Source organism: Fulmarus glacialis, unplaced genomic scaffold (assembly GCF_000690835.1).
Source record: "Fulmarus glacialis isolate BGI_N327 unplaced genomic scaffold, ASM69083v1 scaffold12440, whole genome shotgun sequence".
Taxonomy (NCBI): Eukaryota; Metazoa; Chordata; class Aves; order Procellariiformes; family Procellariidae; genus Fulmarus; species Fulmarus glacialis.
In genome coordinates this window covers 1-58,576 of record NW_009189648.1, presented here as the reverse complement: position 1 = coordinate 58,576, position 58,576 = coordinate 1, and the positions used below count along the sequence as shown (strand labels likewise).

The 58,576-nt window shown below is 40.5% G+C and overlaps 1 protein-coding gene across 1 annotated transcript; it reads right to left on the bottom strand.

Moving 5' to 3' along the window:
* Positions 1–34,790: 34,790 nt before the first annotated feature.
* Positions 34,791–57,555, bottom strand: CPZ (carboxypeptidase Z). Its single transcript, XM_009582936.1, has 9 exons — positions 57,186–57,555; positions 56,183–56,395; positions 53,907–54,103; positions 52,786–52,947; positions 45,744–45,902; positions 41,626–41,761; positions 40,423–40,562; positions 37,139–37,238; positions 34,791–35,353 (listed from the first exon to the last, which is right to left on the bottom strand). Exons 1-9 carry the CDS (start codon positions 57,505–57,507, stop codon positions 34,998–35,000), a joined length of 1,785 nt encoding a protein of 594 aa, XP_009581231.1. The 5' UTR covers positions 57,508–57,555; the 3' UTR covers positions 34,791–34,997.
* Positions 57,556–58,576: the final 1,021 nt, after the last annotated feature.

Genomic DNA, 58,576 nt, shown 5'->3' with positions numbered 1-58,576 from the left:
GTGGTGGTGGTGAGCGAGCGGCTGTGTGGGGCCAGTACTACCACGCCAATAGCAAAATACTGTACATGTTGCTCACAGACCTGTCTCCTCCCATTCTACTATGATTCTCCTGTATGGGCTTCTCAGCTTTTTTCCATATTATACTTTGCTAAATCTGTAATTATAATCCTTTCTCTCAAGGCATCCATATTGTTCCTGGTTTTGTCTATCTTCTCACATGTGTCTTCCATGGACTCAACCAGTCTCATATCCAGTGTGCCATTTTATAGTTAACTGTCTTTCCCCTAACATCTAGGTTAGTGTTAGGTGCAGTTGCATGGTCTTCTACAGCTGTTTTCTAGCCTCATCCCTTCCTACTTCAATGTGTTCAATGCACTTGAAGTAAAAAAATCTTAGTGTCTATCGCTTTGCTCAAGTCACCATCATCTCGCCTCCAGCCTCCATCCTGTTAAGGTTTATCCCCTCTTATTAAAGATAAAAAGTGTTGGGTTTGTTTGTTTTTTTTTTTTAATTAAAGGATCTCATATCCTTTTAAAACCCTATGTCAATCCTCTTCTAGAAAAAAGGAAAATACCGAATACCGCACAGTGCCTCTAATCCTGCAACACACAGTCAATTGGCTAGTGTACTAATCAATTTATATTTTCAACATACAACACTTCTTTATTCTTCCAGTTCTGCACAATTATTTATAATAAAAATTACCCTTGACACTGTAAGCTATTCAACTTGTACGTTCATACTAAGTTCCCATTTCAGCTATTGGGAGACATATATACACCTGCCAGCTGATCTCAATGCAATATCCCAGTTTTTATTACAATAGTGCCATAATATTATTTCAAAAATCACTGTGCTGAACTGATGAGCCAGGGAAGGAAGAAATCCCTGGAAGTTCAGGATGCCAACCTCTTCCATAAACTAGGACTGACCTTTCTCAGATCGCTCCACCGACTCCAGCATTGGCAGGGTTGCTGAGGGACAGCAGCACTTTTTCAAGCAGGCAAACCTTCAGCCAGTTCTTCCACTTGTTTTTCCTTTGGTTATTATGTGTAATGACTTCTGTCTTCTCCCCAGCTCTTGTTAAAACCTGAACACTTCAAATTCTTTGACATAGTCTCCTTGGTTGGGATTCACCACACCTAATTCTGGCCATGTAAAAATATGTATTAATTATTAATAAAAATTATGCATTGTGTATAAAAATTACTATTACACAAGAAGAGTGAACATTACAAAAATGTTAAAAAATCCAGACAGTTAATTTTGACTACTCCAAAAATACAATTCCAAAATTTGTCTATTATACAATATTGTTTCATGTTCACATCAAGAAATCACTTTAAAAGAAAATTGTAAATGTGTAAGAACAAAGGATTAACAGAGGATCATTCAGCTCATTTACATGCAACAGTAAACATCAGAGGCAACAAATATAGTGGGAATAATATGCCAAGTCGGCAGAATTTTACTGGTAAGTGCCCGAAAAGAGAAGGTAGGGTTTTTCCCCTTCTTCTCGTCTTCTGTTCTAACTGTTTGGTCATGTATCATGACCCTGATAGCCTACACTGCTCGTTTTGGTAAGAGCATTGCAGCTTGTTGTCCTCGGGCTTCCATTGCATGTTTCTTCCCAGCCGAGGCAGGCTGTCGTCGGAGCTCCCTGCACACCTCTGCCCCTTCCCTCCCAGCTGAATCAGAGAAGCGAATGCATCGCCCACATGGAGGAAAACAACACAATGGGCTGATGAAGGAAGGGGAAGGTGAGGAGGATGGCTGAGGACCCTGCTGCACAGAACCCCAAGAAAAAGTGCTGCAAAGAGCATCAGAGACCACCACATCACTGTCGTGCAGGATAATGCCAAGGAAATGAGAGGATGAAATGTAACTCCTGAGTGGGAAATAGCAGATGTTCTTCCTCAAGGGCATAAGCAGAACTATAATTACAGAAAGCAACGACATCCTATCAAGCAGAAGAGCATTAGCTATGCAGCTGAGAACACCACAAATAAATTGACAAGTATTATTATTTGCCTTTGCATAAAGTAAGTAAAGAAAAATGACACAGGGGCATCCCCAGACACAAAGAAGTGGGCATAGGGCAGACAGAAAGGGCTAAGAGCACAAAAGGAGAGAACATTTTCTTTACAAGGATACAAGACGTCCAATAGCATATCGATAGCAAAATTGTACATGGTGTACTTTAGACTGAAGAAAACTTCATACACTCTTCATCAGACCCCAGGGAATTAGTCATAGTCTACCCAAATCACATTTTATGTGAAACTAGTCACCAGGTCACAGATATGTCAGTACAGTCTCACTGCATTCAGTGGGAACACGCCTGTATGAAAGGCTACTTGGATGTATTTTTAAAGGTTTAATCTCCAAGACTACAGTAAACTGCAGTGTTAATGTAGTGAAACACCTACCCCCATCTCAGCTAACCAAGCAAAAAACCCTCCATGATAAATTAACCTGTATAGTTTCATTTTCATCATTCTTTGAATAACACATTCTTTTCACAAAGAAACTAACTCAAAAGGCACTTGTCCACCAGAATTCACTGTATCTATAGATATTTGAAAGTAGTTTACTTAATTCCCTTTTTTATCAGTCCCCTGTTGGTATCAAAATATTGATATGAGACTGAAGTGGTACAATTCAGAGTGAAGCTGTCTTCACCTCTTTAGCCCCTCTTCAGCTTTTGTGTAGATAGATCAGAGGTGGGCTCAAGCCCAAGGGTGCTCAAGGTAAGTCCCTGCTAGATCCATAATTAGGAAGATGTGCATCCACCCTTTCCTACTCTAAAGCTTATTCAGTAGAAGAAACTGGGATCTTTTACAAATCGTTATCCACAGAACTCTTTAGTAAGTTCCAGTCAGTAACAGCAGTGATATCCTACCAAATACAATGGACATCTGTGCCACAGAAGGTATTATCTGAAATCAGTAGAGTTACATGGGTAAAACTGTTTGGCCTGTAAAGCCCTCTTTCCTGATACTGATATTGGGAAAAAAAGTGTATCTTAACATTCAAAGCTGTCTTTGGTTTGCAAGATGAGCATTACATTTTACTTGCAAACCAGGAAAATTTGATGTGGAGCCATTGAAGTCAGAGAAAAAGATTGTTTGAAAATTGGATTCCAGTAGGAAAACTGATGATGTTTCTACAAAAGGCATCAACTAACTCAGCAGATCTGCCTCTTCCGAGCATTTGGAGTCATATCTGCAAATTTCCATAGGAAAAGCTTGTTTTGTTTATGTTTTGTTCTCTGTTGCATTACAGGCTCAGCATAACTGTGGGAGAGGAAACCTGGCTATTTCGCCCATCTTGCAAGGCATAAGTTAATGCTGAGCTAAAAGGGTGGCCAGATGACAAATGGGGACACGGACCCTGAGTCTGACCAGCTGCTGCTGCTCCAAGAAAGCAGTGCCCTTGGTGGAGGATAAGAAGTCATGGTGGCTGAGGCTGGAGGATCCTGAGGACACCAAAACCGTGCAAAGTCCTATGGACTGAGTACTTGTGGCAGCGATGCTGCATGCTGGGCTGTATCCTGTACTCCGTGTGTGTGTGTGTGTGTGTGTGTGTGCGTGCACTGTTGGTCACCCCAGCGTGATGGGGACACTCACGGAGTGCAACGTCTCAGCTGGAATGGACATCAACACATGCTCACAACAACTTTGCAGGTGTATAAAACAGACAATGACCAAGTGGACAGATAGATCTTGTGGTGAAATGATGGACTAACAAATAGAACATGATATACATATTTCTGGGCAAACATATAGTCTTTAAATACCATAAACAGGTAAGCCCATTATGCTGCTTTACAGTCGCATGTCAGAATAGACTTTTTTGACTATAAGATACAAAACCAGGTAGTAACAGTGAGGTCAGCTGAGTTGTATGGGAGCATTAGCCAAATGTCCTTAAGAACTGATGAAGGCTGCTACTGTGCTCTGTTAACCTTCATGTACAAAAACATCCCCCAACAGCCCAAGGAGAAAAACAAACCTGGAGCTGTTGTTTACATTTCACTTCCCTGTCTATCCACCCTATTTTGATGTACAATTGACAAGCGCAACCCCCACTCCTCAAAAAATATCCATACAGACAAAAGAAAAATCTCTAGTTCCATAAAGTATTAAATCGGCAAAGATTATCAAAACAATATCCTAAGGGGGAGAGAAATTTTCACTGGCATTCTGTCAGCTGTCAATCATGCACTTCTATTATCCTTGTCTGGCCTCTATAATTTGCCCTCTATGTGGGTTAGGAGAGAAACTTTACTCTTTTTACTTCCTTTTTTGGTTTATTTGCGAAATGGGAATTTTGCTATCAGCATCCGTGTGATGATCCCTAGGCACCTGAAATGCGGCAGCACACAATGCAGTAGGACAGAAAAGCAAACAAAGCATCCACAAACTAGAACTGTTCTCAGACACAAACACCCTCAAAAGGTTCAAAAATGTGCTGTAGCCTGCAGTTACTCATTGTTCTTCTTCAGAAAGGTCTATCCACTGATTTCTAAACTCACTTTAAAAATCCCTATTTCTCACTTCCCACATCAAATATTCAGAGGCAAACGGAGCAGTCGGTCTTATACTGCAAACTGGCTTTACAGTGGAAAGAAAGGAAAGAGCTTAAGAAGCACCCACCTTTGCTTGAAGAGATTTGCTTTTGAAAAAAGATAATTAGAAAATATTTTAGAATTATGAAGGAGTATGTGAATGATTCAATTTGTTAAGATTGTTTTTAGTGTGAACAGCAGTCTTGGGCAATGCCACCTTCACAGTATCAACAAAAGATTGAAGAAACAAAGGTTTCTTCAGTTGGAACTATTATCCTGAACTATATTGGAAATTTATTTTTTCTCTGGCTTTAACAAAACCCTAAAGTTGCTGACTATTTTCCATTCATAAAGGGAAAATATATAGCAAAGTTTTTGCATAGGTCTAGAGTATATAGCAAGAATAACGTGGAAACGTACTGTAAAAATCTGTTCATAATATATTTGCTACATTTTAGCCAAAAGCCTCTGCCAAGATTTAATACTTCTTTGTTTTAAAAAAGTGTTTTAAAAGAAAATAGATATGTAAATTTTGGATTGCTTCTTGGCAAATTATATTTTTAAAAGCAGAGTTGGCAAGTTAGGTTGCCTCTAGAGACTTTGCATCCTATGTTTGGTTGTTATTAAAAAGAATTTGGTAGTTTAATCCTGGTCTTCAGTTGTCAACATCACAAAGTCATCATGCAGTCCCAAACTACTGCAGTCTGTGGTTAAAAGGAGCACAGAAGTGAAAGTTCAGAGGTGCTATTATTATAGGTCACAACTGACATGGCAGGTACCGGGGCAGAATTACACACACGAGAGATTGCATAACATCTGCTCACATTTTGTGTTCCTCAAGTCCATGTTACTGGTTTTGCTCTTTAATGAGCCCTGAAGTCAGCCGTTAAAAGGGCAAAATGTAGCTTAGGGAAACTAAAAGCAAGACGGCTTTCCTTTATTCCACAATGAACAGAAGTGCCCCGATTTCCTACTTTATGATGACTCACCACAAGTTCTTCTTCTGATGACCATCTCAATGCTTCTGAGGTCTCCAAGCTGTTAGTGTCCATACCTGTTCTGCTGCTCTTAGTCCTTCCCACCCTCAACTTTTCTGCTGTGCTGGCAGGGGAAGGGCTCTTCCTTCCCTTTCCCCCTCAGTCTGTTTTTCCTGTCCTTCTGCAAATTTCCTTCTGCAAATTCCACCCGATTAGCCTGCTTAATCTGGCTAAATAGTGTCTGCCTTCCCTATCCCTCAGTGCCCATGGAGAACACCTACAGCTTTCCTCCGCTTCACATATGTATTTGCCTAATCCTGTGCTTCCATATTCCCTACAAATGCAACCCTATCCACAGAGTATTAATTCCTCTCCTTGTTTTCTGTGCATGGCTGTTGAGCAGTCCTGATTGACAGACCTGCTTGGAACCACTCAAAACTCTGACAGCAAAAGTGATTAACAGGTTAGATTGGACAACTGCTATAAATTCCGTTGGAACAGTATTTAAAAGCTTTTATTATAGTCTATCTAAAAAATCGAGACTGTGTGATGGAGTCATGCCTCTTCAGCGATTAACACCTTGTAGTGGTTATTTATCATCATATATAATTTCAGTCAGGAGTCAGTAGCAGGCTGCTTTCTGTAAAATATGGTTGTCAACTGCATCCTAATGTGAGCTATATGTTCTGGAGAACAGAGGCAGTTTGTCTGATATTTGCAAATTACTTTATCAGGAGCAAAGGAGTATATCACTTTTCTACGAGTAAAGATCTGCCAGAATTATTGTCAAACATCTAATTTGCCAAAGACAAAGTAGTTATTTCCAGAACATTGAGGAAAGTTATTAGCCTAGAAGTTCAGAACTGTCTTCCAAAGTGAGGTCCAATAATCTGAGGAAGAAGAACTGAGAAGGGGGAAAATACGATCATGCATGAACCCTCTGACAAACTCCAGGTAAAGAGGAACAGAAGTTTGTATACATCCCAAACTGAAGGGTCTTTCCTGTAAATGCCCTCTGAAGGGCGCACGACCGAACTCCCTGGTGCTACGGGTTACAAGAGCACCTACACTCATGCAGCTAGGTATGAAGAGGAAGACAGGTCTCTTGCATTTGATCTTCTAGATAAACATGATTTTACTTTCTCTCACCAGCACCCCTATAAACCTAAACTGTTTTGGATTTAATAAATAAATACCTTTAAGGAGGCTCAAGCTAACTACAGTAGGTTAACATTAGGGCATCCCATTAATAACATGGTGTCCCAAAGTATTTTTCCAAGGTGCCCAAAGGGTAGGAAAGGTCATCTCCACAAAACTGTGGAGCTAGCTTAGAAGTTAGTAGCACTGAGATTAGTATGGAATAAATCTCTTCTAGTCACCAAAGCCAGTGAGAAAAGCTCCTTGGTATACAGCAGGACACCCCAAGGGCCTGAAGGGAATTTCTAACAGCCTCACACACCTTTTTTTTTTTTTTTAATTTTAAATAAAAATCAGTTCTGTAAATGGGTGAGAATGAACACAGGCTCACTGCATTTTTCATAAGCACAAGGTGCTGAGAAGTGCTTATTAAAGCTGCAAGTGCTTGAAACATGCTGGGATATCCTCTGCCAGATGTATGTGTCCCTTACCTCATCTAGCCTTCCGTAGGTTTTTTTTTGTTTACAAGCCATCCATATGGCAGCATCATCAAACATATCATAAAAAGACTATTCAAGTGGTTGTTTTGTTATTCTAATGAAATTACATGTTTTTAAAACCTTGCCATTCCAACTGCCATATGTTATGAAAACTCAAGCCTACTGGGATGCCATTTCATGTAAATTTAAGTGCCTTGCCGGTGAATATAATTAACCATAATAGCATTTTATTAGCTTTAGTTACGACTGCAACTAAAATAACACTTTGCAAGTCATGCCAGCACACATAAAAGAGAAAGCAATGCATCAGCTAGGAAGGAGACAGCTACTCCTAGCAATTGCCCTCCTGTCTGGCCTAGCCAGCAGGGGTAGGGGATAATCCTTAAAAATCGCTGCTATAGGGCATAACCGTTGCCATCAGGAGGAGAGCAAGGCGGGGAGTGACTGTTGAGGAGTGCTGCAGGAAGCCAAAAGCCGGACTGAGCTGCGGGAGGAACACGCTGGAGAACCACACGGGCAGAGAAAGCTGTGGTTGTGTAAGGCTAAAAAAAGGGTTTCTTGGCCAATTTTGCAGGCTTGGCTTCTTATCGCTGAAAGAAGATGCAGTGCTAACACTAGATGCTCAGCTGGCACTGGGAGGATGGTGATATCTAAAAGATGGCCATGACAGGCAGGTGGAGACAGTAGCCTCTCCAAATGGCAGAGCTGGAGCAATCACTGCTATTAAAACTCCACAAAGCTAGATTTTCCACTGCACAACTTCATCTTTGCCTCTCCAAAGTAATCTGAGCATCCTGACACATCCTGATACATCTGATGCCCCAGATCACAGCTGAGAGAAGGGATGATAATATCCACAGAGGGGAAGAGGGTAGGAAAAAGGGGGCAAGGTAGAACAAATGGAAGGAAAGTTAAGTGCTTGCACAGGTGTAAGCAGGTATATCAGAGGAGAGCAAACATTCAGAAAAAACCAAACTCTCAAACCCTGTGTGCTACTGCTGACATCCACAGGTCCTTGCTGAGGCTGCTGAAGCTAGTTACACCTTTTGTGTATGTAGGAACAGTAAGACTGTATATGAACGGTTTCTTCCTGCCTAGGAAGGAGCTAAAATATCCTGGGATGGATCCCATTACACTGTTCTGAACCTGGGAATACTCCAGAAAAGAGCAGTTTGGCTGTATCTGCCCACTTCCCCTTTCCCTTCCTTGTGACCCTTTCCCACCTTCTGTGGTACCCACTGTAACATATTACTGTCATCACAGATCTGTTTCTGCTTAGCTAGTTACTACTAGTGAAAAACAACAAAAATGACAATAAAAACTGCTTGAAACACTGGAGATAGGCTGCACATGGCAAAAGGAAACAAGATTTTGGCTGAAGGCTGAAATCACCCCTCATCTCTTTCAAAATACTCTTTTAACAAAATAAATTTGCTGGTGAATAATATGATGAAATATAAAGCTAGTTAAGGAAAAAAATGTACTTCTAGAACTGTTTTAAACAGGCAAGTTTAGCTTTTACATCATGAGGAGGGGTGCTATTCACTTGAATGAGTCTTAACCTTTCTTTAGGGTGGTGAAGCATGTAGTGGAAGAACTTGATGTTACCTTTGATCATGTTAATTATCAGGGCAGGGTTTTATCTTTATGTATGTTCAAAACACAGAAAAAGAAAATAAAGAAAGATATTGATCTTTTTAAACTTATTTTATGTATTACAGCATTGCAATTAGATAGAACCCTGCTGTTAAAGACCTGACAGTTGACAAAAATATTTTAGTTAAAAGTCAATTGACAAAAAAAACAGCAGGTGAGGGACCACTAGCCACTTGGATGGATGAGTATCTGAGGCATTTACTTTGTTGTAATTCATCCAGTATTACAGCAGACTTCGGAACTGAACCCAGATGTCTTGATTTCCAATCTTGTAGAGGAAAAGTTGGCTTTATTTTGCATGTTTATCCCCTTTAATAAGTTTTCCTGTCATCATAATGTTCCTGAGGAATAACAGAAATCAGATCTACGTGATGTTGTCCAAGAGCTGCAAGTTTCTATGAAATCATTGGTGTGTTGCCTTCCGAATAAAAGAGGATATTACTCTCTGTCGTGTTTTCTGTGCACCAGTGTGATCGAAAAGCCCAGTGTGTGCATGGCACCATTTCTCACCACATCTACACATGACATAAAGGGAGATCAGAGCTTCAGCCTGCTCAACCTTTCTTCGCTTTTCCTGCTATCTCTCTTCCTGTGGCTCACTGGAGTATTTTAAAATGAGCCACTCTGTACTGAAATGCAATCCTATGTGGGCTGGCTGCTATCAGTACGTCTCAGTGATGTGCAACAAATTTGGTAGAGCTATCATTTCAAAGACCTCACTTGATCTGAAGCTTGATGCCATCTAACTTCTTCACTCTGATAAATCAACCAAAAGCTTCCTTGGCTCTCCTGTCACCACTCAGCAGCTACTCATCCAAGACAGGGCATCATTCAGGAGTCTGTCACTACAGTAACAGCCTTTGACCTTTTTGGCTGTGCTTTGCCCACTGTGATTATTTGTTCTTTGTATTAGCTTAACCAAGATCAGCTGACATGGTGCTGATGTTGATGATTTCATCTTCAAAGTCTGATGACATTTCTTCAGTTTTGAATGATCAGGGGGTAAAAAACCCCACCCTGTAAACTCTGTACCTTCTCATCATGGTTTTTTAAATTCCTCTGCAAATTATCATGGAAAGAAGGCTAATAAATTTTAGATGAGAAGGAGACAACAACGCTTTGAGATTCTTAGGAACAATTAATTCCACTTGAGAGGCACAAAGACAAAGGCTTTTCGCTATTGCTTTGAAGTAGCACCGTGCCTTTTAAATCCATCATCTGGGCGATTTGATGTTCTATGCACCCTAAATTCACTGCTTGCATCCCTTTGAAGCACACAGCAACAAGACTTTTCAAGCATCAGAAAGCCTTTCTCAAGACCTTGCAGGAACATCAGATTTGAGTTCTACTCCCCTTTCTCTCCTCAACCTCTTACCTAGCTTTTGCCATCTTAAATGTCTGTTTTATTCCTCTGCATTTTCTGTCCTGTCCATTGAGGTGGCAATCTTTGTGTCAGAGTCTGACTGACATATCCTGGGCATTGGTCTCATCTGGACTGCAGACTGACATCATGACAGATCAAAGCAGACCATTGACTCATTGGTCATAGACCTGTCACAAGTGGAGCCCTTGATTCCTATTGATGGGCTTATTCTTCAGAAGTGGTCACTAACTGAACTGGGGAACATTTTTCAGCAAGAGGTTTCAACAGACAAGCTACTTAACTATTTGCTGGGGTTTTTTACAATATTCACTATTTATAACATGTGACTGGTTATTCAAGGAAGTAGTGCTATCACAAGTTCCTACCTGCATGAGAGATATTCTTTAAAGAAGAGAATAAGAAATAAAGAGTCTATTGTATAATTTATATATAATTTCTCTATGATATTTTGACCAAATACTCCCAACTTTCCAAGGTTCTATCTTCTGTACATCTCTCTTAACACCAGATGGCACACTGAAATAAGTGGTGTCCACACCCTTCAAGCAGCTGAAAACTTTATATGGCCTCTTGGAGAAATCAGGGCAGAATATTTCTGAGAAAAAAAAAACTTGTACCATACATATCTGGTATAGCATAGTGTGACTTTTAAATGCAATCAAAGATGAAAAGAAGGGGTACAGCAGACATTTCAATATGTATATTTGTTTAATATTTTTATTTTGGCATTGCTTAGCCTTGAAATTTTCTTTTTTTGATAAAAAGGAAAGAAAACTTTTAGACATACATTGTAAAAATCTACTCTTCAGTTCTCCCTGTGCTCTATGGCTTTTCTTCAGCCATCCACAACATCATTGCAGAATCTCTATAAGGCCTCCATACTGGGTCTAGTGTTTACATTCACATCTGGCAGCACCTTTAAAAACTCCTTGTACCTTCAGGTTTTTTCTTTCATAAGTAGCTAAATTCATGATGTCCCTGTCACCTACATCACTCCAAATTTCCAAATCTTCCCCTAGTTGCTACTCCTGACACTTCTGCTAGAAACGTTTCTCTCTGGAGTACATGTTTTTGCTTCTGCACTACACTGAGATTTTTGACTGAAGTTTCTTTAAAGTGTATTCTTAAAAACACCAAATTTCACACAGGGCATCAGGGGCTTTTATCATTAAGTTAATGATGACAGTATTATACACCTAAATATTAAAGTACTTAGAATGCCACACTGTTGTGTTTTTTTTTTCTCCCCCAAATACTACTCACAAAAAAGCCTGGACTGCAGTTTCTCTCTTTTATATAGAATAACTATAAGGAAAGGAGCAAAAGAATGTTCTTACATGAAATACAGAAGAATATTTTACAGTAGTATTGCTTTCAATTTTGAGTTCATGCATAATAGGGCATGTAATCTAATAAATGTTTTGTTTAACAGAGGATAATGTAAAACAGATAGAAATAATGTCCTCTGTCTATTGTCAAGTGTTTAAATTGGATGTCTACTTGCTGTTATATCTTAGGGTCTATGCCTCTAATGCTCATCCAAAACACATCTCAAGTTTCATGTACTTTCTCTTTTCTTCCTATAGCCTTCCTCCTCCTCCTCCTCCATCCAATCCTACAGGCTTTTTATCCTCATCTTCAGCCAATTCCCACCCATTCTCCTTCTTTGCAGCAATCTGCCTGCTCTGGCTTTGACCCAAGTGAGTAATGAGATGAAAAATCTCTAAAGGCCCTGTTTTTCCAGGAATCTTTTCCTGGCTATTCTCCTCCTTAGCATTCTCCACAGTTTTCTTCCTGAAATTTATGCGATGCCTTGAATTGCCTTTTGATAGTGAAGGTTGAAATCGGAATAAGATTCTGTAGAAGGACAGATCTGCACAAAATGAGTTCTGAAACACTTAAAACGTTATCCTTGCACTTCCTTCCTCTTTCATCTGTAAGCCCTATTGATGATACCTGTCACATTATACTATATAATGACTATAGACATTACAATTTGGACAATTATAAGCCTACAGGCCCTACAAAATCTTTTGAAAACCATATCCTGACCTTTCTGAGTATTGTCCATGCTCGCGTCTTTTTTTTTTTCTTTTCTGTGAAAGTGATTGAATTTCCTAGTCACAGGCAAGTGAACTGGCTACAACTCCATTTATATTGAGAAATAAACTCACTTCTTTTACTAAACCTACAGTGACAGGACAAAATTCTCAAAAAGATTAGCCAATCAAGGTTTTCTTAATAGTGGAAATGCCACTGGAATTTTTTTTGAGAAAAGTAATACTTATTTAAAAATTAAATGGAAAATCACTGCCACCGCATTCAATCTTACTTGGCAAGTGGTATTAAAAATGCCCAAACCAAACAAACTGGAACATTTGCAATGTATCTGTGTATTAAATAAGAGTCTCTATAGTGATACAAGTCAGAGTCAGCATTTAAATTCATATTTAGTGTTTTTAAAGAAAACCAATGCCCTTCATTAATTTCATGGTAAAAGACATCTTTGCAAGTTTCACAGTTTCTCCTTGCATAATAATTTCACTGGAAATCTGGGATCTGGTCTAATACCATTAATGCCAGCTACATTTAGTGGGACAGATTCAGCCTCTAAGATTCCCTTTAGCCTCGTCTACAAGCTGCCGTCAGTAGGCTACTCATTTGGTTCATTCTAATTTTCAGTATTTTTTCACATCAGTCTTAGTGACTCTTCTGTAATTCTCAGGCTATACTGATGAGATAAGGTTGTAAAGAGTAGCTCTCTTATACCATTAATAAGCATGTCAAATTGTGCATCTGTAATTTTTGCAGCCATGTAAGTAGTATATGCTGGCAAACGAGGAATGACAGTGAATTTTCAGGCACAGTGGCAAATGGAAGGTCAATGTAAAAGGATGGTAAAATAAAAATTATAGGAAGAAAAAGCCTATGAGGAAAGAAAGTTTTTTATTGGGGAAAGATGTCAATCTCAAAGAAAGATAAAAGACCAGCTTTTGAAAAAGCTTAGGATGTAGCAAATGTTTCCTCAAATATGTCAAAGTCTGTGCCATGCAGCGTGACATGCTGTGTGACCAAGATATTCCAACTCTTATTGTCCAGACATTGAAAGCACTAGTCCTTATACTTGCCCCTTTCTGTATGGAAAATGACTTCCAGTAAGCTTGTAGCAGTAAATGACATACAAGAAGTTATGGGAACCATGTATTCATTTTGTGAAACACTATTTAACAGATACCACCTTTCACCCTAGAGGGGAATTAACTGGTAGGAGGAAGAAAAGAAGAAAGCGAGGTGCAAATCAAGGATAAAATAATCCCGGTTGTGTTTTGGGCGTTTTTTGAATTTAAAAAAGTCGTAAACAAATAACTATAAATATATGCGATGGCAGTGTATGTGAAACAGTATATTCACAGTCTAAGGCTGGGCTGCTTTTGCCTTTCACTGTAAATGTGAAGTGGTTCACTTCATTTCCTAGAAAATTTCTTCACTTATGTGAATATTTCCAAGCAGAAATGTACTCATTTTCCAGGGAAAGTAAAAGGATGTGTAATCAAAACCAGACTTATTTCTGAAAGGAAACTGGCTCACTTTTAGATTGAAAATATGTCTTGCGTTAGAGAAGTGTGATCATTCTTGATTTTGTGACTTCCACAAAGCAAGAACTCCAAACCCCCAAATCCTATTTGTGAAACAGAAAGAATAGGACTTTCCATACTGGATCAAACCAGAGGCCTGGGTAGTTCAATATCCTGTTTGTCACTACCCGAGAGAGCAGCTTCAGAAGAAAGCATGAGAACTCCCCCAGGGAGCTCGTTTGACAAAATCTATGCCCCCCAAGATAAATTCTAAGGGTAATTCTAACTTCTAAAGTTGGAAAAAGATATAAGCTCTTAAATTAAGAGTTTTAGTATAAGTTTCAGAGATTTAATATAACTTACAAGACTTTTATTGAAGGTATTTTTGTATACTTCTGCTACTATAAGGTTATAAGTCACCCTTGCTTAATTTGTTAGTAATGAAGTGTGTGCAGGCACGTATATTATTTTGAGATTTGTAAGAAAAAGATGCCAGAAATTACTCTAATCATCTCAGTGTCTGCAACCAATTAAAGTGTTTCCTCATTTCTATTGATGGCTCTGAAATATTCAGAGGGGAAAAAAAAAGGGAAAAAATGAAAAAAAGGGAAAAAAATGTTACCTGGTCAACAGCCAAGCAATTATAACAACCCCCACGTAGCGGGGGTGCAGCTGCGTGATGGACGAATGCGTGGGCACGGCGAGCGGCACTGGAGCGGTTGTGCCGTAGGGCAGACACGAAAAGCCGCTCGGCGGGACGGGGAGATGCTACATCGCTGCTGCGGCAATTGCAAGCTGAAGAACATCAGTGACCGGCAGTGAAGCATTAACCGCGACGGCCTACCTGCAAGTGGCCTGATGCTAATGTGAAATGGCAGCTGAGAGGAGCTCCATACAACTTTCTCAGCCTCCCTAAGTAATTGGTAACCTCTGAACCCTGCTCACATGAGTAGCTGGGGAGAGCTGCTCCCAGTTAGGCAGAGAGGTCAAGCCAAAGCCTGATTGTCTGGACCTTCAAACATGTGACCTTCTTCCTCAAAACTTTCTTTCTCACACCTAAAGATCATGCCACTGGCCCCCAGAACTGCACTTTGATCGGTGCTTGGAGGGCTTTGTTTACCTTATGTATTAAGCCCAGTCAAATGTGCTTGAACTGTACAGTATCAATTTTTCCCAGGTCCTTTAAGTTTGGGCAAAGCGAAACTAGCCTGTCGTAGCAAACTTCTACCTTACTTAGTGCTGATCTTGGACTTTTGCAAAACTGACAGTATCACTAATCTAATCCTGATGTCTGCAAAGAGGTTTAACACTTGGAACATCCAAATGAAGTTTAACCAGAGCAATTTACTGAACTTTTAGGTCCAGCATTTTTCTGGGGCATATTCTGATTTTAGATTGAATATGACAGTATGTCCTGATTAGCCCAGTGTTGTGAAAAGTGGAGTCAAAGCCTCCTTCCAGGCAGCTACCAGGTACCAGGCATTCCCAATCACACTTAGCATTTGACCATGCATGCACTAAAGTTTTGCCAGGGCTTTTGAGAGGCCAGATCAAGTCTTTGTTTTTTAAACAGAAATGTAAAAGAATGGAAGTCAATCTCTGTTTAGTTTTTATGGGCTTTAAATATTTTTATTTGGAAAAACATTCTAGTTGCAGCACAAAATGGTTATTTCTTACTTGCTTCCACTACCAGCATTTTTTGGAAATACACTTCACTGGCTGATCATGCTCCTACGTTCCAGGTAAAGCTTTTGCTACATGTTTTTCTCTGGCAGAAACTCTCCTGTTGCCCAGCATCCTCAACTCTGGCTCATGTTAAATATCTAATTTCCTTTAATAATTAAGAAGACAGTTTGGAGGCAATTGTTGCTATTTCCTTCCTACTTATTCATCTGCTCTACTATCAGCTTCTTTTCCTGCATTTTGATTTCTGTTCTGGTGGAAATAATTTTCAAAGCAGGTCACTAATAAACTGGCAATTGTCCTGCTCACAGCAGTATTAAGAATAACTGTTCTGGAATTCTCCGATGCTGAATTTCACATAGCAATCACTGGGAAGCCCTAAAATTGTTGCAAGTTTTACCAGTACAAAAGGACATCCCAGTACTCCAAAAATTTGGTACTCACTTAACCTAGTCAAATTCTTTTACAGTTTAGAAAGCCAGCTGCCTTGCAGTGACCGTCAATTTTATTGTACAAATCAATTTGTCTCCACTGATGGAAAATAATTGCAAAGCAAACAAATTATCCATGCTACATTGAACCCTATTCACTCCAGGGACGCTGAGCTTACAGCTTGAGAAGATTTTCCTCTGCCTGTCTCAAAAATAGAGCTTGCTATTAAAAAAAAACCCAACAAAACATTAAAAAATCTTACTGCTCTTACTCTTACTGCTGCTGGAGAACTTCAGTATATTAATTTTGCATTTGTCTAGGCATTAAGATGCCATTACATGGAACTTTTCTGAGTATATTCAAACCCAAGTCTATGATAGGGCTTTATATCCTAAATTTTCAGTACAAAGAGCACTGTTGTGGAAAGTGAAGGATTTGGAAGCTGCTGAAGGCTTACAAAGTCACTCAGGATCTTATGTAAAAGCACAGTCCAGCAGCTTTTTATATAGGCCAATATCCACAGAGGCATTGAGACTCCTGAATAGGCTGTAGGATTGGAGTGCGTTTACTCAAATTTCACTCCTCAAAACCACCACTCTGTTTTCATCTGCCACTGGAAACATTTAAATTCTGTCAGCACGCCTAATGCCGAAGCAGTTCTGCTCCTGCAAACCCCCCAAAGTACCTCCGCTCAGGGTGTGGGTCTGGCTGCCCTGCTTGGAAGATGGAGAACATCAGCTTGGACTCTACAAAGTGTGGGTATAGTTGTCGTTTCCCAGCAAACACCCACCAGTACCTAGGGTTTCCCAGTAAGGGTGGACAGCCCCTGGAGCTGGTCCCAGCTGGACTGCCTTACTTGAGCAGTGCCATGTTCCCTCTTTCTCCCTCTGGTGTAGCAAATATTTAAGTACTTTGGTGAAAAGTAGAACAAACTTAACTCCTCCTCAGGAAGACTGTCAGACATAGGTTTCATACTCTACTCCATGTCCCTATGAAGCCTCCCCGAGGACAGGGTAGCCTCCAAGGCGGCGGCTCCAGCCAGCTCCTGGGAGAGTTGAGATGAGGTCAGCACGAAATCCCAGTAAGACTGAAAAAAGAGAGACCTACCTTTAGGGTAAGGTCTGCTCATAAGCCCTAAGGAGAGGGAGGTACTCCATCCAGCTGGGAAGTTGTACAGCTGCCAGAAGAAATACCTTGTGCCTTCAGCACTCCCTACAGAGTCCTGAAAGTCCTTGATTAAAATTTTGTTGCCTTTGGGAGTCAAGGTCATAGTATCTACTGTAAATGCATACCATGAATGACAGTCCTAACTGGAGATGTCCAGCTTCAGACCATATAGACTTTACAGGTTTTTGCCCTAAATTCATTGAGTAGAGAGCTCAGTGCCAGGCCTTGCGGAGCCCTCCAATATCCAGTGGAAAAAAAAAATTATATCCAGTGAAAATAAAAATAATAATAAAAAATATATATGTCTTTACTTCTATCTGCTTAGATTTCAGGTGCTGAAGGTGAATCTTCTCCTCATTTGAAATACTTTCTCATTTTCCAGTTCTAGCTCTGTGGGGCTATTTATAACCAATATTCAGTGGTATGGCAGAAAAAAACCTGGGTACTTTCAGTATTCTCTGCTATCAGTAAATTTCAAAAGAATAGGATCACCTTGCTTATTTTTTTTAAAAAATGAGAGATATATAAGCAGGGCTCTACTGCTGGTGTTTCCAGTCTGTCCCAAAGATCACCTGGGTGGTAACTTCTTGGCCCGGTCATTGAGGCTGCATTTCATTCCAGACGTAACTATTTCATTTCACTGCCTCAGCATTTCAAATAGAGATGCCACCCGGTAAGAGATGCAGCAGTAAGCTGCATTTTTCCCAGAGATGACATTGAATACAGCATTTGATGAAATACATCCCACATGGCTTCTCTTTTTTAAAGATGAGGTTTCTAAGAAATTAGTCCTGTGGTGTCATTCTAAGTGAATATTAAAGCCTATTGGATTGTCCATTTTTCTTTATCATTTAGTGGAAAATTTTAGCAAAATATGTCAAACTGTATCGATATAAATTTGTCAGGGATAGGTTGGAAGAGTCTCAAATTTTCTAAATTGTGGAAATAGGCACTCATTATTAAAAAAATGTTGTAAAATTACCTCTGCTGAGGAAATAGTTACGGTAAAAACCCTACTTCTTGTTTGACACCGTAGAAAAAAAAGCCTTAGGAAAGCTCTAAATGCACAAAATAGGGCATGGACTGGGGTAAAGCTTCCTTCTTCTTAGGTGTCAAAGCCAACAAACCTTTAGACAAACAGCATCCAGACTTCCTTAGTTCCAATGTTCATCAACTACCTCAAGCTACTTACCAGACATGAAAGAAAAAGAGAGGCCAAGAAGTCACTGGAGGGAGTTACAAAATACTTGGTAGCATACAGCCTAAATTCTTTAATGACAATTTTAGTAAATGTTCTTGCTGCCAAATGCGGTTTGCTTCACCATCAGATCTGTCTTCATTAATAATGCGTAACTCCACTTCAAAATTATTCCTATAAAGCACTTTCTTAATAGCAGGCATTAGCTTTATGCACTGCTACAAAAGTCAGTAGAACTTGGTTTTTGTGAATGTATGGAGTTCTTTATCTGAACATTTGCAATTTAAAACATCACTAAGAACTACGAGAATTCTTGACAGAAATCCATCCCGAGAGAGGTTAAAGTCAAATCACTGGAGACACATTTCTATGATCCTGACCTGGGAAGAACGTTGCCCAATCTAGTCTATGATGGGAAAATATTTGAAACAGGGACAAATTTCTCATTGACCTCCTCTTCCCCCACTGAGCTGACATTCTTCACCTCCACTTCATAATTTTTCATGGAAGCAGAAGAACAACACGTATTTTCTCCATATGTTTCTGTTCAACCTCTAGTTGCATTTGCAGAGAGGTTAACTTTCCAAATAAGAATGGGCAAGAGTATAAGCTCCACATTTGTATAAGAAATAAGAAGGGGCAAGAGTATAAACATTCAGATGCTTGCAGGAGTAGAAGGTCTGAAAAAAAAAGGAGAAGTTTTAAAGAATACATTTTTCATGAGATTTCCAGGAGATCCTTCAACTGCTCCCCAAATAAAGTGAAATATTTTTGCCTATCTTAATCATGTGTCACTTGATATCTACTTTCTGCTGAAATTATGTGAAGTTTTGAAAATTACTATCTGGGAGAAAAAAAAAAAGTGTGAGGAAAAAATATAGACAAAAGGATTTGTTTCACCCACTCATTAACACCCCAGGAATGCTCTGTGAACCACCTTTATTATCACTGTAAGCTAATACTAGTTATTATATATGTTAAATTATAGATTAAATATCATAGAATAAAACTTGGCTCCTACTGGGCATTTTAGAAGAATTTCTATTTAATCATCAGGTATTTCTCTCTCTCTTTTTGCATCTCATTTATCTGCTAAACACTAAAAACTTTAATTATGTGGTTATCATAACATCATTATGTAAAAGGAACCAAGACGAGCACTAAGCTCAATCGTGTATAAAGTAAACAAACCGCAAACAGGCAGATGGCACATTTGGGACCTGACTCTGCCCTGTGAAGTAATTTACTGTTTTAAAACTGAAAGAGCAATGTCTGCATGGTCTTTGTCACTGGTTTAGCAAAACCATTTTAAAACCACCTTTTTGCTCAAACTGGTACAACCCTGCTTGCAATGGCCATGCTTCACAGGCTCTGTACATAAATTTATGAAGCACAGCTTTCAGACCTATGTTGATTTAACATTCAGGTAACTCCTTTACCTTTAAAGTGTTTCCTCCCAATTCCCACCTGCAGCTCTGAGGGATAAGGAAGCCCATTGCACTCATTTAATATTTCATTAATTGCATTTTAAGTCCATGGTATAACCACGCACTGCTACTGGGAGGACGAAAGGAAACACTGTATTAAGATAATATTGATTCATTTAACCAGCATAAAATGAAGAAAAGGTCAAATTGGGGGAAAGCTGGTGCAAACAAATACATCCCTGGCAGTTAACTTGTGATTCAGCTACTGGCAACTGCAGGAACGGCATGGGAAAAGACTCTCCAATGCTCGCTAAAGTGTGCCATTAGTCTGTTCTTTGGAGTCATCAGACTGCCTCCAGTCGGGTTTTGCCCCCTAGGCAATCATCACAATTAATTGGGCATGCAATTTATCATACACTAATTAAGTGGTTTCTACTGCATTTATCACTGCTTGTAAAGTGAAGGAGCTCATTCTGGCTTTTTATTTGTATCACTGGCAAAGCAGTTTAAAGCATATGGATTCATCACTTCTAGATGGGTATTAGATTCCCGGCGACTGAGCACTCCTGCACCCAGGAGGGAACGGCAGTCCACCCCAGTGGTCTGGGGCAGATGTGTTTCCATTTACAGGAGTATTAGGCTAGTTTCTGCAAGAAAAGACCTTGATACACTTACAGGTGTGTGGGGGTGTGTGTGTGCATGCATGCTCATGTGATTATCTCTACTTTCCACTCACTTTTGGTCAATTGCAATCAAAATTTGAGAGAGGGAGAAAGATCTCAAAAGAAAGGAATCCTGCTAAGGCTCCCACTGAGAAGGCGACTTTACAGTGAGTTTAGCCGTGCTTGGAAATGGGGGGATCTTCTTGGGAACTCTACCTTGAAACACAAATCAATAGGACACCAGGCATCCTTGGTTCCTGTGCTCACAGAGTTATGTGTACTCACCACTGCTCCTCTGTGCTGTTATAACTTTCTGCTGCCACCAGAATATTTGCTTTGCTCATGCTGATCTGGGAGTCATTTTGCAGTCATTAAAGAAGATGGCAATTTCAAAGGAAATCTCCTTTGAACCAGACTCCCTATGTACAGCTATGTCACTTTTAAAGACAAGGCAGATTAGCCGTACCTGTATAGTCATGGTGGGGTACAGTTGCTTCTGAAAGGTGTTTTTTCACCAGAAAGCTTTTGAGCAGAATCTCTGCTGGCTTATTCTTACTGACATTACTAGTTAAGCCAAGAGCATTCACATTTGGCTGCCTTTGCTGGTGCAACACATCCTACAATGTTGAGGCAGTGTAGACATCCCAGTCTCCCCACCATTGTCTAAGAAAATAAGACCTGAGCCAACTCCTTGGCCCACCACTCCAAGGTCAATGTTGATGTAGCCAGTCAGACATTTGAAAAGCTCTAGGGAAGTGTGTACAATATTTTTTATTATTCCAGAGTTTAGTTGTGTGAAATTGTCTACAGAGAAATGAATTACATGAAGTGATGAAGGATGGAAGAATTTGAATATAAATGATAGAGGAAAAAAAATGTTCAGCATTGTTTCTGTAAGTGGCATAAGAAAGCAATCTATTCTCCAGCAAGATAAGGCAGCTTAGCTACTTTATTTGATTATTAGGGCATCTTAGCAAATACTTCTGAGTCCTCATAATGACTACTCCCATATGTCCCAAAGGGCTGTGTGGTCTCTTCTCTTAGTCTGCGCACTGCAAGGTTGACTTTACACATAGAAAATCAAGATTGCAAAAGCATTCCTCAACAAGGAGACATTTCCCATTTGGTCTTCAGTTCCTCATTGTATTTCCCACCCACTTAACCACAGCATTTATTTTTATAAACCAAACTGCCAGGAGCATGCCTGCACCACCCTTTTGCATTTTTAACATGGACTAAAGAGCATGAAACTGTCTTGTGTTATGCCAGCTTCAAATCTCTGCATTTACTTCGCAGTTCAAATAGATTTTCAGTCATTGTTACGGGCGGAGGATGTATTTAATGGTATAGCTATACTGCACACCACTATGCTGAGTGGTAATAAATTACCCAAGTTACCTGTAAGCCAACTACACGTGGGCACTGGAAATTGTCTAAACATAGCCGCATTGAGCTTTGCAAAGCTTTTTTCCCCCTCACTTTTTGACATGCCACAAGTTTCTCCCTTTTGCAGCAGAACAGGAGCTGAATGAATACTAGCAGCAGCAGGAGGAAAGCAGAAGAATCCTTGACCTTTACTCCACCCCAAGATGTGTCCCTAAAGAAATACAAGACTTAAAGTTATCACACAGGCTAGTATAGCCTGAAAAACTTTTTCACAGCCTAGGGGCCAATATGCAGTATCTGCTCCATGTCCGCCCTTTGCCAAAATCCAATAGCCCATTCCCACTCAAGAAAGCATTCAAACTTACATTCAATGAGGGGCAAGTGGCCAGTTCCCACCGGAGGGATTTCTGCATCACAGTTTCTGAAAGTTGTTCCTAGTCTCAGCAGTGGGGCTTAGCTTTATTTAGGTAGCAAACTACAATATCATCTTAATAAAGCTAAGAGCATTAAAATGTCTGCAACTATGGAAATCACTGCCTCAGAGTAGAATTGAAGCAAAGTACTTGACAAGAGTTTAACATAACAGTTGACATGAAATAGCTCATGAAGACATCCACAACTATATAATATGTTAAGGAGTTATTTTAAAGGAGATACTGGTTTTTATACATCAGAATTGCATGCCTTTATATAAGCCTACAAGTTAAGATTTCCACCATTATCCATTAGTGCATTTTTTCCTTTAATGGAGAACTTCTGAGAAATTCCTGAGCAGGCAGGTGTTTCAGAGGAATGAATGTAGTGTATCATGTTGCTGTTGTTTCCCATCTATGAAGTAGGCAGAGGATGGATGAGAGGAGGGCAGAGGGAGAAGAAGCAGGGAAAGAACTGCAGAGCAGTGTGGACCTACCTGGGAGCATATTTACTGCATGGGTGGTGTTACTGGTCAGCAACCCTTAAGGAAGTCTCCCCTCCTGCCTTAAAGATATTGAAGCAGTAGCAAGATACACTTGAAATTGGAATTCTTTTCTGGATTTTGTAGAAAGTTACATGGGTGTTCGTGATTGTACCCACAAACTTAAAGGCTAAGCTCTTCTAAAGGGCAGACATTTTAGGCCAGATGATTGTCCCCATCTCTAACAGATTTATTTATCTATTTGATGTTTCAATCTACAATGGTCATCTTTGTGTAAAGAAAAGCTAAGCACAATAGCTGGTACACCTTCAGGATTCTGCAAAAACAGCAACAATTGTACCTCTGCTAATTGAAAGCTTGGCTGTACAGACAGTAGCCATGCAATGAAAAGATTACATACTCCTTGCACAGCTCCTTCCCTGTCTCCTGAATATTTCTACTTGTCAAGCCTTACCCAAAATGCTTTTCTAATCAATCATTTAGGGTTTTCATAAGAAATTACACTCCCTGATTTATAAAATATTCTGGATTCAGACTAAGTACCAGTCTGCATGTTCATAAAAAAACATCACAGTAAGCCACAGAGACTGAGGTCCATTCTGTTTCTTCTTTTCCTGATTGAACCAGACAGAGCTCTGCTCTCTTACCAGTGCATATGTGCTTCATACCTGCGATTGGATTTTGGTAGAGTTTTTACATATAAACATGTATTTCTACATGATAAAGCGATATAAAAAGGATGTGAAATGGTCCTCAGTAGAATTTGCCAGTATCCTTTAAAGGATGAGATCCTCAACTATCACTTAACCCCTGGATATTTGAAGACTACAGATTTCTTAGTTTTGTCAATAAAGTTCTCCAGTAACCTACACACCTGCTTCTATGTGTGCAAGAATTGTGCCAGAAACAGCCCCTCTGTTGCAAAATGTCTTATTCCCCACTTGGGATCCAGCTAGAGTTTGTATGAAGATGTTTGAATCTAAGGTAGTCATCTCATAGCCAATGGAGAGAAACACATGCAATTTTGGGACAATCTATCCTATCTCAAAGCAGACATGAAGTAGACTTCTAGTTTAGATGGATAATGACTTGAAAGTGCCTAATTCCCTGCATTAGCTATAAACTAGAGCTATTTTCTTGGTTGCATATATTTACATTAAAGTCTAGTGAGATGAAGCCCTCCACAGGTGGTCCACCTCTTCACATGTCCAGTCTGGTAAGTGTATTCAACACACTTTATAAGAGTGAGCTACCCTCTGAAAACACAGAGCATAGCCATGATATAATGTTCTGTCTTTATGTATTTTTAAAATGAAAACATATTTATACAAAAAACATAAGAAATATCAAGCAGCTTACCCAGAATGGCTTAGTGATCAGGGAATGGTCCAGTTAGAGGAAAAATATGTGACCAAAGCACTTTTCATGGAGAGAGGAGCTGAACATGTAGCAGCTACACTGTAAATGTTGGCTATTGAAGACAGGGCTCTGCCTTCTCTAACTGGGTTTTCATTGCAAGTTGACACAGCCACTGGAGTTTTTTGGATGAGCAACATGAGTGCTGATTGGATGAAGCCTTTGAGGGGAGGTAATCAGAGGAAAATCCAATTTGTGAATCCCAGCAGATACTGAAATAGGAGCCATACCCCTGAGCATGCCAAGACTGATACTTTTGAACAAGCCAACAAGTAGACATTTAAGTGAACATTATTAACATTAGAAGCAAAGTAACCTGCATACTTTTGGGACACAGGTTCGAGTAGCTGAGTGAGGGTTCTGAGATTTTAAAATCTGGATTTGTTCAATTACTATGCCTAAAATGAAATGGTCTTCTGGTCAGAAATGGGTTTTCATATGTCCTCTACACAAATAGGACAAAAGTTTTCTTAGTGATTTCAGCTGACTGCAGTGATTTATTTGCTAGAGGCAGTTTGGTCTGCATTCAATTTTTTAAGTAAGTTTCTCCTTTCTCCATTCCTTTCTTAACATTAATGAAAAAATAGAAATTTTGTCAAAACAAACTTCTGATTTCCTGATTACTTACTGGAGGGCAGAAGCGTTGCCTTGAGCATTGCATTAGCCACACAACAGTGTTGTTTTAGCTGTCATGTCTCTCTGTTTTGTTTCCTTCCTGGTAGCCCTAACCACTAAGCCTTACCGCTGCTTTAACCTGCTCAGATCTCACCTTTGATTTCATTAGTAATTCTGTTTCTGAAGGCTTGCACCTTGTGAACTGCCTAAGTTTGGTATTTTATGTCAATAAAAGCAGCAGAGCTAACTAAATCACTTGTACAGTGTTAATTTTTGGCAGAAAACTCACATGTTCATGTTTTGGCCACATCAATGTTTCATTCAATTTAGCTGATAAAAAATTAATGAAGAAAAATACTTTGGGTTTTGTGACCCACCTGCTTTTGAAGCCTTTATTATTTGACTTGAAACAAGGCCTATTTATCAAGTCTTCAAAAATCAGAACCAGTTTAAATAAAGGCAATATTACTTTTTTATTCCTAATGGTTCAAATATCTTTTTGATAGCAATACAAAATAATAAGTAATATATTGTGTAACTTACAAGCTATTATTGTTTATATATGCATTATATAAAAATACGCCTCCATGTATATATGCGTGCACGTGTGTGTGTATATATGTAAGTATGCGTGTGTGTGTATAAATTAAGAGATATTCCAAAAGAGCATTCTAATTTTTGGAGTTCTGATTTGTGACATTTTAAATTTAATAAATATATAATCCCTTTTCCCGTCTAGCTTTTCATTTAGAGGATTGTCCATGTGGGTAAGAAAAAGAGTAAAACACATTGTGGGTTAGTAAAGGCTTGTGGCATTTCTTAAAGCCTAAGGAGCACTGGCACTATGGGCACAGGGATGCAGGGACACCTGGGGACCTGCCTCAGTGCTGTCCCAGCCCTGGCAGCAGGACATGATGCCATCCCAGAGATGAGCCCTGACAAAGAGGCTGTTTTATTTGTTCAGTTGAGCACAGACACAACCATCTTGCTTTATTCTGCTCTCCCCAAAGTGCTGGTAACATACCAGCTCAATTTAAGTATCTTTGCTTGGGGAATGTGGCCAAGGCTGTGTTGAGAAGCACTTTGCAGCACTGGAATTGTGAACCAAATGCAGCCACGTCACACAACCTTTGTCTGCCCAACTCAGGCCCTGCCTGAAGCTGCTAATGTCCAGCAAAAAACTCCTGTGAAGGTGAGGGCTCCCTGCTATGACCTGTCCTACCTGGAAGGGGAGGATTAGCTGCCAGCCACAAGGAGCACCACATGGGGGTGACCACTGGTCTTATCTAGACCAGTGTTTCCTGCATTCCTCTCTATTGATCTATCTCAGCGGTGGGTATGACTTCCAGTTAGTCCAGCAAGAGTTTTCCTGTGGATGTAGTTGCAGAACTGCATTTTTTCTTCTTCCCCCAGGGAAATAGCTCTACTAGCCTTTGGGCTAGTTCCTTTGTTCTTGAGTGGCAGCTGCGCCAGCTGAAGTCCTCACCATCCTCCTGCCCTGTTCACACCACCCTGCTACCCAAAAGGTCACCATGCTCCTGGTCTACTGATCACCTGCCCCGGCTTCTTTTGGTCAAAAAGAGCCAACCTGGATAACAACTCTGTGCCAGCTTGGTTTTTGTAAGAAAGATTTACATTGATCAGAAAGGATGATAAACCCAGCCTTATCCATGTCTGATAATCCTTATCATTAGATGGATTTACTTCATACTAACTCCTGTGCACTCCAGTTTCTTAATTTCTTCTTGAAGTTTGTAGTATATTTATGATTAGACTGGGTATCATTTTCTCTGGACTGCACAGGAGATAAAGTATTCTCCAAGGCTGAGTAGCAGTCATACCATCCAATATACAAGCTATTGTTTTTAGAAATCATCTTCTTCCTGATTATATTAAAGGATAAATATGTGTCGCCTGTATTCCTTTCTTTGTACATATACGTGGTCTATCTCCCAGAGATTTACTCCTTCTATAGGGTAAAGGTTTTTACTTGTGAGTTTGATTTTTTAGATTTATGGACTGTTTTATAACTACATTTGTGACTGATATTAAGGTTGACTGAGACATCCAAGGTATGACTTAATAATGTTCATTTGAATACTGGGTTATATGGTTCAAATATATCTTAAGCTGAAATATTATTACAGACATAAAATGCTACTTAATGTTAGTGTAAGAGCTAAGCCGTCTTATTTTTGTTTTAGTTAGTGGTACATTGCTTTCTACAATATATTGCTGCATACTTGTCTGTGATTTTTATCTATGAAACTTTATTTTCTGATGACAAATGTTATCTTTATTCCTGTTAAAGATGAATAAAGCAGTGAAATAATTTTTTATTAATCTAACTTACATGGGTTTCACCAGTCTACTCATCGTTAATCATGTATTATTGCTATCATCTGCATTAGCTGTTACATGTGTAGCTTTAATAGAAATTCTCATTTTAAAATGGATCATTGCTATTGCACCTAAACTAATACCACTGTGCAACTAAGGAGAGCAGGCTATAGTAAGTCGTGGATGTACCTGAATGAAGAATAAGCACAGGGTTTTTTCAGCTAGTCTACTAGTCACTGATAGTCAAGCAAAAGTTAATGGAAATGCACGCTAGATGAGCTGCCACTGATTTCCATGTGGTTGAAGAAGCCAAGAAGCCGTAAGACCCAATTCTCACTCTATCACCACCTTCATGCATAGTCTTAAACAATCCCTTAGCTTTTTCAGCAGCCAGTTTGCTGAAAGGACCACCAGCAACTCATCAGGAGACACCTCAGGCCTGCTTATGTTGATTCACAAGCAAACTCATCATTACAACATTTTTTTTTTAAGGCCCTGATGCTTAGAGGAATTCAAAACCCATGTTAAATACCTGCTCATAATATAGAGTGCATATCACTCAGTGCAAAATTCATTGGGATGTGCAGACACTATGTGGTAGGTTAACCCTGGCTGGCTGCCAAGTGCCCACCATGCCGCTCTCTTGCTCCCCCTCCTCAGCAAGGCAGGGAAAGAAAAATGAGATGAAAAAGTTTGTGGGTCGAGATAAGGACACCAATTACTGTCATAGGCAAAACAGACTTGACTTGGGGAAGATTAGTTTAATTTATTGCCAATTAAAAATAGAGTAGGACAGTGAGAAAATAAAAACAAACTAAAAACACCTTCCCACCACCCTCCTTCTTCCCAGGCTCAGCTTCATTCCTGACTCTTCTACCTCACCTCTCTGAGCAGTGCAGGGGGATGGGGAATGGGGGTTGTAGTCAGTCTGTGACACTTCATCTCTGGTGCTCCTTCTCCTCATGCTGTTCCCTTGCTCCAGCGTGGGGTCCCTCCCATGGGATACAGTCCTGCAGGAACTGCTCCAGCATGGGTCCTTCCCACAGGGTACAGTCCATCAGGAATGAACTGCTCCAGTGTGGGTCACCCACGGGGCCACAGGTCCTGCCAGAAAACCTGATCCTGCTTGGGCCCCTCTCCACAGAGTCACTGGTCCTGCCAGGAGCCTGCTCCTGCACAGGCTTTCCATGGAGTCACAGCTTCCTTCAGGGCACATCCCTCTGCTCCAATGTCGGGTCTTCTATGAGCTGCAGGGTGGATATCTGCTCCACCATCGTCCTTCATGGGCTGCAGGGGGAAAACCAGTGTCACCATGGTCTTCACCACGGGCTGCAGGGGAATCTCTGCTCCAGTGCCTGGAGCACCTCCTCCCCCTCCTTCTTCAGGAGGAGACACCTTGGTGTCTGCAGGGCTGTTTCTCTGACATATTGTCACTCACCTCTCTCACAGCTGCTGCACATTTTTTACCCTTTCTTAAATATGTTATTACAGAGGCACCACCGGCGTCGTTTTATTGCAAGCAATCAGGAATAGCATTAAAATTAGGGAAGAGAGTCACAGATGAGAAGCATGAGCACTCTCCTATGGAGGTGAACTACGTCTCTTCAAAGTCAATGGCGTAAAGGAAGCCCCTGAGCGTGGGGCAGCTGCTGCCCTGCATGAATACTATGGTACAGAGCCTGATTTATATGCCTAGGCTCAGCGGCAGAAGGAAGCAACAGGCAAAACTAATTTGGGATGTTCGCATAATGCGGTGTGAAAGGGTTGCGATGGTTGTCCTGCTACAGAGTGGGCAGCACTGTGCGTGCCAAGCAGCAGAGCTCAAACAGCGACAGCACATCGCTGGCTGTAAGTTAGGAAATACGAAGCCTTCAAAGTTAGACAGAGATTTAGAGCCTTTACTTACCGAATTTCTGTGCCAAAAGTTACAATTATGTTCTTAAAGTGTCTTGTAAATTTACGCCTTAAACTGTTCAAGGTTTAATTTCTAATTATTGCAACACTGCTGGTATTTTTATACGTGTAGCTGTAGGATAAATGGTGGTATCCAGCATATACTGCATAGCATGTATTACATTGAATAGTCTGAGGCTGCTCAGTGAATTTTTAATGAGAAATTATTTTGCATTATTGCAGGAAAAAACCTTTCCTTAAAACAGTAAACCAAATAAAATACTGTAATTTAAGACTTTTATCCGATTATTCAAAATACAATTACTACTGAGGTAGAAAAGAAGAACAAGCCTGTTTTTTAGACACTAAATCACAGTTCCTAAAAGGCAAGGAATAGAAATTAGAAAGATTTTTCTTAAAATGTAAGTGGGTGCAAGCTGTAAAATGAAGTTTCTATTCTGCAAGAAACTGGTATTTCAGAATTGTCCTTCTGTGTGAATCATGAAAAGCTAAATAACCTGACTTCATCAGAAAGGATTTTTTCACTGCCTCTTGTAAATTTCATTGAATTACTATTTTTTAAACAAAGAATATCCTAAAAATGCTTAATCAGATCCAGCGTAGAGCAATGCCAGTACTAATTGCATGAAAATAAAGAATATGTATCTTGTGGCAGAAAGAGAAAAATGAAAGGCATGCATGTGCATTACATTACTGAGTGCACAAAAAGAATTAAATTCCATTTTGAAAGAAGGAAATTAAAAACAATTTCAGCATCCACTATCACTATTCTTTTAACTCTATTGTTAGAGAAATGTTTAACTTCTAAGTCTCTTCTCCCATAATTTAAAATAATCCCTGATAACAAAGATTAGTTACAGATGTATACTGATGATTTTTTTCTTTTGTTCTTGCCTCCTTTTGAAGTTAGGCCCTATATACTGAAATTATGGATCTATTTCAAAGATATATATGTAAATTTATAAAAATATTTTTAAAATGCTACATCCCTTTCCATAATCCTGTTCCACACAGACGCTGCAGTAGCAAGCACCTGCCAAAAATTCCTATATTCATAAAATTATTTATTTTCCTGTTCAGTGATACGACCACACCTTGCCAGCTGGCCTTATGCGCTATTAACATCTCTGAACAGGATGGGAAAGTGGTGTTATGCTTCCAAGCTCTGCCCATAAAGGCAGTCTGGGTCAGTCTCAGTATTACAGTGAGATGCTTACCAACGGTGTGCTGCGGAGGTGGTCAGCCTCTTCCCTTATACCCCATGGCCACACCAAAGCCAGTACTGCTGTACCAGTGTGACACTGGTGGCCCCTGGGAGGATGAGCTGCCAAACTGGGGGGAAATCCCCCATTCATCACACACTCATTTAAACAGACCTGGAACCAGAAACGACATGGCCACCAAAAAGCCCCTATAGAGAAGCTCGTCTTCTGGTGTCCCCCCACGTGTGATGGGTGGCTGGAAGCAGCACACCTCCTTGCTGTGGTGTCCGGCTGCCCCATCAAGGAAGCCTTTGTGAAGCCCTTTGGCTTGAGACTACACAATGTCAGAAAAGACAAACATCAAATGGGATCTCTCCTCTGACATGCTGTGAAGACAAAGACAGCAGGGGAAGTATACTACAACCTCCCCATCCACTCCTTTTCCATTGTGGTAGCTTCAAAAGACAGATCTTACACAGCGAAGGAAGACAGCGTGGGAGCACCTCTGACAGGAACTTTGTAAAAAGGTGTATCGGCTTCGGCTCACATTTCCATTTGAGCCACCCAAATGGCTCCGATCCCTGTTGTTCCTCTTCTCCTGAAGACTGAATCTTCAGTGCTTTGTTGCTGCAGGGGGGCTACCCACCCATCACAGAGATCTTCCAGTCTGTCTGTAGGCATCACCACGGAGACATACAGTCTTGTCTCACTTTGATGGCTGCTTTCGTAACAGTTAAAGACATCTCTGGCTTGTTTTTGAATTGCAGTGCAATACTGGAGTGATGGACACAAAGAAATGGCATCGGCTTGGCAAATTCTGCTCGACAGCTGGTTTGCAGGAGTTCAGAACAGACTGCAATGTTGTTTTGGAGCGCTTCCCTTTAGCTGCTAAACTGAGGCATGAAAAGGAGAAAAACTGCATAAGCACTATGAAAAATGATGGCAGGAAGAGCTTCTATTAGTCAGTGATTTTGACACTTAAAGTTTTGTTTTCAGGCAATTGGATTAAGACACCTTTCTCTTCTTTTCTATCTTCAGGAAGATAAAGATGGTCCTTCCTATATGTGGGTGGCCCAAGACTGGAACATCATTTTGTTACAGTAGATGAAGATGTCAACAGTTGCAAACTTTTCTGCCTTTGCTTATTATTGTTATTTTTGATCTAAAATGTTTTTATGAATGGAAAAAACAGATCCAAAGCTTCTTTGGTACAATGCATGCAGAAAACTTGTAATTTATCTCCTGATATTTTTTGTATGTGTTCTTGAATTTCTTCTGCAATATGAATGTAAAAGAAATTGCACATATGACATAAGCAGACCTTTCTCTTTGCTCTTTATGCTTGTAATGTTGTTAGTTAGATTTGTATGCTTTGACTTGTTGGGAAGATTCATTGCTGACAGAGCGATGAGGTCTGGACAGTTGGCAGGTCAGAACGTTTATTAATGTGATTGCTTTGTGCAGAAAAAAATTTGGCTCCATGGTAGAGAAGATCCCCTCTGAAACGAACGTGGAGACTAGGAAATTAATTATTAAGGAGGATGTTACAAAAACATACATCAATACTGTTCAATATGTGGTTGGAAGGTAATTGAAAAAAATTATGTAGACTCTGACTTAAAAGGAGAGGGAGTCTCATGAACACACACTATAATTCCTGACAGCACCGTCTTTTTTTGCTCCAAAGTAGCACTGGAAAAAGGCCAAGCCCAGTCTGTAAGGCATGGTTTAAGCATGATGGAGACTGACAGGGAACTTTGGTTGGTTTGCACTTCTTTCCTATGTTACTTGTACTTCAGCTGTAGGAGGGCATGTTTCACTGAAGCATTTCAATCCCTCTTTCTATTCAGAAAGTATTTAATATGCTCCTAACTTTATATTCCGTTAAATCTGCACGTGAGCATCTTCCAGAGAGGTGCATGAGAGAGCTGATCACTGTGTTCATTTTTGTGCATCAATTACAGAGCTGCCTATAGCTGCTTAAATTTCACTACCACTCATGATCCCTTTAACCATATTATAGTTGTGGAGCGGGTTGTTTTGGTTGGGTGTTTTTTTTGTTTTGTTTTTTTGTTTGTGTTTGTTTTTGGTTTTGTTTTTGGTTTTGTTTTTAATCAAAACTATCTGATATTAAACACACATTTCTTGATTGAAATAAATATTGAAGAAGATTTATGTAATCCATTCCAGGATACAAATTCAATATAATACTTTCTCTCCCAGATAAATGTAGAACCGAATCTATATTAATCTCAAATAAAAATGGAAAGGTGATATTAATTTTGGTTGCATTGTTATTAGGCTGTTTTTGACCAATTTCTTCCTTTCTTTTTTTTTTTTTTTAACCTCAAAGCACCAATAAAGATGTCCTAAATCAAATCTAAACTCGTATGGATTTCTGAGAGCCACCCGGGGAATTCTGGCAGTCTTTTCCACCTCCAAGGAATTGAAAACTGAAGATTTTGTCTTACGAAAAAAGGAAGTAGTTCCAGAAGACTGAGGCATACTTTTTCCCAAGAGCTTCATAGTTGCTTCAATGCACTTTAATACATCCCATCTATACAGGCTGTTGTTACATGTGAACTAGCAGAAGTCTGATCTTAACTTTCTCTCTGCTGGACACCTCTTTGTGGATGAGATAGAGAGACACATATCTCTATCATACTGATTTCACATTAGTGGTATAGTAGTATAGAACATTAGTATTTCAAGCTCCCTCAAACATAACACATCTTTACAATCTTCCCAGAAAATCATCTTTCCCCAGTCTTGACTGCCATCTGTTATTTCAACTCGGGACTCGGGAAAGAAGTGGATTTTCTGCACAGTCATTCTGTTTTGCATTTCAGCTGGCTTGGGTTTACTATGATTACTTGAAAAAATTCTAAATATCCCTGTGAGAATCTAGGAAATACTTATAGGAAGCATCTTTCTAAGTGTGCAAGACATTATGTGCATAAAAAGAGCAGGTAATAGCCAGCAATTTGGCATATTGTTCTGATTTTGTTAGATTTACCACTGTTTTCACAGGATGGTGGCTTCAAAAAAATGACCACAGAAAACAGTAGTAGTACCTATTACTGGAAATAAAGTCTGGACGTGTATCTCTTGCTCACTTATCTATCTTTGGCATATTTAGGATTCAGGGTTTCTTTAGCTGATCAAGCCTGGACAAGGAACACTTATCCATGTGCGTGCAGTACATTCACTCCCATATAATTACTTTCTGTTAATGCTATGAAATTGTTTTCTTTCATTTTTACATAGTCTCCAGACCTGCAGACATTCGAGCACATGAATAACAGACTCCTAACTTCAATCAGATTACAACTGGGAATAAGGTACTTAGGCATGTGCAGCATCTGGTTGCAGAATTACGATCATTCATCTCTTGGGTCTTCTTAGGCAAGTATAGTATGAGATATGTGCACATGGACTGTAGGATTCATGCAGTTTGGGCTTCTTTACCTAAGATGAGCAAAAAAGTTTTTAGAAATCAAAGGGCAATCCAGACAGCTAATCCAGCAGCTCCTGCAGTAAATACATCAGCTCCAAACAATCACCTTATTCACGCACTGCGGCATTTAGATGAAGAAGTACTGTGAGTATATAGGGTTCATTAACCAGTTCAAGCCAAAACGAAGTGTGGGCCTCTCTGTTTCATCAAAATTAAGGATATTTTTTTGAATCACCCTAAAAAAAAATTACATCTGATGTCTGAGAGAGGACAGCATCTTGCAAGACCGCTGTTCACCTAGCTTTACCCAACTATCTTGAAAAGAAGTTTGTGATATTTTTGGTGTCTACAAGTTTCATTAATAAGTACGTAGACTCAAAACAGTGCATGATGTTAACAACCTTAGTGTAATATGTCACATTTTAACTTAAATTCCTCACGAATTATTTCATGTATTTTTCTATGTCATAGGATGTGTGTATTTCCAGCAGTAAAAGTATTTTTCAGTATTTTGCTGAAATAGATTAGAAATCTATTTGCTTAACAGATTAAAAACTGTTCAAATTATATTAACATTTAAATGTCATAAAGATTGGATGTTCAGACTCCTTGGAACAGAGTTTACTTTCCAAGGATTTTTCTTGATTTGATGGGCCTACTCATGGTGCAAGAGATTTCAAAAGAGGAAGGCTGTAAAGATTTAACACTTTTAATACGTATGTCTTCAAAGGATAACTTCTGGAACTTTACTTGGGAAAATATTTTTCCTGCCTATGAGCAGCCCATCCTACTGAACATGTTACTTATTCAGATGCAGACTTATTTCCAAATTCCTAATACCTCATGATTTTCTTTTTCTGTCCGAAATCAATGCTAATATCACATAATGGATTTTAAAAAAATCATTGAGAATTGTATTAGAAGAGTTAATGAACTGAACTTAATATGCTAAAATAATGTAAAAAGAGGAAAGAAAAGAGTTTTCTGAATGTTTCTCAAAGTTGTTTTTAGTATATAGTCATTAATGTGTTAAGACATGTACAAAAATGCATTAACGGATCAGGAATATTTTCCTGCAGGTACTTAGAACCTAATAAATAATGAATGTGGTGATTAACTACATAGGCAGAAGTACAGAGCATTACCAAGAAAAAAACTGCGTAAAACCTGGCCTTTGAACGGGTGTGCACCATTGTTTTTAATATATAAAAACACTTGAACATACTCATTTGTGTGTGAAGAGAAAACAAAAGAAGTAAGCGCGCTTGGATTAACACTGTATTTTCAAATGAAACAGATTTAAATATTGCCAAGAGCAGTGAGGATGTCTGGAGTCGGGTGGAAGGGCAGCAGAGCCAGGTGAGCAAAGCACCGTGAGGCCATTCAGTGCTGCTTGAGTAGCCACAGAGGTTTGTGCAGGTCTAGCGAGCTGAAGTAAGACCACCACCAGGGCTTCTCCCTGCCCGGCGGTGACCCCCCTCGAGCCTCGGGCTGCCCGTGTTGGGCGTGAGGGTCAAAAAGTTCCAGCGGGTCATACGGATCGTACATGTCTTCCATCGACCGGCGGAGGAGCTTGTTGGGCCAAGCCTCAACAGGTCGCAATACAAAGTCGACCCGCCCAGCCCGTTTCATCTTGGCAGGGAGGGTGACCCTCTTCATCACCCGGCTGTACCCCGCCGCTTGGGCGCTGATGATGTATGTCCCCGGAGGCAGGAGTCTCCAGTAGTCTCCATCAGCAGCTTAGGAAAGGTAAAGGCACAACAAAACCGAGCTTAGTTTTCAGCCTTCCATCCTTTGTAGTTACATGCTCACATACACGTGCATGCACAGATAGCACAAGCATTTAGGGGGCAGGTTTTGGAAGGATCTCAGATTTTGATTCAGATTTTGAAAAAAGTTCAGATGCAAACTCTTGAATGACAAAAAGAGACTCCACCCGTGACAATCTGGCCTTTGGGAGCTAATGGAGTAAAATTCACATACAAAATGTCAGTAACTGCTGTGCCTGTATCACAAGGAAGCGAAGCTTTCCTTCATGCTGCTTTCCCAGGGGTACAAGGAATAACTCCAAAGAAATCAAATTAATTTAAAACTATGTGTAATTTAAGAAAGTGAAAGCAGAATCCAGGCTGCAATATATAAATATATATATAGCATGTCTAAGGAGCTAAGAAATCCCTGCTTTTATTATATTACATTCAATTACTTTGCAGACATTATAGCACATAAGACTATGGAGTCGGCGCTGCAGCTGGTATAAATTGCCATTAGTGTAAAACGGGTGTAAATTTCCTCCAGCTGAAGGTTAGAGCCTCCAGGCAAAAGCAGGGAGTTTTAAAACAGAATATTTATTCTTCATTTTATATTTCCTTTATTTTGAATGGTAAGTTTCTCAACTCAGTTAACATTGCATTAGTGTTATTTTCTCATGGAATTCCTCAGTCTTTTTTAACACTGAAATTAAAGGACATTTTAATCATACGACATTCTTAACCCCATCTAACCCAAAAACAAATACTCCTTTTTCCTTCAATGTAAACACATTTTTTATTTAATTCTTAATTCTTTAAAGGTCCACTGCCAATGGGAAGCCATTGTCTGGGAAGAAGTTTGAAAAAGACCCTAATTCATGCCAGAGTCTCCCACCAGCCTCAAGAATCTGTATCTTCTCCACTATTGTATCCCCTCTAATGTTAGTTTTTTTGAAAGCTGGAAAGCATCCACCACATTAGAAACCATTCTGGCTTTCCAAATTGATTCAACAACTATCATTAGAGCAAAATGTTACCATTCACGTCTTCTATTTTGCACTCCTATGGCCTACCCTGTTCTCACTGAAATCAATAATAAAATGAGAGCATTGATTTCAGTGAGAGCGTAAAAGCTCAGGACTTTATGACTGTGAAAATTAACAGTTACATATGCCTCAATACATGTCTACCAGCTGGCGATAGGTATAAAGTGAACATAATTCAACATTCTAGTTTTTTGCACTTAATATAACTATTGTCCAAAAATCACATATATTTATGCTTTTCCACATGAACAAAAAAGGTTGCCTGCCCTTCAATCACTGCCGTTATTCCTGTTGTTAAAGTCAGTGTGGACCCTACTCTAATGTCTACACCTCATGCTCACAATATTTCAACTAACTTATTCTATCAGGGCTCCGAGCCTCCACGCGCTGAGTTACAGCCCCTGAGCAGAGCTATTGCTATATTCCCCCAAACATGAAACATAAGGGTGGATTTCTGAATCTCATTGAAGACACATTGGCTATGATGGACAGCAGACAGTTCCAGGTGGAAGTTTTAACAGCAAGGACTGCATCATCCCAGAGACACGACAGACTCAACAGCCAGTTTGATGTGTCTTCTCTCCTGTTATTCTAGAAACAAACCCACAGCTGAGCCTTCAGTTCGCCGTTAAGGTGCCATTTCTATCAAATATGACAAGACTTTTGCAGGTTAAGCTCTCAGTGCTTTCACCTTGCCCCAGGAAAAAGCTCAAACTAAAAATATTACCTGTGGTGACATCATGTTGGATGCCCCTGACTGAAATACGAGCATTTTTTATTGGGTTGCCAAACTTATCAGACACAATTCCTTTTATCCCCCGATGAACCTGGCAAGGCAAAGCAAAGCAAAGTTAGATGGGAGTCATTTATTACAGTACCACCTCCTCATCTTCTACAAGGAAACCCTTGTAGAGGCGAAACAACTTTCAAGAGGTTCAACCCATTATAGAGACTCTCGGGCGCTAATGCCCCTTCAGATCACATCCTCTGTTTTGGGAGCTCCAAAGGGGCTGAGGGAAAGGGATAACTGAACAAGAGCTTTTTTGGACTAGGTATGTGGCTCTGCGTTGAATGTCCCTTCTCTGCACAGACCACTGGCACCTCATGATCTGACCACAGTATTTAAAGACTGTTTCTGAATGTCTGCCCTAGACCCAGAACCACAAAGAAATGAAAAGTTAAGGCTTTAAAAAACAATCTGATGCTCTATACACAATGAGAAGGCATTACTGGTGCTATGAGTGAAGTTAATTCAGCATGAAGCAACAGCCCTTTAATCTATTCAAAGTGCAGCACTAAAAGATGTGTGAAATAAATCAGAATGAAGCAGAATAATTAGCTTTCAGACAGTACCGCTTATCAAACAATACACTGCCATCCTGGCAGTAGAATCAATTAATGCGTGTTGTATAAGGAAACCAGGACTTTAGTATCAGCTGAAATACACAGTTTTCATTTTCTTTCACCGCACCTAAAGGGATCCCAAAGTGCTTAGAGATAAAAAACCAAAACTGAACAACTGTCCTGTGATAGACACACTGTTAGTAATTTGAAGTAGAACAGAATCATAAGAATAAAATAAGATGGATCCTTCTATATTAGTATTATTTAATGTACAATCTTTAACAAAATATTTGTTAATAATTCTCAAATACACTGATGCACATTAATCAATATATAATATTTAATAAAATTATTAATTTGTTAATGTTCTTATTTAATATCAGTGAATAGGAATAGGTGGGGGAATTCTTTAGCTTTGGGACTCATCATCGCTCTGCTGCCTACACTTCACTACATGTCAGAATGTCATGATAGCAGTGTGTATAATATCCATTTTCCCTTCTCTACAAGCACAGTACCCAGCTGCTTGAGCTGATGAGAAACGTGCTTGGTGACAAACTAAAGAGTGGTGTGAATTCTGTTATACAAGGAGGTGCACAAACAGCTCACTATATTTGAAGTTCAATAAAAATCCAAGTATTTAAACTTTAAACCTCTTAAGGTTCTTTTTTTGCAACCTTCTGAAATGAAAACATTTTCTATTGGAAACTCTACATGACTTTTTTAAATGAAAAGCAATTCCATTTTGATTTTTCCCCTGAACTGCTATGATCAACTTGAGCTGTTCTTCACTTCCCCCCACCCTTCTTTCTCTTCCTCCCATTTTTCCTTCCCCATTATCCTTTGTCACAAAAGAAGAATAGAAAAAAGCACACAGCATCAAAACAATGGAAAAAATATGTTTGCTTTTCTGTTGGAATATAGAGATGTTTAAAAATAAACATTAAAATATCCAGCTTTACAGTAATTCTTAATATGAAACTGAAAAAAAAAAATAGTCCAGTGACAGCAGTTTTTTACTTAAGGTGGGGCTGTGTTGTCACTGCTCTTTTTAAATAGCCATTCCATACTGAGTTGAGCTATTCACTGGAGGGTTTACTCAGTATAAGGACTTGAAAACTGTCCCTTAAGAACTATTATGATGAAGCTCTGCAATTTGCTTTTCAGCATGGACTTGAGGATTTATCATATGGATAGTGGATAAATCTGGTCAGAAGAGTCATCTCAGACCCAAATTTAATTTACAGTGTAGACATACTCAAAGTAGTATGACCTCATCCAACTTCAATAATAATTTTGCAATTACAACATGATGGGATAAAAACGACAAAATAGAAATTTCTTTAACAATGTTGATTTGTTTTGCTTTAGTAAATATACTGGTTTTGGTTTTCCCTCAAGTCTGTGCCACATAAGTTTGGGAGAGTGTTTTGATACCACTTCTGATGGGGAGAAGAGATCGGCGTTTATGAAAATGAATTCTACTTCTGCATGTTAAGCCAAATAGATTTGTACACACACCAAACAGCCTGGTATATATCAGAATAAGAAAAGTTTGAATTGGTTATGGCAGACTTAACCCTTATCGGGAGTAATTCAGTCATCCTTATCTACAAAGTTGTTTTGCTTACTGTCCTGCATTTACTCAAAAAGCTTTTCCGGCATAGACTTCTACAGTATCTCACACTATAAAAATCTTTACATCTTGAAGACTTCAACTGCAATATATATGGATTTAACCCAGCTCCATTTGGATTCACTAAAACTCATTTTCATCAGACAGCTGTAAAATGAAATGGGTTTGGTGGTCTGTACTGTAGACTTTATTGAATGAAAATACTTACCACAAGTAGCAAGAGGTTGCTTAGAAAGGCCATAAAAACACTCCTAACAATTTTAAATTATTGCGTACTCTATCAAAATAAGGCATGACAGAAAGCTAATCTACTAATGGCTGAGAGAAAGATGAGCAACTTCTGTTTCTGTGTTCACTTACTTATTGTCAGTGAGGTATTTGTTTTTGCTGAGGTTAAACTTATTATTAAAAATGACTCTTAAATGGCATGTTTTAATGCTCACAGACATACAGTTGTTCCTTTAGAAGATCAGGCTTCAGATCTTTTTCAACTACTTTCATCAAGAAATCAAGCTGAAAAGTGTAGAAATGACATTTCTAACAAGATACTTAGAACCCCTCCATTTCAGCTGAATCTAAATCTCCTGCTGCCGTGCAGTAGGGTTTGGGCCACAAATATAGAATATGGAAAGGAGAAAGTTCCAGGAAGCTGTCTGGAAAGTAGATCTTGTTGGCTTATTCTTCAAGAGAAAGGTTGATTCATATTTTTCTGAATATGGGGGTTTTCTCTAGCATTAAATTTTGGACAGTTGATTTATAATGTTGCGCAAAGTATTTACGGACAATTCCCTTTTTCACCGTTTTCAAGGCCTTTACTGTCCTCAGTCTCCATCATTCCTGCAAGAGAGGTAAAACATTATTTCTGTGTCCTGCTAGACAAACTGAGGCACTGGGGTCCCAAGTGGAGTGTGATGATTGAGTCGGTGCTATCTCGTTGATAACTAACCAGGGAAACCATAATGAAGCGAATATTGACAAAGAATGAAGAAGGAAAACGGTAAGCACAAAGGTCTGTAAAAGCAGAACTGTACCATTTCCATGTAATTCAGAAGGGCATCTCTGTTTTCATGCCAGATTGTAAACAGTTCTTCCTCCAAAGGAAACTTTTCACATCCTACCTCCACAGTAACTTCAAAGCAATTTGTGTGAAGGTAATTAAAATCTGCCATACCTACAGGTTTAAAAAGAGAAAGGAGAGATCATGAACAAGCCATTTAACCCTTAACTGGAGATATGCTGTTGCAGTCAGCTGAATGCAATCCCTGGGGGTGTGGATGTACTTATTGCGGAGTGTGCATGGTCAATATATAAAAAGTATTCGACAAATTCAGAATTCTACAACTCATTTCAACTGCAAATTAACTAATGACAATGACACTTCTTTCAGGTGAAAAAACATCATTTTAAATTATTATTCACCTGACGACGAAGTACTGTTAGAGAGATAAGGATTGGTTAATCATGATAATTGGATAATCGGCTGTATCAGAGGTGATGCCAAGGGTCACCAGCAAAGATACGACCTTTTGCCATTAGTATGTTCAAAACTGTTTCTGTACAAAAGACATTGGTTATAATTTTCAGAAGAATGTAAGCTGAAGATATTTAAACCTAATTCTCACTCATGCCCCAAAGCTCTCTAAATGCCTAGTTTCAACGTAATTTTTTGGGAATCCAGCTGAGTCCTATTTGAAAACACCGGTGAAAATTTTACGAACACTGGTATTTCATCCATGCCAGTATTTCGGGAATCCTGAAGAAAACTAAATACTATTATTGGGAAAATCAAATTAGCAACCTAAGCGCAAATGAATGGGATGTTTGTTTCTGTTGTAGTTTTTCCTGAAGAAGAGTTTATTTAAACTGCACTTGCATAGTCTGCAGGATGGATTCAAATTCATGCTGCTAAGGAATGAAACCATAGCATTAAGCATTTATTTCTACATTTCAGATTTTAAAACTACAATGATATTATATGCAATAACAAATTTGACCCTTGTATAACCCATTAGCTTTTCTCAGGCTGTATCAGGGTTGAATGCATCCCATGGTATCTGAACATAAATGTTACCAACATACATTTTTCTACTTAAATCCCTTTACAAGTTACTTTTTGCAGGGGTCTGACCTAAAGCAAACTGAAATGAATAAAATTATTTCTTGCAAACCCTTGTGTCTCATAAAGGTCATATAGAGGTTTTACCTCACTTGATATGATGGTAAAGTGGTTTTACCTCCAGTGAAGCTGTACCACTCAGCACCATTTATAATACCTCCACGTTTTACAAAATTTCCACCACAACGAAGTTCGGATCGGTCCGAGATGACTGGATGTGCATCTGCGTAGGCTTTAGCCAGCATTTTAAACATCTGTAACAAAAGGGTTTGAAATACATTTGTTTTTACAAACTGTCATTGCTGCTAGTCACTATTGCTGTTGCTAGCCCAGACAATGAGCCACCCTGCATCCTCGAGGCTGAGGGAGGGGGTGAGCCTCCCTGCAAGGATATTCTGCCAGGAAATTTTCACTTGCCGTCTTCTCCAAGGTCCTTCTCTGCAATCCAGTACATTTAGCCAGAGATAACATTAAATACCAGTGGATTTTGTGATACTTGCCTTCAACCTGTTCCCTGGGCAGGAATAGAGGGCTTGTTTGGTTGTACATCAAGTCCCAGGTTTTAATGCTGAAATTAGCTCTCCCTGTTATGTTTTAGCTCTTGCTATTTTTACCTTTTCAAAAATATCTACACCAGCCTCAGCCCAATCAGACCCTTGCATTGGCCGCTGCTGTTCAAAATAGACAGTGTCAATTTGCTTTGCACTTATCACTCGCACAGGACAACCTGCCAGTTTGATCTCAATGACAGTTGCTTCTCTGCGGGGCAGAAACCATTCCTAAAAAGTGAAGGGCAGGATGTGGTCTGTCACTGCTGATTTCCTAAGAGTTTTGGTACTGATGAAGAGCAGAGGAGTCACCACCCAGAAAGGAAAAGTGACAGGTACATGTAGTGAAGACAGAAGAAACAGCAGTGATCTGCAGAAACCATTTCTTTGAATCAGGTTCCTGACATTTTTCTCCAATGTTTATTCCAAATTTGTACAGAAATCCCCCCTTTCCTTTTTGTTTATTTGAATCTCATCTACAAAAGCTATAATTTCTGATTTCAACATCGAAATGACAGCAATTACCAGATGCTGCTAGATCCTTCTACTCAACATCACTGCATATTGCTTAAGACAACATGTGCAAGAAGTTGGGTGGCTAAAATCCTATTTTTAGAAGTGATCCTAAAACTTTATTCTTGATGTTGTCGTCAAGGATAAAGACCAAAATGACCAAGCACACAACTTTGATCTAGTATTTACAAATGTTTCTAATAGTCACGAAGCTGAGCCAATTATGGGATCAGGGAGGTGACCAAGGAAAGGTGGAAAGACAGTGATATGTAAGTGTAAAGACAATTTACCAAAATACTTCTGATGACCAGACACCAAAAATCCTGACTTAATACAAAATGTTTTTGCATCTCCCTTGAGTTTCTATGTGTCTAAGTATTGCTCAGCCCAGACAATTACGTCTCCTTCAAAGTTCTGCTGGAAAGAAATGGATGTTAATTAAATATGTTAAGAAGAACATTTACTGCCAATATTTTGGGGCCAGTCCTGATATCTTTAATTTCTACAGGAATTTGGGTTTGAATTCTGAACCTTCTGTGGGAAGATATTTGCTAGAAGTTTAGAAGGTGCCTGTGTGACTTAGGAGTATGTTCCTCACCTTTCCCAAAGACATTTTCAGATGTTTTATTTCCAGTGACCGAGTCTTTCTTCTCTTGTTTCACACCAAGAGGCATAAGGCTTTTGCCTGGGCACTGGTGCAAGTGAACAAAGATGGGTGGTAGTGAGAAGAGAGAGTGAGAAATCCAAAACCAAGTGAACTTGATTTAAAAAAGAAAAAGTTAAACTTTTTTAAAAAAAAGTTAAAATGTGCTTGGATTGCAATACATTTATTATCACTTAGCAGCTAAGGTGTGACTAGTCATGGACCTCAAAAAATCTTAGACATTTAGGTGTAATACAGTGGAACAAAAAGGGAAAGAACACAAAGGAATCCTTGTGACTTTGGAAGCATGATACTTCATTTCGTAAAACGGGATGAGTGCTGTTACCTTGGCCAGTGCTTTTACCCCACTGACGGTCACAGGTTGGGTTTTTCAGGGGGAGGGAAGGGAGCGTTTCCATTCACCAAAGGGAGTGAACTTGATGTACACCTTTCTGCTCCCGTGACCACTGGCATCAATGCAGCTTCTTGTGCAACAGAAAGCAACAAGAGCCTGCTAAAAACATCCATCTCCACAAAAGCCAAAAAATGGGAAAGTTCTGGATTAGGTGAGCTGAACCAGATGTAAGAATGTGTGTGTAAGGACATGGTCCAGCTTTGAGACTTCTTGGTCCCAGGAGGTACCAGCCCAGGCTGCGATGCAGGCTAAAGAGGCTTGAAATCCGCAGTGTCTTCGATCCTTGTGCAACCACACATACACAGTGAGAGACACAGGGAGGTGGCAGCACCCAGATGCATTTTCAAACGGGGCAACCTGGTTTGAATGTACTTCGCAGAATTTGACTTTTTAATTTCTGGCCATCATCTGCACTGCAGCATTTCACCCTGGGCTGCAGCCAAGGGTGCAAACTTGCCTCGTTTCCCTTTGCACAGCAAATTCGACAGGTCAGCGGTCAGGACAAGGGTTATGGCTAATGTATGGCAGATAAAACAAGCTGCTATATTTCAGGATGCAGGTTCTCTGGCAGGCAGCAGCAGCTGCAGATGACATTACTTAAATGCAGGTCACTTCACAGGTACAGGTTTTATAACTTTCTGGGCAAAATTTAAAGTGATATTGGTAGTGTTGTTAAGGAGTTCCTGTGCTGACTCATTTGAAAAATTTGTTTTAATTGAGGACATCCCCAGCCCTCCCCTGTATGTTTTAAACTTCCAAGTTTGTAGCCATCTTCCCAGGCTTTGCAGCCACTGACTGCAGCAGCCACTGGTGTGAGGTCCTGTGTCTTACACTGTCGCAAACCAGGGATGCCATTAGGGCTTGCCCAGCTGTGCCCTGTGTTGGGATGGACCACTTCTACGTGTGACTGCATCATTTCACTCAAAATTCATGTGCTGTCCCTGACTGGAGATGATGGCGGGACTGCTGTCCTTCCATCCCACAGGTGAACTGCTTGATAAGGCACACATGGCCATATTCCTCCACCATCAACGCATAAATCAAGATACCCCTACCCCAGGCGATGGGATATAAGTGCACAGGTTTATGATTTCCTCTAGTCCTCACCAAGAGCTTCTACAACTTTCATTACCACCCATCAGACATTTCTTACATGGGCTTTTCACTGTACAGTGCCTGGTGTATTTTACTGCTAAATCATCATTACACACGCATAGTCAGTAGGTATTGTACAGCTCAGAAAAAATGGATTGATATAGAAAATGTTTAATAGCCATAAATATTTAAATATTTAATAGGTGCTGGTGAGAACTGTCACTTTAAAAGTCAGCCCAGAGATATGCTCAAAGACGATGGACACTTCAAAGACAATGGATACTTCTGACTATTTTCAACTGTTATTCGTTATATAATGAACCACTTTTTCTTAAGGGATCAGGAACATTTTTAACGTACACTAAAAGGCTGAAAAGCTAGCTGTTCTCCTAGTGGGCATGTCGGCAATGAATACTAGATTGAGGAAACCAAAGGGAAATAGGAAAGATGGCAAAAAATTTCACAGAAGATTTACAGTGAGTCCCAAATGGGGAACTTTCCAGGGACAGAGAGGGAAAAACCATTCCCGTTCATCTGACCTGGAATAAATGTTACAAGGCTGCCACCATATGGCAGTCAGCCTTTTTTTTTCCCCCCCTACAGATTTCAACAGAAAATAATACTGCTGCTCAGGCTTGTTCCTTTTCTCCTGGAAATCAGTGGTACAAATATCATAGCCTTCACCCCTTCAATAGTGAGAGCCTGGCTTTTCCTAACCTGTGCCTTGTCAAATCATATTTGGTCTCACAAAACATGGGTAAATGTTTACAGGTCAAGTTGATAGCGTGTAAATGATCCTATATTTTAAAGCACATTAAAGAAGTGTATAAATCATATTATATATATGTATATGTACATGCATTATATATATAACATGTGATTTATTACATATTTAATACATATATGCATATGTATACACAATTTAAATAAATCAAAATTTGTTACTTGTGAAAAGAAAAAGTTTCCATAGTACCACACGTGGAAACCATACTGATACGCTCACCCTGCAAAACCAGTATTACCTTCTCATCAGGTGTGGGGGAGAACATTTTTTCTTCCATAGGATGCCTTGAATAGTCATAAGGATAGGTGACAACCAGCTCACCCCCATGGAGGCTGGCAGAGAGCACGAACGGGACAGACCTCAACCACTTCATGACTGCTTTCGTCTCGGGGGCCACCTGAAATCCAGGAGAAAAAAAATCTGTGAGCAGTCATGCAGCTCTGAAGGGATTTGGTCCTGAGCAGGATGAAACCCAGCAAAGAAGGGACTGTGTCAGACAGGAGAACCATGAGGCTCTTGGGCTCTTCCATCCCAAAGGTTAATGGGGGAGAGTGTCAGTTTGCTCCACGGAACAGACGAGACACAGTGTTCACTGTGAAAAAAACTGAAAAAAAAAAGGAAGAGAAACTTTGACAGAAGAATAACTTTTTATTACAGTGACATTTTCAGCAGTTCAAAGTGATGATGGCAGCATTTTAGACTTGAAAAATCGTGGTGTTGTACGACTACTTGCAAACCAAACTCCTTATCTAATTTCATTTCTGACTTTGGATGGATAAACTGGAATGCGGAGATCAATTTGAAATTCTCAGCAGTTGTTGGAAATACATTGTCTCATTTGCTATCCTTTGGTCCAGGTTCATCTGCAAATAAATGAAAACTAATGCATATAAAGCACAGCAATGACTGCAGTTTACCTGCAGTGAACTGCTGCAGAAAAGTCACAAAATTTGTCTTTCTGACAGTCCATTCTCCGTAACAGCTGCCGAGGGAGTGGGCACCGCTATCCCAAAGATGCTCATCTCCCCTCGACATCCAGGAGGCTCCTTCATCCCCTTTTTCTGAGGAGTAATTTCAAGGACCTGCTCCAGTGTTAGTTAATTCTTAGGGGTAACAGTGTCATCTGGTGGCCGGTCCCTGCAAGCCCAGACACACGCCAGTGCCCTTGGAGGAGGTGAGGCTCCTTTCCCTGCAGCTTGAGCCGTTACCAGGGGGAAAGTGGGTGAGGGCAGAGGCTGCTAATCCGGACTCTGCTTTGCACAAGTGCAGATATGCAGGTTTTAAAAAAAATGAGCAAGATCTGTTATGACATACTTAGTCCAGCATCTATATAGGGCTGCTAACATTGCATATCACCCTTTGCTTTGATTCCATCAGCCTTTAGAAAATCAGCCAGCCAGGATCCCAGAGTGGCTAATGACTAGTGAATCAAGTCAGCAACGTGCAGGAAAAAAACCACAAAACAAACAAACAAACAACAAACAAAACAACCAACCAACTAAAAAACCTAAAGACCCATACATTAGGGTTGCAATAATAGTAACTCCTGTTTTCTTTGGATCAGTCCCTATTCTGCTATTGGTAAATCACAGTTTTAGGGATGCAGTGGGTAGCACAAACTTAGGTGGGGAGCAGAGAAAAACACTGTGAAGCAAAGGTGCACCATGAATGTATTACAACTCCCAGTAATGAGGTAGAAAGCAAAGGGTCTCAGGAAAAAGCCATGTCTAAATACAGTTTTACCTGGAATGATTTAAGATTATATCACCCTGCCCATTCCTGACCTAGGCAGGAGGCTACCTCCCTTCAGATGCCATAGTTATTAACTGAGTTCTCCTAGTTTTCAGGTTTCCTTAAAACTCCATTCTGTACTCGTTGAGCTGAACTAGTGCCTCCAGCCACTGCAGCTGTGCTATTTGAAAAGGCTGTACCTCGTACTTGGGAAGAAATAGGAACCTGAAGGTTCCCACTGCTGTAAGATGAATCATTAAATCAGTACTTCGTGGTTACCATATGGACACAAGTCAGATTGTGCCATTTGTCCTCAAGAGAAACAGGCCAGGTCCAGTTTATCTATCAACATAATGGTAGCCTCTGAATCTCTGTGTCGTAACGCTTTCAACCTCGGTATTATAAAGAGGCCACTTCAATAGAAGATGGGATGTAACAGGTAAAGTCTGACCAACTCAGGAACACACAGAATGCACTTTGCACACCAGAAACCTAACCAAGGTTTTTTGTATAATTGGCAAGATTAGACACGGAGTTTCCAGGAAGGGCATGACGTAAAAAACATTTTTCAAAAGGCAGATAAAGGGCACTCCGAAAGGAAAGGACAAATGCTCTGCACTTTTTGCAGTCTCACACACCCACTCACACAACACAGAGGGGGAAGAGGAAAACAGCCCACCAGGCTTTGTGACAAGGAACCTGGCAGTGTCTGAAGAACGCTACCTGCAGCGGTCAAAATATTTGCTTTCCTGGTCTTTGTACAGTGCCCTGGGATGGTCTGATAATGACCTTTATACCAAGGGAATTTGGGACTGAACTAGCCATACTCAGCTGAACCCTGAAAGAGCTTTGTTCATCCTTTGAGCCCATCTTTTCTGAAGAGCAGAAGACCTCAGGTGGCTTGTAAGGGGCTGCGAGCGGCACTGCCTGCCCATGGGCCCCTGCTTGGGTGTTCATGGGGTGGCTGAGAAGCTGGCAACAAGCCTGCATCCTCCAAGCCCTGCAGCACCAGCGCTCCCCAGGAGGATGCTGCCCCAAACTCTCAGCAGCTCCCTGCCCTGCCTGCAGCTGCCCCAGCTCCCGCTGCCCAGCCAGAGGGCATGCCTGATGCCAGAATCAGCCCTGCTTTCAAACAGGAGTCTCGGGCCTCGATAAGAAGATTTTTAAGTTGCTTCTGCAATTTAGTGGGCAAGGGTGAAATGCACAGTTTTACACAGAGAGCTCCTAAATTCAGTCCCTCCCCCCGATTAGCCAACTTGCTCACTAGATACCTGCACAACTCACAAGACACCGCTGTGTCACAGAGCCAACATCTTATTGAAGCGAACGTTGTGGAAAATCAGGAGTTTCAATGTCACTGTTTTTATCCTAATAGCATTTCAGTGCCATCATGTACAGTGATTAAGGCTTTGAAATGTGCACATCCTGGTTCAGCTCCACTGGATGATATCAGATGCTATCTGTGTCACTCTGGCCTTTGACTATTCATAGACTTTTCCTTTAATGTGGGTATTGTGGGTTTTGATTTTTTTTCACCAGGGCTCTTGCTTTTTAGTCAGAGGAGATCAGTTTTAAAGTATCCATCTCACAAGAGCAATTTGGGGCACAATTAGAAAGCAGCTAAATTATTTCTGCGTAAGTACAGGGAATGGCCACTACCCTTTTTAAACCTGAATCTCATTTCTGTCAATTATACCGCAATTAGTCACTGTCTCCATGGTTTTCAAAGATTTCTTTTTTCTCTTTTAGAAGCGACCAGACTCATTTTCCTAAAGACTATGCCAGCCTCCACTGGCACAGACTTCCAAATTCTGTTTGAATCAAGCCAATTTAACTGACTTCATTTCAGATGAAGCCTGAAGTCTCTCAGTCTGAGCCCTCAGACCACTTATTACAATAATTCGTAATAGTGGGGCACAAAACGCACTGTACAGCAAGGGTTACGGGGAGGCAGGAGCTCTCCTGAAATTATGGGGTTGCCTGGGAGCTCACTTTCCATTTTCTGATCTTTATACAATGCCCTGCAATACTCAGATAATTACTTTAATAAGGCAGGTAATAAACACTATTAAGTAAATGAAAGCTGAGAGGCTGGTGTTGAAACATCCAATCTAATGCTTTTGCATGCACAAAGCCGACTAGTGTAAGAGCCACGGGTTCATCTGCCTGACAAAATTGAACCTCGTTATGGGAGAGCTGATTTGGCTGCCCTGTGATACCACCGGCGGAGGAGAGGGACTCCAGGCTGTGAGACCGCTTACTGCCAGGTTTCTGAACCATGTGAAACTGCAGTCATCAAGGAGATTTTGTGGTGCCATCGAGGTCACAGGCAAATTGGTTCCCTCATTTGTTCCGCAAAGCACATAGATTTGGGTGTTGTTTAGGTCAGGACCCACTTTGGGGTCAGGAAAACATCTAGAGGTTCCCTGAGGCTTGGTCTGTGAGGGATGAATCATTGGACCATCACTTTATTTCAGTTTCTTCTTCAAAAACAAGAAAAAGTTTGCAGGAGAAGGAGTGTATTTATAACCCCAGGTCGGCATCCACTGAGGCAGAGCTCAGACAGAGGTGGTTGTCTGCCAAGGCTTCCTGGTCCCTTGTCTGTGGTGACAGACACCCTGGGGTGACCACCACACCGCAGCTGGGGCAGAGCTGGCCACAGCAGTGGGGGTAACTGTGGGAGAAATGTTAGGCTGTCTCCATCCAGCCCTCTATAAACTGCTATGATGTTACACAGCGCCAAAGAAAGACAAATACATGGTTGTAAAAATGACTTCTGCAAGTGGCTGCCTACCACTGACCATCCCAAACACCACCAGAAGAACCGGGGCAGAAGCAGGACTCAGAAGAGGGAGTGGTGAGGTTAAAGCCAGAAAATCCAGCGAGTTACGGGGACTCTGGGCTGCACAGCGTGAGACAAGCTCACAGCTTGCACTGGGCACTGGCACAAAGAGGGGTCAAAGCCATGTTTGTCCTTCTTCAATGGTGCTTGGGCCTTCAACCCTGCACCGCTGGATGCAGAGAGAGAGTGAGCACACGGCTGGAGGGAGATCTCCATCCTTTCCTTTGTACCTCAAAGTCTGCTGCGCAACCACTACATCCAGTCGGAAAGGGCAAAAGCAGCTTTCCTGGATACCTCCACGGAAAACCAAAGGAAATTTCAATGACTTTTTTAGGCATGCCAGGCAATCCTGTAGCCTGTCTGCAGGCAGCTCAGGGGACAACACAGCCCATGAAAGAGCTGCTGGGAGACTGGCACCCTCACTGCTGATTCTGCAAAGGGCCATGCAAAGAAAGGACTCTGCCCGGTAAGTGAGATGTTGCAGACACAATTTGACTCATCAGCCATATCTTTGTGGACAGGCTGGTGGCAGTGCTTGGTGGCTGAGCTATACAGCCTTGGCAAGAACTGAAGTAAGCGGCTGCGAGTTCATGTTCCTAAGACAGGGAACATCTCCCTGTAAGCATCTCCCCCAGGAAAGCACATACATTGATGTGGGTCAAAAAGCCTGGCAAGTAACAGACCTGCAATTTCATGGAATGCCCAACCTTGGCAAAGTTAAGAGCAAGACAACACTTGCTCTCAAATCAGGAACCCAGTGAGAAGCTGTGACCAAGAGAGATGGGCTCTGCAAGAGGGTCTGAAATAGCACAGTGACTCCCAGTAAGCTAGAAACATATATATATGTTTGTAATGACTGTTGGTTTATTATATATTTTTGATTTAGCATGTTCTTCTGCGAAAATGTTACTTTATGTTACAAAAGCTGGCAGGTACCTGACTAATTCAATAATCTTGTTTTGCGCTATGGGAACAGGATGACGGACACTGAACTAAAGTGAGCCATCTTCAGAGAATTGCTGTGAAACAAAGGCATCCCCAGCCAAAGTCCTGACTTTGGAGGGTGAGGGAGAGGGTTTCCTAAAAAGAGAACAGGGATGGCTCTAAGCCTCCCACCCTTCCTACGTGGGAAAGCAAACCTGCTGGGAGACTCCGCAGTGCAGCCAGCTCCGAGCTCACACCTGCAGTGCTCAGGTCCCCGCTGCAAACAACGTGGCTTCACGCCAGGTATCTGCAAGGCTGGGCCTAGCCCTGCTTCCGAGATTCTTCATATTTGTTCATACACCATTCATTTGTTGAAGAAAACTTGCAGTTTGATAGCTACACGTGGCTCATAGATGTACAGCCATGAAAACTACTATGCACAAATGGGGTGAGCCAAAACTATTATCTCTCTAGACTTTTCTCCTAAAATCCCCTGCTTTTTCAGCTGTTTTCATTTGACCTCAGGCTCTGCCTCATATGCTCTCAACCCTTCTTTCTCATCTGAGGTTCTGCACTCTACTTGCATTTACTGCTCACTGTTATCTCTTATTATTCAGTCAAAAGTTAGAAACTATTAAGCCTGTGACTTTATACTCATGTGTAAGGTGACATGAGCTGGGATCTGTATGATTACATGCGTAAAATAGAACGAACTTCTTGAGCTTAGTTATGTCGAAAATCAGTGGTCTAATGCAATGTGCGTTACTGAGCTTTTCACAGCCTTGCATCTTCATATGCACATCATCCTGAGAAAGTGAGATGCTTTTATCCAGATTTCACTACTGTGAAATAGGGTATCAAAACACGGGGGCAGCATCAGAGATGCCTTTGGGATTTAGACCTGGCCTCATATGAGATCATCTGCAGCAGAGTAGAAAACTGAAGTATGGTCTCTCAAATCTTCTGCTAATACACCAGCTGCTGAAACAACCCTGTTCCTCACCTGTCTGAGGCTTTGTGCTAGCAATAAAAATTGAATTAGAATAAAATGAGTTTAAAAGCAGAAGAAATTTGGCTTCCTGTGTTTCTTCTTTTGAGAACTAAGTTCCCATGTGAGTTGCTAGTGTTGGGGGCTGCCACGCTGCCAGTGACACAGGTAGGACTGAGCTTTGCATTCCTGGACATCACATAACATGAAGTTTAGTGATGATGAGCACGAGGCCCTGCAGTGCTGCTTCCATCCTGCTCCCCGGGACCGGAGGTAGCAGCAACTCTCCCTTCCAGAACCACTGCAGCCTGACAGGCTGTTTCCATTGCTTCAGCTTGTTCAGTCATTTAGAACCACCCTTTTTGTGGAAAGCTGATGCTGCACAACTTTGTGTGAAGCCTTTGTATGTTTTCCAAGGCAGAAACCATTATTGCATCAAACCTGTGCAGAGCTTAGTGCAATGAGAGCCAAGTCCATAAAGTCTTTAACATGCTACCAGAGTTTAAATCACTAACAATGAATCATTACATACTCATGACCCTCTCCTAATAGTCATTATTCTTAATCTAAAATAGAAAAATCCAAATTATCCACTAATTTTCCCAATGATTTGTGACACCTGCCTCTTTGGCCAGACCTACACCATGATTTTTCATGCCAATTCTGAGTCTGTCCAGTTTAGTCCTACTTATAAAATCTGATTAGCAGAGAATAACTTCAGACCAAGCAATCTCAGTTTCTTAACTCCTGAGTTGCTCTGTAGTATATGTGATTTATAAAATCTGTAATTCATACCTTACCCCACCAGTAGGATTGTGGAATGGGGATGTGGTCAAGGCGGGCTCCACGAATCCCAGCTCTTCTGTAAGCCTCAGACGTCAAATCAGGGAAATTTCTGTTCAAGTCCAAGTTCTGAGCTGTCTGTCGTCCAATCACCCATCCGTTGTAACCAGCTCCCTAATTTGTAACACAGAAGCCAACCTCAGAATAACTTCTTGTCTCAAAATATCACTTTGTGGAAATTGTTTAAAATGCCATTTTAAACAAGGGGAGGTTTTAAAAGAAGTAAATTGAAAATGTCTATGCTGTTAAAAAATGACACTTTATTAATCATTTTTTATCCCCATGATCACTAACGCACTAACTAGCACGCAGGAAGCATTTCACTCACCAGTGATGTGACTCATGAGAGGAACACAGCAGCTCTTACTCAGCACAGAGCAGCATGCAGAGTGGGTTAGAGGAGGAGAAAAAGAAAATACAGCTGATGCTCCAAGACAAGATCAGGCACAATGCAATAACGCCAGACTCATACAACAGACAGAGCTCACCACATGAGCAATACAGGAGAAGCAAGGTCCTATTTTCATGCTAATGGTGCTGGTGGTAAAAGTGAGGTGAAAAGAAGAATGTCAGGTAACATATAGTAGAAGTTTTGCTTTCACAGGTCTCCTTCAGACACCAGCTGATCTCTGAAAATTGCCATCCATTATGAAAGCGTGACAGTACAGAAAATATTCACATTTTATTATACCTGCTCTTCTACAAGAGGAATATCTATTTCACAGTATTAAACTACATTTCCTTATAAAATAATTTAACAGTCATTAAAGTGAGTCAGTGGGCATTTGTTCTAGAAATGAGAGCAGAGAGTGCTAAATGTGTGAAAAAGTAACACAGTCATTCCCACGTCATCACATGCAAGGAGCAAAAATGACAAACATGGCTCTGATTTCCTCTTAGTTCTGTTCACATCGCCTTTGGAAAGCAGCCTACCACCAAACCAGGCTGAGATTCTGGATGCTGATTATTAACACTCCCTCCCATATATGACACTCCCCTCCCAGTTTGTCCTTTCCCATGGGGAATTTTAGAAACATGAAGCACTGAACTTTTCCTTTAAAAAAGTCTTTTACCTCTTCTGCAGCCAGTTCATACCCATCAGGGTTGAGTGAAGGTAGGAGATGAATTCTGGTGTTATTAATCAAGGTCTGGATGCGTGGATTCCCGAGAAGATACTCCGAACACAGATATTGTGCAAGGTATATTAGCAGTTCTTTCCCCACAACTTCATTTCCATGCATATTGCCAATGTACTTAAATTCTGGCTTGACTGTGAAATACGAAGTAATGAGATGTTTTAATTTGATTATACCTGGATGGCTTCCAAAAGCAGAGTAACCCAAATAGCTTACTGATGAGTCAGAAAGTTTTATTTACATTAGTTTAATGCATACGTTCCTGTAAATAGCACACCAGTTCCACGTGGATTTCCCTCCATTACAAGTCAGTTCAGTGACAATTTAAATAGTATGAAATAAAGTAAGTCCATACTTTCAGGATCCCAAACCATAAGAGGCAATCATTGCTCTAAGCTTTTGCTGGACTCATCATTAATTGTGAACAAAGAATGGTGCAAAAATAAATGTCAAGCCATGGCTGGGAAGGAACAAAATACACCCCGGCACTCTTACTTACCTTGGGCAGCTTCAATGCCTTATATTGTCACAGATGTGTAATATATTTCCTCTGTATTTAGAACAGAAATTAGGTCATACATAAAAATTGGCTTTTAGGCTAAACAGCTTTGGAATAAGACTATTAGAAACATATAACTTCACAATTCCCTGCAGTTCTTCCCTCCATTTCCATCCTTCCTTAGAGACTAACGGAAAGTAGAAAACAGATGCATTTTGGAGCCACCCTTTCCTGTCTATCCCTTCATCTTCATCTGTGATCCTGGACAGCCTCGAGCCCTAGACACGGGAGGAGGGCTGGCACAGAGCTATTATGCCAGCTTGCTCAGGCTGGCAAAATCTCCAGCTCTAGATCTATTTCCACCCTCTTTTACTCTGTCCTGAGCAGCATGAAGCAACAAATTCAGAAGGAAATCCTAGGTAACATGTTAAACTACCATCTTCTATCACGCCATCTCACAGTTTTCATTTAAAAGCCTGATTCATAGGCTTTGTGTTTTCCTGGCAAATGGAGTAGCAGCTTAAAAAGACACCTGCAACTTCTTTTCTTTACACAAGAGAGGAAGGATGATAGGCCAGGAAATAGTAAAGTAGATCTTTGCTCTGTTAAAGACGTCTACTGGGATCTTGATCAAGTTTAACGGCACCTCAAAATACCTCTACAGCATGCAAGGCAGCGTGGCCGAGAGTAAACAAAGCTAACACCAGTCTTCACTGTCCTCTCTGCCTCCCCTGCAGCATAGCACACAGAGAACACAGTAGTTTGACCTGAGATGGTAATCTCAACAAAGTATTAAGTCAGATGCAGTTCAGTTCTACTACACTGCTGAGGCTGCTTTGGTGCTAGTCTGATGAGAAACAACCTGAGGCTCTTGGTATGCAGCAATGGCCACAGCAGACCACCAGATTTAGTCAGGTACTATATGTGAGCTGGGAGCTGGTGACTGGAAAATAATACCTAATACTCCCCCAGAACATAAGCTGCATTTTGAAGAATTTAGAACATTTAAAAATCTGGCCGTTGTGTCTCAGTGATGAATCTACAAAACAGAGAATAGCACTGTTCCTCTTTGCAGAAAAGTTGTGAGGACCATATCCTAAAGGTGTCCAGGCACTACAATAACATAAATTCCTGGTATCGTTCACCTGTTACACTGACAGGTATTGCACGGACCTGAGGAGGATTGTTTTCTGTGCGGCATTGCCCTTTTTTAATGTCAACGTCCTTCTGTATCTGAGGCCTTCTCACAAGTTGTACATATTTTAGAATGTGAAGGACTATGTTTAGACTAGGCACAGGCATTACTTGTAGGAAGTGTGTAGGGTTTGACGGTACAGTGATAAATAAAAGGAGACTGAGGAAGTGGTAGATGATGGGCAGGTCAGTAACAGAAAACTATCCAAACTTCTTTGTACGCTGGGCACAAATAAATAATAGCCATATCAATGCAACCAAGCACATGGTCATACATCTAGGAACAAGGAATGTCAACCATGGTCATAAGCTGAGGTCATAAATTTAGGAAGTTGCAACCAGACTGTAATTGCTACAATGAATCATCAACTATCACTGTAATTCAGGAACACAAAGGAGGAGAAATGTTTTTGAAACAATGCTTTTTACAGTTTAAGTGATATCTCGTTAAAAGGACCTATTTTCACTCACATAATCTGGAGTTCCCTCAAGCAACCTGATCAACACTGATATAACTCACGCAGTTCATGGTGTCCAGGCTTGGTTGAAAACTCAATCACAAAAAGATCCTTCCCTTCAAAACTGCGACCTATGCTGTAAGTTGTTGCGATATGGGAGCATTTAGAAGCAGTCTTCTTCAACGTGCTCACCATTTGGGAATACGAATGGTGTTTGAACTGAATAAAAGTTGCTGGCAAGTCTGAAGGCAAATCTTCCTCAACATCTACTTCTCCTGCAAAGAAAAATTGTAACACAGTGTTTAAAACCATGGTGTTCAGAGGATTGTATGAATGCCTGCACTTTTCTGCAAAATACCTTTTTTAGTAGTAGAATTATAGAAAATACAGCTGCAATCAAAACCTTAAATCTATGTAGTACATCCTACACTGTTTATTGTGGCATATTTTGTTTGTAAAATCATACTAACGCATATGCACACTGACAAATATTTTGTGCAACCTCCAGTTATAATTTGGCCTTTGGCATACTTAGCACATTTTAGTCACAAAATGTACAGATTTTTCCCTTTGAATCTGGTGGATCAAATTTATTTTTTATGAGATTCAGCTGTCTTCAGCTATCTGGATCTTCTTCATCCAAACAAAAATCTGTGACAATCATTAATGAGATTATTTTAATGAGCTGTTAAGCTTGTCAAGTAGTCATGAATTTATGAGTGCATTAAAGTTTCAGTTTTTAAAAAAAATATTTCAAATATACAGACAGCTATCACATAGGGTAGGGCTTATCTAAATGCACATCGGCAGTCCAAACATCTAGTTCTGAGCTGCCTGTCTTGCTCTTTGTATATGAGGGAGAGAAACAGATGCTTCTTGAGCACAGTTTAATTAAGTCTTTAAAATAGGTGGAACAAAATGAATCACAGCTTACAGGTGTCTATAAAGACGACAAGCTGAGATGACAAGCAGAGAGGTTTTGTGCCGCAGACATGTCAAGCTGCGTGAGATGAGACTCTTCCCACCTAGACGAGTAAGATGTGTCAGCAGAGCTTCCTTCCTTACCTCGCAGCTTTGCCAGCGGGTCAAAACATCCCTCTTCTTCCCCAGCGAAAAAGCGGTCGCAGTCTAAGAAGTAGGGCCAAGCCATGTCTATTGCATCAAAGGCAGGGAGGCAATTTTTTTTCAGGTTTTCACAGACATGCCTGCAGGGCTTTATAACTTTGTCCTTTTCGCATTGCGGGGCCAGCACCGAGCAGCCCAGGAGCCTCAGGTCTGGATTGCATTCTCCCTGGAGCAAGTTGTGCAGCACGCTGATGAGGATGTACTCGGAGCTGTACTCAATCACTTCTCGAGACTTCTGATCCAGAAAATTAGGATACATCATTTGAGTATAGGCAACGTCAGTACAAGAACTTAAGGCAATGTCCACGCATTTTGCTATGAAAAGGAGATCAACATATAAAAATAACTTGCTTCACTGACACTCTGAATAGTTCAAAGGCAACATAACAAATAACATGATGAATGAACTATTTTTTTTTGTTCACAGATAGACTGGAGGCAGTTTGCAGTACTCTCTAATGAATTTGATGTCTAAAACCACTTATAGAAAGATGATGGAAAGTATGCTTGGTCTGGAGATTGGGAACAGTTTGATGCAAGTAGATGTCATTCAGAATTCATATGGTATCTGACAATTTGATGGGGCATCAGGGGTTATCTGATTGATAAGCACTGTTCCTAAAATAAGATTTATTTTGTTAATTCAATACCTGAACAGCAATGAAAGGACAAATCCCTGGTACTGGAGTACCAGGCCCACATGGGAGTTCATTTAGCAAATAGCTTGGAAACCACCAAAATTAATAAAGCCTGGTTTCCAAAGGAAAGATTGTCTCATACTTGATTAAATCTTATCTGATTTAAATTAAGAATACAGTTTGAGCTTATTAAACACCAGAGAAACCACAAAAGAGAAAAATCCCCTATTGAGGTGTGAATTTGCTGGTGTCTATCATGGGAAAAACTCAGATTCCTGAATAAAGTGTATTTGTGATATCACTTTCTACCCTGTCCTTGCCTTTCAGTATGGATTCACTGTCTCCCACGGCATTCTCCTAGAGAAGCTGGCAGCTCACGGCTTAGACAGGTACACTCTTCGCTGGGTAAAAAACTGGCTGGACGGCCGAGCCCAGAGAGTTGTGGTCAATGGAGTTAAATCCAGTTGGCGGCCGGTCACGAGCGGTGTTCCCCAGGGCTCAGTTTTGGGGCCGGTCCTGTTCAATATCTTTATCAACGATCTGGACGAGGGGATCGAGTGCTCCCTCAGTAAGTTTGCAGATGACACCAAGTTGGGCGGGAGTGTCGATCTGCTTGAGGGTAGGAAGGCTCTGCAGAGGGACCTGGACAGGATCGATGTCAGCCCTGGATCGATGGGCTGAGGCCAATTGTAC

Bases quoted from the DNA above. Each gene is read 5' to 3' on its own strand.
- CPZ (XM_009582936.1), bottom strand. From the start codon at position 57,507: ATGATGTATCCTAATTTTCTGGATCAGAAGTCTCGAGAAGTGATTGAG. The intron at 37,239-40,422 runs GTACAGTTCTGC...TTGCCTTGCCAG, and splicing joins TTCTGAATTACATGGAAATG to GTTCATCGGGGGATAAAAGG. The intron at 35,354-37,138 runs GTAATATTTTTA...ACCTTTCCTAAG, and splicing joins CCAACATGATGTCACCACAG to CTGCTGATGGAGACTACTGG.